Genomic DNA, 72,089 nt, shown 5'->3' on the forward strand with positions numbered 1-72,089 from the left:
GATCTATTTGGTTATATTGATCTATCTTGCACTATAAGGTTACTAAAATATGAATATTAATTGTGGAGCTTGTTAACTCCGGCATTGAGGGTTCGCGTAATCCTACGCAATGTGTTCATCATCCAACAAAAGTGTAGAGTATGCATTTATCTATTCTGTTATGTGATCAATATTGAGAGTGTCCACTAGTGAAAGTGTAATCCCTAGGCCTTGTTCCTAAATACTGCTATCACTGCTTGTTTACTGTTTTACTGTGTTACTACTGCTGCGTTACTACTGCTTGTTTACTACATGCCAGCAAGCTATTTTCTGGCACCGTTGCTACTGCTCATATATATTCATACCACCTGTATTTCACTATCTCTTCGCCGAACTAGTGCACCTATTAGGTGTGTTGGGGACACAAGAGACTTCTTGCTTTGTGGTTGCAGGGTTGCATGAGAGGGATATCTTTGACCTCTTCCTCCCTGAGTTCGATAAACCTTGGGTGATCCACTTAAGGGAAAACTTGCTGCTGTTCTACAAACCTCTGCTCTTGGAGGCCCAACACTGTCTACAGGAAAGGAGGGGGAACGTAGACATCACACTCCAATCGGCTTCCAGAAACAGAGTGTCTATCAAATCAACTACCCCCGAGCCTCAGTTAAGGCGAGAACAGTGGCGAGGACACACAGTTCAATCCAAGGGCCTTGAACCCAGGCAATTGAGACAGCCACCATGTAGAGGTCCTAGCCATTCCTACGAGCGTAGCTGAGAAAGTGGCCAACTTAGCCAAGCCGCCGATCACCTTTCCTTCCACTGAAAGCCGATATTGCAGACGAAACACCAACGGCCTAATGAGGAAAGGGTTGGAGACTGGCCTTGAGGCTGAATCCGTGTCTTGAACACGCAGCTGGTAGATCTTGTGTAATTTGTACTAGAGTCGATGTCTGTGCATCGGCTGTAAACATTTTTTTTTACTGGCCGATTTTTCTATCGGCCCACCCCCAATATTTTACTGCACATGTATCGCACATGTTCATCTGATTAGGTGCCCCCCGAGCCGAATCTGTCAGGTAACTGCAGATATCGGCTCTGTAGTTAGCCAAGGCACTGTATTTGAACGTCGGCTCCGTTAGGACTAATGTTGACTTTCATCAGCCGACGTAAAACCGCTGCCCATTAGATCGACGTTGAACACAGGCAGAACGTATGGTGAGGATAATTTTGGCCGATTGCTGGAATCGGCCTCCATGTTGATTGAATCGCTCAATGAAGGTTTTGCAATGTTCCTCCATAGATCTTTGGGGCTGATCCCAAGGATCGGCCTCGCCACGTTTGTCCGTAGGTTTGTTCTTGCTATATGGTCAGGCCAGTGGATAAGACCAGCCTAACCCCATCCTTTGTCACGTCGATGCGCTCACAGTCGTCCAAATTGATGCCTGAGAGTGGCTCTTGGCCTGTTGTCTCCCAAGCGTTCATGCCAGCCGTTGAAATCTCGGCTGAGTCATCTGCATGGACGACCTCTACCTCATCTCCATCCCACTGTATTACACATTGGTGCATCGTGGATGGAATGCAACAGTTGGCGTGGATCCAATCTCTTCCTAGCAGGACAGCATAGGTGCTCTTGCTATCGACAATAAAGAACGTCGTGGGGATGGTTTTCCTTCCCACGGTCAGATCCACGTTCAGAACACCTTGTGCGTCAGACGCCTGGCCATTGAAATCGCTCAGCGTCACGTTGGTCTTGATCAGATCCGAGCTAGAGCGTCCCAACCGACGTAGCATGGAGTATGGCATAATGTTGACTGCCGCTCCGGTGTCCACCAGCATCTTGTTGACAGGCCTCCCATCGATATAACCTCGCAAGTACAGGGCCTTCAGATGTCTGTAGCTTCTTTCTCGTGGCTTCTCAAAGATAACTGGCCGTGGGCCGCAGTCAAGTTGTGTCACAGGTGCTTCGTCTAATCCTGGAGTGCTAAACTCCGTCGGAAGGATGAACACCATGTTTGTGCCAGCCGATGTCTCATCATTGGCTTTCTTTTGTCTGGGGCGCCACTCTTTCCTTTGTGGCCGACCTTCTTCGTCCAGGGTTCGCTGAATTTTAGCGGCCAGATCAGGCCGCGCCTTCCTCAACGTGTGCAGGTATAACCTTTCGGCTTCCTCCAAACCACGTAGTCGCTGAACCCTACGCTTTTGGGAACGGCTGAGTCCATCAGGGCACCACCTCGGCCGGTGGTACTTATCTTCTTCTTCTTCATCATCGTCTTCCAAATCCTCGAGATCTTCCACCCGAGGGGACTCAGCGTGCTTGTTCCGAGGCGGGAGAGGCCCTAGACGTTTGAACACAGACACGTTAGCTGCATCCTTCCTCTTCTGTCTACATTCTGGGTAGTTGCCGATTGTAGGCAATCGGCTCATTCCTGAATCCCAGCAGTGTCTGAAGAAGGGATAGTCCCAGTGCCTATCCTCATCGTCTTGCTCTCTTGACTTCTCCTTGGCATGGCGCTCATATCTCTCCTCGTCGCGATCATGCCGACGATGTCTCCTGGCGTCCCCAGCCAGACGATCTCTTTCACCATCGTCGTTGGATCGTCGGCGTTGGTCATATTGACTCACGTACTTGTTGAGGAGGTGATCAGAGAGAGGTCGCTGATATCTCACATTCCTCACTTCTCCCTCTGTAATGTAGCGCTTGCCATCGTGACGGAGCCGATCGCGAGGAACGGCTTCCTCTGTGTCCTTGCTATGAGAGCAGCTGCCCTCGTCTCCGTCCTTACCAGAGCGGTGTCCAGGTCCTACCATGTTGATGTTGAACGAGAATCCTGGCTGGCACCCTCCAGGGTAAGTGCACTCCACCATGTTAACGGCGGGGAAGGGGTGTGTGTCGACTTTCATGGCGTACTGGCTGAAAATTAGACGCCCTTGTTCTATCGCCATTTGGACCTGCTGCCGCCACACCCTGCAGTCGTTGGTGGCATGGGTGAACGTGTTATGCCACTTGCAGTATGGCTTTCCGTTCAGCTCCTACGCCGTGGGGATCTTATGGCCTTCGGGTACCTTTAGCTGCTTCTCTTTAAGTAAGAGGTCAAAAATCTGCTCAGCCTTGGTAACGTCGAAGTCAAACCCTCTTGGAGGACCTTGTGGCTTAACCCACTTGCAGGACACGGGGCTTGCCCCCCGAGTCCATTCAGCCACTGCTACCTCTTGATCTCCCGCAGAGCCCTCATCTTCATCTGCCTCAACCAGGACCACCGCACGCTTGAATTTATCCTGGTATACATCTGGGTGGCGCTGTTCATATACTGACAGCTTCTGCACCATGTGCGCCAGTGAAAGGTAGTCTGCTTGGGAGGCCACGTCCTTGATCGGTGATGCGAGACCCACCACCGCCAACTCGACTGCTTCCTTTTCAGTCACATGAGCCGAATAGCATCGGTTTCTAACGGTCCTGAAGCGCTGGACGTATTCTGACACTGTTTCTCCGTGCTTCTGTCGTACTTGTGCTAAATCGGCAATGCCAGCCTCGGAAGCCTCTGAGTGATACTGCATGTGGAACTGCTCTTCCAACTGCTTCCAAGTCCGGATTGAGTCTGGTGGCAGCGATGTGTACCACCCGAAAGCCGATCCTATGAGGGACTGTGCGAAGAACCTCACACGCAGCTCATCTGATGCTGAGATCGTGCCCAGCTGTGCCAAATATCGGCTCACATGCTCGATGGAGCTGGAACCATCTGATCCATTAAACTTGGAGAAATCAGGGAGTCGATATTTGGGTGGTAGCAGGATCAACTCGTACTCGTTGGGGTACGGCTTGGAATAGCCGATTGTCCTCCTTTTCGGCACCATGCCGAACTGGTCTCTCAGGATTGTACTGATTTGATCCGCGGTGCTGGCTGCAGGAGTCGAACTCTGAAGATTCGCCGGAGTGGCATACTTAGCCAGCCATGCTTGCTTTTCCAGCTCTGAGCCAACTGCAGGAGCTGAGCTCTGGAGGTTTGTCGGAGTGGCATACTTAGCTAGCCACGTCTGCTTCTCAAGATCTGTTGCCGAAGTTCCTCCTGCTGTTCCAGAAGTCCCTCGCCGTTGCGATGCGGTTTGTGAGTGCCCGATTCTGCGATCGCAGCACGTATGTGCACGTGTATCCGTGAGGGATCTCCTTAGGCGCCTCATGCAAGAACTGGTAGTCACTAGGGTCACCACCGATCTTGTTGACGACGTATGCTGGTGAATTCGGCACTTCTGGTGCTGCCAACGCGAATGGCAGCGGTGGACGGGACTGGAGTGGCATCTCTCCTTGGTAAGTCCCGAGAGCTGGTCCTGACGGAGAGTACTGATGCCTCATGATTTCCTGGATCACCCGAAGAGCGACACGCTCCAAAGTGTCCACCAGGCTCTCAGAATGGCGGTGCAGCGAGTGAGCTACCATGAAGTTAATCTCCTGACGCAGGGACCTGGTGCGTTCTTCTGACGGGGCGGACAGGTCCACTCCATCGAGCGCGCCTTCAGGTGAGAACCCTTTCCACCTGATGCCATGTGAGCGGGTTCTGTGAAAAGAGCCGATGAGGTCGGCTTCGAGGATTGCTTTGACCTCGTCATACTTCTTCTTAAGCTCCTCGGTCAGATCCTCGTACGTGACTGGAGTGCCTTCCGCCATCTCAGATGTAGATGGCGATGCTGTTGATGTCGACGATTGTCCCACCGGGCGTGCCAGAATGTGTTGCGGTCAGAAACCCACCGGCGAGCAGCGACGGGCAACACGGTAGAGCCGGGAGGCTCCCAGGACTGCGGCTAGCCCTGGTCCCTCCGAACGACGGCCCGCAAAGACTCGGCACGCACGTCCGATGTTGGTGCAAGGGCGTGCCACCTGACCTATACCTGGTCAGGAAGGTGATGGATGTGCCTCGCTTAGTTTCCTGCATGGCATACACGTAAACATTAAATACGAGCCTCGATCGGCTCTCAGGTTGTCCTGTAAATCGGCTCAAGGAGCCGATCCACCCATGATTCGTACGAGGTGTACGAATATATGGTGGTCCTGCTTGATCAAAATAAAGCTAAAACGACCTACTACGATTTAGGGTTTTCACCACATAATCGGAACATCCTACTCGTGATTGAGCCTGGCGGCCACGCACGGTGATCGTAAACCGACCCTAGGCAAGGCCTAAAAACCAACACGAAGTTGATCCTCGGAACATCCTGTCTAGGGCTAGCAAACTACACCCTACGCGCCACTGGATCCTTCAACCCGTTTGTAAGGCCTAACTATGCAGATATTAAACTAATCCTTGAAGAACAAGGAGCAACCATAACGGATCGGATCTACTAAATAAAGGGTCACACAACCTTGCTCTCAAAGCTAGGGCCGATCATGGGAGCAAAGAAGACTATGAAATTGAAGAAGAAGAAGAAGAAGAGATGACTTCAACTAGTGACATGGCTACCGACTTTGCTTTCTTTGCCAAGAAATACAAGGCAAAGTTCCCAATGCTCCTCAATGACAAGAAGAAGAAGAGAACTTGCTACAATTGTGATGAAGATAGCCACTTTGCAAATGAGTGCCCTTATGAGAAAATGGTAGACAAGCCAAGATTCATCAAAGGGGTCAAGCCAAGATTGAAGCCAAACCCAATCAACGATCGATACAAGAAGAACAAGGGAAGAGCCTTTGTTGGGGCCGAGTACTTGTCCGATGATGAAGAGGAAGATGAGGAGAAAGAGGCCGGGGTGGCCGGGGTGGCCGGCTTGGCTTTCTCTAAGCCCGGGTCACTCTTCACATATGACTACTCCAAGGACTACTCCACGGAGAATGATGTTGGTTCTTCCTTCATGGCAAGAACAACTCAAGATGATGACTCCGATGACTCTCCCTCCTCTACAATCGTTGGCTCTTGTCTTATGGCAAGGGAAACCAAGGTAATGGAACCTCCACCTTCCCTATCTAGTGTTCTTGATGATGAAAGCGAAAAACAAGAAGAATTAATTGTGCTTAAGGAACTCTATGATGTTAGATGCACCCTTCGTGGTGAAGCTCTTGTCAAGTTTGATTTCTTGATGGACTCACTCAAGGAAAAGGATGAGTCCATTGAGGAATTAGAATATCATTTAAATGAGAAGGAACGGAGATTCAATCTCCTAAGACAAGAGCTAAAAACCGAAAGGTGCATATCTCAAGGTCTTAAGCAACAAATTGAAACTTATGAACTTGATAAAGTTAAGGACCTAGAAACTATTGATAGGGCTCAATCTTTGACTCAAGTGCTCCATACCTCAAAGGAGGAACTTGAAGTTGCTCACGCTTCTCTCACTAGGGATCTTGACCACCTTGAAAGAGCTAACAAGCTTGTTAAGGATGAGCTCAAGAAACTTGGAGAGAACCATGACCTACTCCAAGAAACCTACACAAAAGCACTTGAATCAATGAAGGATCCCATTGTTGTTGAAAAGCATGCTAGTTCCCCTACCTCTTTTAGTAGTGAGCATGCTAAGCTTGTTGAGGAACATGTTCGTTTACAAGAGGAACTCTCTTTGCATGTTGAGACCAATGCATATCTTGAATCCTTGGTGACTAAATATGGTCTCAACTATCATCCTAATGAATCCTCTTGTGAGCAAGCATCTATTCTTGAGGAAAATTTTAGGTTAACAAAGGAACTTGCAAAGTTCACCACCGCCAAGAACAAGATGGGATTGGATGACCTCTTGAGTAAGAAAAGGTCAAACAATCAAAAGTTTGGACTTGGATATGTTCCCAAGTCTCACAAGAAGAAGAACTACAACAAGGAGAAACCCGCTCAAGATAATAACAAGAAGGTCACTAATAATGGCAAAGCCTCAAAGGGCAAAGCCACTAGTGGTGACCGCACGGGGCCAAACGATCACTATGCATTATTTGATGATTATTATGGTGATGTCTATGCTAACTATGTTGGCCCTCTTAATGGCTATGCTTATAGAGAGTACTCAATTTGGGTACCAAAAGATATTGTTGCCATTGCAAAGGAACCCATTAATCGATGGGTTCCTAAATCATCTACTTGATTTTGTAGGGGTATTCCTCCGGTGGTCCCAAATGGGTGTTTGATAGTGGATGCACCAATCATATGACCGGAGGAACAGGTGTGCTTGATCAATTCATTGAAGACATCAACAAGAAGTCAAGCATTACCTTTGGTGATAACTCAAAGGGAAAGGTACTTGGGTATGGCAAGGTAGCAATCTCTAAGGACTTGTGCCTTGAGACGGTTATGCTCGTTGAATCCCTTGGCTATAACTTACTTTCTATATATCATCTTGCCGATGCCGGTTACAATTCATATTTTACTAATTATTGTGTGAAAGTCTTTAGGAGTGACAATCTCAAATTGGTCCTCGTTGGATATGTGGAGAACAACCTTTACGTGGTTGACCTCTCGAAAGAGAGCTCCTCTCACTCCACATGTCTAATGGCGACCAAGCATGACGAAGGTTGGTTGTGGCATCGCCGCCTTGGTCATGTCAATATGAGGAATCTCAAACAACTCCTAAAGGGTGAACACATTGTGGGACTAACCGGCATTTCTTTTGAGAAAGATCGTGTTTGCAGTGCATGTGTAGCCGGAAAGCAACTCAAGAAGAGACATCCTATCAAGAGTATCGTCACCACATCTAGGCCTTTGGAGCTCCTTCATTTGGATCTCTTTGGGCCATCACATTATGATACTCTTGGTGGGAGCAAGTATGGACTCGTCATTGCTGATGATTACTCAAGATACTCTTGGGTCTTTCTCCTTAAGTCTAAGGATGAGACCCATAGGGAATTCATTGTCTTCGCCAAGAAAGCTCAACGTATGTATGAATCCGAGATCAAGGCGATAAGAACCGACAATGGCACCGAGTTCAAGAACTACACCATGCGAGAGTTTGTCGATGATGAGGGCATCAAGCATCAGTTTTCGGCGCCATACACCCCTCAACAAAATGGTGTTGTTGAAAGGAAGAACCGGACTATCATTGAGATGGCAAGAACCATGTTGAGTGAATTCAACTCACCTCACAACTTTTGGGGAGAAGCCATATCTACGGCCGTCCACTACTCCAACCGGCTCTTCCTCCGTCCCCTCCACAACAAAACTCCATACGAGCTTCTTACCGGTAACAAGCCTAATGTCATGTACATTCGTGTCTTTGGATGCAAATGCCTTGTTAAGAACAACAAAGGAAAGCTCGGTAAATTTGAAACTAGAACCATAGAGGGCATATTTGTTGGTTATGCGGAGAACTCTCACGCCTATAGGTACTACAACCGGTCCACCGGGACTATTGAAGTATCTTGTGACGTGGAGTTCTTGGAGGATAATGGCTCCCAAGTGGAGCAATTTGATCCATGTGTTGCAGGAAATGATGATGATCCATCTAGTGCCATCAAGCATATGGGCATTGGACACATTCGGCCCATGGAAATTCATAGTGATGATCAAAATGATGGAATAGAAATATCAAGCACGGCTCAAGTGGAGCCTAGCTCAACTCAAGCCGAACCATCAAGTGCAACTCAAGAACCATCCTCCACTCAAGATGAGTCACATTCTGAAGAACAAGAAGAAAGTCCTCATTCCACGGAGCAAGACCATGATGATGATCAAGAAACATCCTCAACTCATGTTCAAGCTCAAGTGGTCCCTCATTATCAAGCACTAGCAAGAGATGAATTCATTGATCATGAAGGAACCATTCGGAAGATCAAGGCCGCTACAAGGGCAAGTGACATGAAAGTAGATCATGTCCTTGGTAGCATCTCTAGAGGAGTGGTAACTCGTAGACACCATGCATTACTTATCACTTATTGTCAACACCATGCTTTTGTGTCTAGTTTTGAACCACTCAAGGTACATGAAGCCTTGGTTGATCCGGATTGGGTAATTGCCATGCAAGAAGAATTGGAGTGTTTCACTCGTAATGAAGTGTGGTCTCTAGTTGAGAGACCCAAAGATCATCGCATCAATGTTATTGGGACCAAATGGGTATTCAAGAACAAGCAAGATGAGAATGGCATTGTCATACGAAACAAAGCAAGGTTAGTGGCGCAAGGGTTTGCCCAAATAGAAGGTATGGATTTTGAGGATACCTTTGCGCCGGTAGCCCGTCTTGAAGCTATTCGTCTTTTGCTTGCATTTGCATCTTTCCACAATTTCAAACTATATCAAATGGATGTGAAAAGTGCATTTTTGAACGGTCCTCTAAAAGAAACCGCATATGTGGCTCAACCCCCGGGTTTCGAAGACCCATGCCGACCCAACCACGTGTATTTACTCCATAAGGCACTCTACGGTCTCAAGCAAGCTCCACGTGCTTGGTATGAGTTCCTTAGGGATTTCTTACTACATGATGGGTTTTGCATGGGTACGGTCGATTCCACCCTTTTCACCAAACGGGTTAAAGGGGGTGGCCTATTTATATGTCAAATATATGTTGATGATATTATCTTTGGTGAAACTAACCCCAATCATAACAAATCTTTTGAGCTATTGATGACTGATGTGTGTGGTTGACACGTCCGTTGGGAACCCCAAGAGGAAGGTGTGATGCGCACAGCGGCAAGTTTCCCTCAGTAAGAAACCAAGGTTTAATCGGACCAGTAGGAGTCAAGAAGCACGTTGAAGGTTGATGGCGGCGGGATGTAGTGCGGCGCAACACCAGAGATTCCGGCGCCAACGTGGAACCTGCACAACACAACCAAAGTACTTTGCCCCAACGAAACAGTGAGGTTGTCAATCTCACCGGCTTGCTGTAACAAAGGATTAACCGTATTGTGTGGAAGATGATTGTTTGCAGAAAACAGTAGAATAGTATTGCAGTAGATTGTATTTCAGTATAGAGAATTGGACCGGGGTCCACAGTTCACTAGAGGTGTCTCTCCCATAAGATAAACAGCATGTTGGGTGAACAAATTACAGTTGGGCAATTGACAAATAAAGAGGGCATAGCCATGCACATACATATTATGATGAGTATAGTGAGATTTAATTGGGCATTACGACAAAGTACATAGACCGCCATCCAGCATGCATCTATGCCTAAAAATTCCACCTTCAGGTTATCATCCGAACCCCCTCCAGTATTAAGTTGCTAACAACAGACAATTGCATTAAGTATTGCGCGTAATGTAACTAGTAACTACATCCTTGAACATAGCACTAATGTTTTATCCCTAGTGGCAACAGCACATCCACAACCTTAGAACTTTCTGTCACTATCCCAGATATCAATGGAGGCATGAACCCACTATCGAGCATAAATACTCCCTCTTGGAGTTACAAGCATCTACTTGGCCAGAGCATCTACTAGTAACGGAGAGCATGCAAGATCATAAACAACACATAGACATAACTTTGATAATCAACATAACAAGTATTCTCTATTCATCGGATCCCAACAAACGCAACATATAGAATTACAGATAGATGATCTTGATCATGTTAGGCAGCTCACAAGATCCGACAATGAAGCACAATGGGGAGAAGACAACCATCTAGCTACTGCTATGGACCCATAGTCCAGGGGTAGACTACTCACACATCACTCCGGAGGCGACCATGGCGGCGTAGAGTCCTCCGGGAGATGATTCCCCTCTCCGGCAGGGTGCCGGAGGCGATCTCCTGGATCCCCCGAGATGGGATCGGCGGCGGCGGCGTCTCTGGAAGGTTTTCCGTATCGTGGCTCTCGGTACTGGGGGTTTCGCAACGGAGGCTTTAAATAGGCGGAAGGGCAGGTCAGGAGGGGGCACGAGGGCCCCACACCACAGGGCCGCGCGGCCAGGGGCCAGGCCGCGCCGCCCTAGGGTTTGGCCGCCTCGTGGCCCCACTTCGTCTCCTCTTCGGTCTTCTGGACGCTTCGTGGCAAAATAGGACCCTGGGCGTTGATTTCGTCCAATTCTGAGAATATTTCCTTACTAGGATTTCTGAAACCAAAAACAGCAGAAAACAAAGAATCGGCACTTCGGCATCTTGTTAATAGGTTAGTTCCGGAAAATGCACGAATATGACATAAAGTGTGCATAAAACATGTAGATAACATCAATAATGTGGCATGGAACATAAGAAATTATCGATACGTCGGAGACGTATCAGCATTCCCAAGCTTAGTTCTTCTCGTCCCGTTGATGTAAAACGATAACACAGATAATTTCTGGAGTGACATGCCATCATAACCTTGATCATACTATTTGTAAAGCATATGTAGTGAATGCAGCGATCAAAACAATGTATATGACATGAGTAAACAAGTGAATCATAAAGCAAAGACTTTTCATGAATAGCACTTCAAGACAAGCATCAATAAGTCTTGCATAAGAGTTAACTCATAAAGCAATAATTCAAAGTAAAGGCATTGAAGCAACACAAAGGAAGATTAAGTTTCAGCGGTTGCTTTCAACTTATAACATGTATATCTCATGGATATTGTCAACATAGAGTAATATAATAAGTGCAATAAGCAAGTATGTAGGAATCAATGCACAGTTCACACAAGTGTTTGCTTCTTGAGGTGGAGAGAAATAGGTGAACTGACTCAACATTGAAAGTAAAAGAATTGTCCTCCATAGAGGAAAAGCATCGATTGCTATATTTGTGCTAGAGCTTTGATTTTGAAAACATGAAACAATTTTGTCAACGGTAGTAATAAAGCATATGTATCATGTAAATTATATCTTATAAGTTGCAAGCCTCATGCATAGTATACTAATAGTGCCCGCACCTTGTCCTAATTAGCTTGGACTACCGGATCATCGCAATGCACATGTTTTAACCAAGTGTCACAAAGGGGTACCTCTATGCCGCCGTACAAAGGTCTAAGGAGAAAGCTCGCATTGGATTTCTCGCTATTGATTATTCTCAACTTAGACATCCATACCGGGACAACATAGACAACAGATAATGGACTCCTCTTTTATGCATAAGCATGTAACAACAATTAATAATTTTCTCATATGAGATTGAGGATATTTGTCCAAAACTGAAACTTCCACCATGGATCATGGCTTTAGTTAGCGGCCCAATGTTCTTCTCTAACAATATGCATGCTTAACCATAAGGTGGTAGATCGCTCTTACTTCAGACAAGACGAACATGCATAGCAACTCACATGAAATTCAACAAAGAATAGTTGATGGCGTCCCCAGTGAACATGGTTATCGCACAACAAGCAACTTAATAAGAGATAAAGTGCATAATTACATATTCAATACCACAATAGTTTTTAAGCTATTTGTCCCATGAGCTATATATTGCAAAGGTGATGATGGAATTTTAAAGGTAGCACTCAAGCAATTTACTTTGGAATGGCGGAAAATACCATGTAGTAGGTAGGTATGGTGGACACAAATGGCATAGTGGTTGGCTCAAGTATTTTGGATGCATGAGAAGTAATCCCTCTCGATACAAGGTTTAGGCTAGCAAGGTTATTTGAAACAAACACAAGGATGAACCGGTGCAGCAAAACTCACATAAAAGACATATTGAAAACATTATAAGACTCTACACCGTCTTCCTTGTTGTTCAAACTCAATACTAGAAATTATCTAGACCTTAGAGAAACCAAATATGCAAACCAAATTTTAGCATGCTCTATGTATTTCTTCATTAATGGGTGCAAAGCATATGATGCAAGAGCTTAAACATGAGCACAACAATTGCCAAGTATCACATTACCCAAGACATTTATAGCAATTACTACATGTATCATTTTCCAATTCCAACCATATAACAATTTAACGAAGAAGAAACTTCGCCATGAATACTATGAGTAGAAACTAAGGACATACTTGTCCATATGCTACAGCGGAGCGTGTCTCTCTCCCATAAAGTGAATGCTAGGATCCATTTTATTCAAACAAAACAAAAAACAAAAACAAACCGACGCTCCAAGAAAAGCACATAAGATGTGATGGAATAAAAATATAGTTTCAGGGGAGGAACCTGATAATATTGTCGATGAAGAAGGGGATGCCTTGGGCATCCCCAAGCTTAGACGCTTGAGTCTTCTTGATATATGCAGGGGTGAACCACCGGGGCATCCCCAAGCTTAGAGCTTTCACTCTCCTTGATCATGTTGCATCATACTCCTCTCTTGATCCTTGAAAACTTCCTCCACACCAAACTTAGAACAACTCATTAGAGGGTTAGCGACAATAAAAATTAACATGTTCAGAGGTGACACAATCATTCTTAACACTTCTGGATATTGCATAAAGCTACTGGACATTAATGGATCAAAGAAATTCATCCAACATAGCAAAAGAGGCAATGCGAAATAAAAGGCAGAATCTGTCAAAACAGAACAGTTCGTATTGACGAATTTTATCGAGGCACCAGACTTGCTCAAATGAAAATGCTCAAACTGAATGAAAGTTGCGTAAATATCTGAGGATCACTCACGTAAATTGGCATAATTTTCTGAGTTACCTACAGGGAAAACAGCCCAGATTCGTGACAGCAAAGAAATCTGTTTCTGCGCAGTAATCCAAATCTAGTATGAACTTTTCTATCAACGACTTTACTTGGCACAACAAAACACTAAACTAAGATAAGGAGAGGTTGCTACAGTAGTAAACAACTTCCAAGACACAAAATAAAAACAAAGTACTGTAGGTAAAAACATGGGTTGTCTCCCATAAGCGCTTTTCTTTAACGCCTTTCAGCTAGGCGCAGAAAGTGTGTATCAAGTATTATCAAGAGATGGTGTGTCAACCTTACCTTGGGCTTTACCCTTACCTTTCTTATTGTTTTTCTTTCCCTTTGATTTAGGAAATATATGATTTCCTCCCGGTGTAGAGGTGAATTCCAGGGTGCCTTCTCCCACATCAATGACTGCTCCCAATAGTTTCAGCAGGGATCTTCCGAGTGTGATTTTTCCTGTCCCTACACATTCAATAACAAGATAATCAATGGATATTGTTCTTCCAAGAATGGTTGTATGCACACCTGCAGCTATTCCCTTAGGAATTATAACAGAGTTATCAATGAGAGTTATTTCTTCTCCTCCTTCATCGACTCCCCAAAGTTTCAAAGATTTATAAATGCTCTCAGGTATAAGGCAAAATTCAGACATAATATCACAGTTGGCACGAAGAGTTCGATCACCGATAACAATTTTAACAGTAGGATCCCACAATGAAAGTTTAGAGTTCACTAAAACTTGTTCAAGACGATTACGAACATGGCAATAGTTATCATCCAAGCGAGATGTACTTATCTCGAGATTGTTTAATCTATTATAAATGCAAGTGAGGGCTGAATCAAAGTTATTAGCTGAATCATGTGATGCAACCAACTTCTTAATGGCATTAAAAGCTTGATCCCCATTGCAATGAAGGAAATCTCCTCCCACTAAAGTATCCAAAGCATATCTATAGCGAATCATAAGACCAAAATAAAAATTACTAAGGAGCAAACTTAGAGTCATTTGAGGTTCAGTTTTACGATAAGAAGTAAAAATTCTAGACCAAGCATCCTTAAAACTCTCCTCATCCCCTTGTTTAAAAGTGAAGACTAATTCTTCAGGCGAAGAAGTAACAGGTTCAGAGCTAGACATGGTAACAAAAGTAACTAATTTTTTTGTATTTTTAATATAGAGTGCAAGACAGTAAATAAAGCAAACTAGATAAAGTAAATGCATGTAACTAATTTTTTTGTGTTTTTGATATAGCAAACAAGATAGCAAATAAAGTAAAACTAGCAACTAATTTTTTTGTATTTTGATTTAGTGCAGCAAACAAAATAGTAAATAAAACTAAGCAAGACAAAAACAAAGTAAAGAGATTGAGAAGTGGAGACTCCCCTTGCAGCGTGTCTTGATCTCCCCGGCAACGGCGCCAGAAATTTGCTTGATGCGTGTGGTTGACACGTCCGTTGGGAACCCCAAGAGGAAGGTGTGATGCGCACAGCGGCAAGTTTCCTCGATAAGAAACCAAGGTTTAATCGGACCAGTAGGAGTCAAGAAGCACGTTGAAGGTTGATGGCGGCGGGATGTAGTGCGGCGCAACACCAGAGATTCCGGCGCCAACGTGGAACCTGCACAACACAACCAAAGTACTTTGCCCCAACGAAACAGTGAGGTTGTCAATCTCACCGGCTTGCTGTAACAAAGGATTAACCGTATTGTGTGGAAGATGATTGTTTGCAGAAAACAGTAGAACAGTATTGCAAGAGATTGTAGTTCAGGCTAGAGACTTGGACCGGGGTCCACAGTTCACTAGAGGTGTCTCTCCCATAAGATAAACAGCATGTTGGGTGAACAAATTACAGTTGGGCAATTGACAAATAAAGAGGGCATGACCATGCACATACATATTATGATGAGTATAGTGAGATTTAATTGGGCATTACGACAAAGTACATAGACCGCCATCCAGCATGCATCTATGCCTAAAAAGTCCACCTTCAGGTTATCATCCGAACCCCCTCCGGTATTAAGTTGCTAACAACAGACAATTGCATTAAGTATTGCGCGTAATGTAACTAGTAACTACATCCTTGAACATAGCACTAATGTTTTATCCCTAGTGGCAACAGCACATCCACAACCTTAGAACTTTCATCACACTGTCCCGTATATCAATGGAGGCATGAACCCACTATCGAGCATAAATACTCCCTCTTGGAGTTACAAGCATCTACTTGGCCAGAGCATCTACTAGTAACGGAGAGCATGCAAGATCATAAACAACACATAGACATAACTTTGATAATCAACATAACAAGTATTCTCTATTCATCGGATCCCAACAAACGCAACATATAGAATTACAGATAGATGATCTTGATCATGTTAGGCAGCTCACAAGATCCGACAATGAAGCACAATGGGGAGAAGACAACCATCTAGCTACTGCTATGGACCCATAGTCCAGGGGTAGACTACTCACACATCACTCTGGAGGCGACCATGGCGGCGTAGAGTCCTCCGGGAGATGATTCCCCTCTCCGGCAGGGTGCCGGAGGCGATCTCCTGGATCCCCCGAGATGGGATCGGCGGCGGCGGCGTCTCTGGAAGGTTTTCCGTATCGTGGCTCTCGGTACTGGGGGTTTCGCAACGGAGGCTTTAAGTAGGCGGAAGGGCAGGTCAGGAGGGGGCACGAGGGCCCCACACCACAGGGCCGCGCGGCCAGGGGCCAGGCCGCGCCGCCCTAGGGTTTGGCCGCCTCGTGGCCCCACTTCGTCTCCTCTTCGGTCTTCTGGAAGCTTCGTGGCAAAATAGGACCCTGGGCGTTGATTTCGTCCAATTCTGAGAATATTTCCTTACTAGGATTTCTGAAACCAAAAACAGCAGAAACAAAGCAATCGGCACTTCGGCATCTTGTTAATAGGTTAGTTCCAGAAAATGCACGAATATGACATAAAGTGTGCATAAAACATGTAGATAACATCAATAATGTGGCATGGAACATAAGAAATTATCGATACGTCGGAGACGTATCAATGACTAGGAAATTTGAGATGTCCATGATGGGAGAGTTGAAGTTCTTCCTAGGCTTCCAAGTGAGGCAACTTGCAAAAGGCACCTTCATCTCTCAAGAAAAGTATGTGAAGGACATGCTCAAGAAATTCAACATGACCAATGCAAGCCCAATGAAGACACCCATGCCCGTAAAGGGGCAACTTGGCTCATGTGACGGTGAGAAGGATGTGGACATAAAGGTATACCGCTCCATGATAGGATCCTTGCTCTACCTTTGTGCCTCTAGGCCGGATATCATGCTAAGTGTAGGGATGTGTGCTCGTTTTCAATCCGCTCCCAAGGAGAGCCATTTAATGGCGGTCAAACGGATTCTAAGATACCTTGTTCTCACTCCTACTCTCGGGCTATGGTATCCAAAGGGGTCAACCTTTGAACTCATTGGCTATTCGGATTCCGATTGGGCCGGTGATAAGGTTGACCGGAAGTCTACCTCCGGGGCTTGCCAATTTATTGGCCGGTCATTGGTGAGTTGGTCATCCAAGAAACAAAACTCCACCGCTTTATCCACCGCCGAAGCCGAATACATATCCGCGGCATCTTGTTGCACTCAATTGTTATGGATGAAGCAAACCCTAAAAGACTATGGTGTGTCTCTTGGTACGGTGCCTCTTCTTTGTGACAATGAAAGTGCAATTAAGATCGCCAATAACCCGGTTCAACATTGTCGCACCAAACATATTGACATTCGCCATCACTTCCTACGTGATCATGTTGCCAATAAGGATATTGATCTCACTCATGTGGGAACAACCTACCAATTGGCAGATATTTTCACTAAGCCTTTGGATGAAGCCCGCTTTGTTAACTTGAGAGGAGAACTTGGTATTCTTGATCCTAAAAACTTGGATTGATTAACTTCTTGCACTATATTCTTGCATTTATCTTGCTATCTAGCTTAGAGGCATAGCACATATGGGGATAGTCATCCTACCATGCCTTGGTAAGATGCATACCTATGTGTGCAACATAAATAGACCCAATGTCATTATATGGACCCAAGCATGTCTCTTCGAGGTCTCATGACATTTGCGCTTTCACATAGGGGGAGTAATCCCCCGCCCCTCATTGAGCCTTCATTACAACTTGATTTGACTATATAAGGCCAAATGATCTTATTGCAAAAATCATTTCAAAATAACTTATGATTCTTGATATATATTTCGACTCATACCCATTGTTGCTATTTACATCTTGTTTGGATTTTCTCTCCAATGGGTATGCCTAGAGAACCTTGTGTTTCCAACCCCATGTCTATGCTCATCTCATCATCATCTATCTATCTATATGTACATGTCATCATCTGAGCATTCACACACATTTACACAAAGAATAGGGGCAAAACGAGGCAAAACGAGACAAAACTGGGCACTTTGCCCGTGGCCGGTCTCTGGTCCGGTCGGACCGGCCTCTGGGCCGGACCAGCCGGTGCCAGGTCCGGTCGACCGGGCGCCCGACCGGCCGCGCGACCAGTTATGAGTGGAAGAGGATACCCCTTGGGGTCTTCTTCCTCATTACCCCCAAACCTCCACACCTCCATTGCCGCCGCCCCATCACCTCCCACATGCTCTAGGGCCTTCCCACCACAAGCAATCCCTCAAACTCCACCAAACCATAGATCGGGCCCCTTGGAGCAACTCCACCAAAGGATTTGGTCCCTCTCAAGCTATTTTGGGAAATCTTGGAGTTCTTGGTTTTCAAGCCCTACCTCGTGTTCTTCTTGCTCTCTTGATCAAGGAGAACCATGTCTTCGGGTAATGTGATCTTCCTTTCTCCCTATTCTCTTGTCCTCATCCCACATTGCAAATTCTTGACAAGATTTGGGAAATTTTAGGGTTAGGGTTAGGGTTTGTAAGTCCTCATGCCTTTAGAGTGTCTCACAACACAATGCACTTACTCCACTCTATTGCTATAGTCTATATTCAAGTTTATGAGTTTTTGCATGATTTTGTGGTAGAAAATCTGGGCACAACTTCACAATTCGACAGATCCAGTCACCAGCCCGGTCAACCGGCCGCTCAACCGGCCGGCCAGGCGTGCGGCCCGGTCAACCGGTCGCCAACCGGCTTGTCCGGTCTGCTACCCGGTTGGACCGGCCTGTGCGCCGGATTGCCCAGTTTTCGCACAATCTCATCGATACACTTGGATATATGCTATGCTTTGTGGCTTCCCTCTTATTGATGACATGTACGCTTACCCCACTGCTATCCCTGCTCTATTTTTTCATTCACAGGTAGTTGGAGTGGTGAGGCACGTGGCAAAGCTTCCAAGAGAGGAAGGACTGCTGATCCTCCCTGCCGTTCTAGTAGTCGCGTACCCCCTCAAGCTCATCAGGGTACTGACATTGGCAGCTCAGCTGGGGGTAGAATCAAGTCTGTTGGTGGCAAGAAAAAGGATAAGCATGCCGCCCAAGAGGATGATGAAATAGTGCCAACTTTCAATGTTGGGAATGCAAACCGTGTTGAGTGGCAGGAAATGAGGACGGTGAATCCGTATCGCTTTGAGCAACGGACATACACTCGTGGGGACAAGTTCTTCTGGACCAAGACACAAGCAGCCCTATGGGATGGTTACTATGATTCTCATGAATTTATGAAGAATGGTGATATTGTATTGCCCAAGGCCATCAATCCTGACGAGCTCGCCTTGCATGAGGCCACAAAGTACCGCTTTGTGGTTGAAACCTTGAAGGGTATGGGACTATATGACCTCGTGTGCCTCAAGCCCGATGATCAAGAAGAGGATCCTACCTTCTGTCCCCTCCTTGTCCGTCAGTTCCACTGCACTGTTTTCTTCCATGATGATGAGGACCGCACCATCACCTGGATGACTGGCAAGGAAAAGTACTCATGCACCTACTCTCAGTTCCGTGCAGCCATGGGTTGTGGTGGTGACAGTGCTCCAGGATACAAGATTCATTCACGGTCCAAGCTTACTAAGGGTGACATCTCCTTCTGCTATCCTGCGAACCCTATACCTGGACCTCCCACTATCTCTGGGATGTACTACTCATATCTTGTCCTTGCCAAGATGTTCCGTGAAAGCCTCATCAGCAAGTCTGGTGACACAAGTGAAGTCAGGAACTATCACCTAAATCTGATGTACTATTGTCATCCTGACAGGGTAAGGAAGATTGATGGCTGTGATCTTATCCACTGTGAACTGAAGTGTGTAGTTATGGACCGCATGACTCCCAACTATGCTCAGTATGTTCAGCGGCTCATCAACTACATTGTTCCCGCTCCTCTCAACGTTCTTGGTGAAAGAGTCATCATGGACCCATTCAGGATACCCACTCAGGAGGCCACTCGTCCGGATGTTCCCTCTATGATGCCCTCCACTGAGCGCCGTTCCAAGGAACGCCATGATCATGATGCTAACTCCAGCTACTCTCGGTGCTCCAAGCATGGTGCTGCTCGCTTCTTCTCCAGCATGTGGCAAATGTGCAAGAACACCAATGATGTTGCACATCAGAGCCTTACTGTGAACCAGGAGACACGGAGGCGCCAGAATGAGTTCATGGCCTCACGGAACCACCCTGTTCCTCCTTCTGGACCTGAGATGGAGCCTGTGGTAGCACCTCAGTGGGAGATGCCTCTCCTTACCGATGAGATGATCCAGAACTTCGACTTCTCCGTGTACGCTCATGGTGCCCTCCCTCCTAGGACTGCTCGTGCTCCTACCCCTGCTGATGGTGATGATGATGAGGATGAAGGTGATGCATCTTCACGCGGTGGTGGCGAGAGCTCCTACTCGCCCGGGCATGAGTTATACTGATGGGTGCGATAGCATCTCTCCTCTTTTCTTCGCCTTTTTGGTGTTCCGATGCCAAAGGGGGAGAAGAGAGTAGAGTCTAGGACCACGGGGTTCTTTGATTGCCACAAGCCATGGGAGTTGCTTTATTTGGATTTTATATGGCTTGTGCTTATTTGCTTTGAGTTTTCAAGAACCATTTGCTACTTCCAATAATTCGTGTATGGATGTGTATGGATGACTATTATGTGTGCTACTCTATGTTAGGATGATTATGTGTGCTATGCTTATATATCTTGATATGCACATCTCCATACCATGCTTGTTTCCTAAAGATATTGGGGGAGCTTCTCATGTTCCACAAATGGTGCACTTTGCATTCAAACGCAAATTCTCCAAGTGCACACATTATGGGGGAGCTGTCGTAATATCTTATATGGAATCAAGGTTTAGAGCTTATCATAATATCTATTTGTGACTCTAGCTCGGTTTGTCATCGTATACCAAAAAGGGGGAGATTGTAAGGGTATTTTACCCTTATCCATTATTTTGGTAACAATGACACCGTGCTAGAGTATTTGGCCTAATATGTTTATAAGGATAATCTCAGGTATTAGGCAATGAGACATAAATGGTGTATCAAAGGAACAAGAAGGCTAAAGGAGACCCCCCACTTCAACAACAATCGAAAAGGGGTCTACAGCAGAAATCCGGTCTGCAGCCCGGTCCAACCGGGCCAGCAACCGGCCGATCTTGCGCTGCTCGGTCCACCGGTCGCCAACCGGGGCAAGTCCGGCGCACGACCCGGTCGACCGGTCGCCAACCGGGCTCCACACGAGAACATAGCAAATCCGGTTGCCGACCGGTCAGCCGGCCTACAGACCGGCGAGTCCGGCGCACGGCCCGGTCGATCGGTCGCCAACCAGGCGCCAACCGGCCGCCAACCGGAGGAGCTCCAGGACGATGCAAAGGGTGTCCGGTCGCTGGTCCGGTCCAACCGGCCTCACCACCGGGCTGTCCGGTCTGTGGCCCGGTCAACCGGGTTTGTCGAGAGAAAAGCTGAGGTGGCAAGTGACCAACGGCCATATTTCTAAGAACACTATAAATAGGCCTTCTCCTACCTCTGAACAACTAGGCACTACACTACAAGCTGTTCTTGAGCTCTCTCTCTTACTCCATTGCTAGAAACACCAAAAGCCTCAGATCTCCCTCCTCCTCCACCCAAACTCAAATCCCTCCGGGGAATCGTTAGAGGAGGACCCGATCTACCGTTCTACCAAGCCAAATCTCATTCCCCCTTGTATTCATCGAGAAGCTTGCTTCCTAGGGTTCCTTGGAAACCCTAGGTGGGCAAGAGGAGTCCGGAAGCATCCGGGCTGTGGATTTGCTCCGGGCAAGATTGTGAAGGTTTGGAGGCTACCTCAAAGTCTACCACAAGTGAGTGAGCTATTCCTTCGTGGGATAGGCTCCGGAGAATAGGGTGAGCCTTCGTGGCGCGGGGAATCCTTCGTGGGACCTCCACTCCTCCAAACGTGACGTACCTTGTTGCAAAGCAAGGGAACACGTGAATACATCCTCGTCTCCGCATGCTATCGGTTATCTCTAACCGAACTCCTTACTTGTGATTTAACTGCCTGTGAGAGCCTTCGTGCTCGAGATAGTTGTATCCTCATATAGGTTGCTTCACCTAGTTTGCATTAGGCTCACCTTTATATTCCGCAAAGCCTAATATTGCAAAGAAAGAATTAAAATCTGTAGAAACCTATTCACCCCCCCCCCCCTCTAGGTTTACCATCTCTATACTTTCACTTTTTCAGTCCATTGCACATGTTCTTATCGAATCAATTTCACTAGATCCAAATTTGGTGAATTTCCTTGTATTTATTTATACTTTTTTTGGTTGCTTCATCACACATTATAGAGTGCATGTTTTATTATTTAGTTCATATTTCTTTTTCATTTTAATTCCTCGCACATTTTTTTTTGGTTCACCTCTAGTTTTAAATTTTTCGTTTGCTTCATCCAAAATTATTGTTAATCCATATTTTTTTATTGGTTTAAGCAAAAATAATTTAAATTTTTATTCTTTTCTAGATTTTGTTCTAGATTTAGTTTCCAATTTTGTTTGATGTTGTTTTTGTGTCCATTGCATATCTTCTTACCGAATCTAATTTTCACTACATCCAAACTTTGTTAATTTTCTAGTTTCTATTTTAAATATAGTTCAAAAACTTAGGTTGCTTCATCACACCTAATACAGTTTTATTTTATGGCTGGTCCTCCCTCGGTCCCATGGGAGGTGGCGTATGAACTTAGTTTAAAAAGTCAATGTTTTCAAACTTTGACCAAATATATTGAATAAATATCATTAATTATAATATTAAATAATTATATTTTGAAAATATATCTTATAATGATCTAATGATATTGGTTTCGTATTACAAATCTTCATATTTTGATATATTTTCTTGGTCAAACTTTTACAATATTCTTGGTCAATTTTTGGTTCATTCGTAGTGTTATTGTAAATACTAGTTGTGTCTAAAATCTATATTTCAAGTTTTGGTTCACAAGTAATGATTATTATATAAAAATCCTTCATAATTGGTTTCTTTGTTGTTCCTTGATAACTTCTGAAAGAGCAAAGTATCTACTCCATATGGTTTGTGTGTTTGTTGACAACACTAGAAAATTATACAGTGTTCTAAGTGTGTAGGAATTAACAATGTGAAGCACAAGATGGTCAATGACCCTCCACATGTGAGAAGAACGAAGTCCGAGGTTGTAGTTTCCGCTAGGTTGTGAAGAGTAGGCTTTCCTATTTTTCTGTGGGTCTCGGAGTAATGGTGGAGAAAGAACCTCAGAATTCTGGTCATAGTCTTCTTTGTAGGGGCGGAAACTCCAGCCTAACGGGACCTGAGATTCTGGGTTGAACCTCAGGCCCAAGTTTCAGCCCCCCGCCCCCACACTCACACACACTTCCTGGTTTTGACCAAGTGGTTATCACACAAATGGGGGCGGAGATTCTTGACCAAAAGCTTCAAGTTTCCAGGGGGATATCCGGCCCTTCGGAGTGCCTAGTGGCCCCTGAGATTTCAAGGGTCACTTACCCCGGAGATTTCAGCCTTGCGGACTGTATAATTGTTGCGGTCAGAAACCCACCGGCGAGCAGCGACGGGCAACACGGTAGAGCCGGGAGGCTCCCAGGACTGCGGCTGGCCCTAGTCCCTCCGAGCGACGGCCCGCAAAGACTCGGCACGCACGTCCGATGCTGGTGCAAGGGCGTGCCACCTGACCTATACCTGGTCAGGAAGGTGATGGATGTGCCTCGCTTAGTTTCCTGCATGGCATACACGTAAACATTAAATACGAGCCTCGATCGGCTCTCAGGTTGTCCTGTGAATCGGCTCAAAGAGCCGATCCACCCATGATTCGTACGAGGTGTACGAATATATGGTGGTCCTGCTTGATCAAAATAAAGCTAAAACGACCTACTACGATTTAGGGTTTTCACCACATAATCGGAACATCCTACTCGTGATTGAGCCTGGCGGCCACGCACGGTGATCGTAGACCGACCCTAGACAAGGCCTAAAAACCAACACGAAGTTGATCCTCGGAACATCCTGTCTAGGGCTAGCAAATTACACCCTACGCGCCACTGGATCCTTCAACCCGTTTGTAAGGCCTAACTATGCAGATATTAAACTAATCCTTGAAGAACAAGGAGCAACCATAACGGATCGGATCTACTAAATAATGATCAAGCGGGGTGCCGCCCTTACACCTAAGATAGGTGTAAAGGCGGCTAGACGTCTCAGGGTTGCACGACGACAGCATATGATACGATGAACAATGCTAACCCTAACACATCTAAGATAACTACGTTGCTCGCCATCAAAAAGGCTTCAGTACGAGCAACGCATGAACAGCGAATAAACGTATACTGCCTAGATCGCAAGATGCGATCTAGGCAGCATGATGCTTACCCGGAAGAAAACCCTCGAGACAAGGGAGTTGGCGATGCGCCTAGATTGGTTTGTGGTGAACGTGATTGTTGTTTATTTCATAAACCCTAGATACATATTTATAGTCCGTAGACTTTCTAACGTGGGAATAATCCCAACCGGGCACGGGCCAAACTCTATCTAATCGATACGTATCCTACTATATTACAGATACACGGGCAAACTAGCCCAAACTTTGTATATAAGGCCGATTCACGTACATTCTTCCATGTATATTCTTCAAGCCCATCTTGATCGCGGCCCACCTCTGACTCGGTCAAATTCTGGTGATAACACATGCCCCCCTGGTTTTGGAATTGATGATTCCAAAATCACTCCGCTTTTTCTTCGTCGGGACATGTCGTGGCAGAACCGTCGCAGTATCCTTCATCATGATGCCTTGCCTTTTCAACTTCTCCGCGTGACTTGGCAGTTTTTTTTTCTTTGGGCACCACCTCCTCGGAAACTGCTGTGGCATTGAATCTCCACTATATCCCCTTTATTTAACCGTTCTGAACCGTTCGCCACTCCATCCCCTTGCTCTGTTCTGGCCATCGGCACCCAGAAAACCCCCAATCTCAGAGCAATGTCTTCCTCCTCTTCCTCCTCCGCCTCATCGGACCTCTCCTCCCAGTCCTACTCCTCCTCATCCTCCTCCTCCCGCGAGCCCACACCAGAATGGGATCCGATGGCAGCTCAGATGGCGGCGTACAACGAGCGCGCCCCAGAGGAGTGGGACCAGGAGGACCACGCCTCCTCCGTCTGGTCCGAGGACGACAAGTCCTTGACCAGCGGAGATGAAGATCTCCAGTTCCTCGCTGATGGAGAACTGGAGCCAAGGAGCGAGGATGACTCGTTCTCCTAGGACGATTACACCTCCTCCGAGGCCGAGGAGGAGGAAGACGACGACGATGACTCCTTCGAGGATTACCCGCCGGCGAAGCGGTTCCGCGCTGGGTCAGACGGCGACGATGATGACGACGACGACGATGATGAAGATGAGGAGGCCCCCACTGGGGGCCGCTGGAGCAGCGACGAGGAGCCCGCCGACGAGAGCTCCGACGACGAGGGCAGCAACGGCCCGTAGGCTAGGACCTAGTAGCATAGGCCTAGTAGTAGTAGTAGACCGGCCAGTAGGCCTTTCTTTTGTTCTTCCTTTCTTGAGCAATCGGCTCTTTCTTTGTAAGAAATCCTTTATCAATTTTGCCGATTGTCAAACGAAGTTGATGGACCGAGAGCCGATGGCAGGGCATCGGCTTATGTCATAAACATGCTTTAAGGCCATAACAGTTGCCTATTCATACGGCCAACAAATCCAATTCACACCCTCCTCCGGTCTCAAACGCACAGATACAGCAAATCTAATAAGAGAATTATCTCAGACGTCGTGAACTCTGGAATGAAACCGATCTGTTAACCTGCTCCATTGAGCTTTGTTCCTCTAGAGTCGATGGCTACGCATCGGCTTTTTCATTATTCTAAAGTCGATGTCCGTGCATCGGCTATACTGGTATCCATATTTCTCAAGTCAATGTCTGCGCATCGGCTATGATTTGTATATAATTTTTTTTTACTGGCCGATTTCCAATCGGCCCCCCTCATACTTCATTTACTGGTCATCCCACATGCTTGGGAAATACTTCTTGAGGTGTTGACCATTGACGGCTACTGGGAACTTAACGCCGTCCAGCTGCTCCAGCATGTATGCATTACCCTTCAAGGCCTGGATGACTTTGTACGGACCGTGCCAATTAGGAGACCATTTGCCATATGCTCTGTCCTTGGTTCCTAATGGCAACACAGCTTTCCATACTAGATCACCAACTTGAAACTCCTTTGGTCTAACCTTCTTATTGTATGCACGAGCTACCCTGGCTTTGTTCTCTTTAATCTTCTCCAACGACCAAAGTCTAAGTTCCGTTGCATCCTCAATAGTGTCACTCATCAAAGCTGCATATTCTTCAGGTGTTAGATCATTCTGAAACGTGACACGTCTTGATCCAGCCGTAATTTCCCAAGGTAATACGGCCTCCTGTCCATAGACGAGCTGGTATGGCGAAGTTTTTATAGCTCCATGGCATGACATGCGGTAGGCCCACAAAGCTTCTGATAACGTTTCATGCCAATCCCTAGGGTTCTCGTCAATTTTCCTCTTGATCAGCTTGATCAGGCTTTGATTGGACGCTTCAGCTTGCCCGTTGGCTTGAGCATAGTATGGAGATGATCGGATCAGCTTAATCCCCATGTCATCGCAGAACTTTCTGAATTCTTTAGAAATAAAGACCGAACCTCCATCGGTCGTGATGGTTTGGGGAATCCCGAACCTATGAATGACGTGTTCTTTCACAAACTTGATCACATCTTCTGATTTTACCTTCTTCATAGGGACGGCCTCCACCCACTTGGTGAAGTAATCTGTAATGACCAAAATCCATTCATGTTTTTTACTCGACGCCGGATGGATTTTGCCGATCATATCCATGCCCCACCCTCGAAACGGCCAAGGCTTGATGATAGGGTTCATTGCTGATGCGGGTACCATCTGAATCTTCCCGAACATCTGGCACGCTTGGCACCCCTTGTAGTACTTGAAGCAATCCTCAAGCATGGTGGGCCAGTAAAACCCTGATCGTCTAATCAGCCACTTCATCTTATGAGCCGACTGGTGAGTTCCACAGGCTCCTTCATGCACCTCATGTAAGAGCCGATTAGACTCAGTTGGTCCTAGGCACTTGAGTAGTAACCCTTCCAACGTTCTGTAGAACATGTCATCTCCTATGAGGACATACTTCATGGTCTTGTATCTTATCCGTTTAGGTGCCCCCCGAGCCGAATCTTTTAAGTAATTGAAGATTTCGGCTCTCCAATCATCCTGTTCCAAGAACTGCACCTGAACTTCTGACCCGTCTGATATGTCCTTATAGCCTGACGCCATTTGTGCGAGATCGTTGGCCTCGGTATTTTGGGATCTTGGGACCCAATTAAAGTTGATGTACCGAAACTGCGTCATCAACTCACGGCATTCCATCCAATATGGGAAAAGCGATTCACTCTCGCACTTATATTCATCCGTGAGCTGGTTAATCACCAACTTCGAGTCTCCAAAAAGCTCCACTGCCTCTGCCCCGGCTTCCAAAAGCAACTCCATTCCCTTGCGCACTGCCTCATACTCAGCAACATTGTTGGTGCAAGGGGTAGATAGCCTGATGGCGAAAGAATATGTTGCTCCCCGAGGCGACACGAGCAGAATGCCGATGCCACAACCATCATCACAAGCCGATCCATCAAAGAACATAGACCATGCACGTACAGATAGTGCTGCTATATTAGTATTAATCCGTTCAGCTATAAGATCGGCCAATGCTTGTCCCTTGACTGCTTTCACAGGCTGATATCGAAGATCGAACTCCGACAACGCAAACATCCACTTACCAAGTCGGCCTTTCAAAACAGGGGCCGACAGCATGTGCTTGACAACGTCTGACTTGCATATGACGATGATCTCTGCCGTCAAAAGGATGTGATGAAGCTTGGTGCAGGTGAAGAACAGGCAAAGGCAAAGCTTCTCGACCTCAGGATACCTTGTCTCCGCGTCCAACATCCTTCTGCTGAGGTAGAAAACGACCTTTTCAACACCCTCATGGAGTTGCACCACCACCGAAGCGATGGACGTGTCAGCTACTGATAAGTAGATATAGAACGGCCTGTCTTGTTGGGGCGGAACTAGCACCGGCGGCGTTGTCAGATACCGCTTAATCTCATCAAACGCCTGCTGCTGTTCTGCCCCCCAGTGAAACTCGTCATCAGATTTAATTTTCACCAGCGCTATGAACGGCTCGATTCGTCCTGACAGGTTAGAGATGAATCGTCGGACAAAGTTGATCTTGCCGATAAGACGTTGGAGCTCCTTCTTCGTGGTGGGCGGCTGCATGGTACGCACTGCCTCTTGACTTTTCAGGCCGATCTCAATTCCCCGTTCATGAACCAGAAAACCTAGGAACTGACCGGCCGTCACACCAAAAGCACATTTCTTTGGATTCATTCTCAGTCCGAACTTCCGAGTTCGGTCTAGGATGCATCGCAAATCATCCAAGTGTCCCTCCATGGAGACAGATTTGACTACCACGTCATCGATGTAGATTTCCACCAACTTGCCGATCAGGTCATGAAATATATAATTCATGGCTCTTTGGTACGTTGCACCAGCATTCTTCAACCCAAAGGTCATGACTACATATTCAAACAAGCCTACTGCCCCTGGTACTCTGAATGCGGTCTTGTGTATATCTTCTGGAGCCATGAAGATTTGGTTATAGCCGGCGTTGCCATCCATGAAGCTCAACACCTTGTGACCAGCAGCTGCATTGATTAACGTTTCTGCCACAGGCATCGGATATTCATCTTTTGGAGTGGCTCTGTTGAGATCTCGGAAATCGATGGCCACACGCCATCGGCCGTCTTTCTTCTCTACAGGAACGATACTGGAGATCCATTCAGCATACCTGCATGGCCTGATGAACCCGGCGGCCAACATCTTCTCGATCTCTTTCTTGACCTCTTCCAGAATTTCGGCCTTCATCTGACGTGCTCGTTGTTGGAAAGGCCGAAATCCCTTCTTAAGGGGTAGCCGATGTTCAATGATGCTCCTGTCTAAACCAGGCATCTCTGTGTAATCCCATGCAAAGCAATCTGGGTATTCTTTTAACAGAGCTATCATCTGACCCCTAAGATGTGGATCTAACTTCTTGCTGATAAAAGTTGGTCGCGGCTTATCCCCAGGACCGATGTCGACTTCTTCTAGCTCATCAGCCGGTGTAAACCCATACCCTAGCTTTCCGTCACCTGTAAGGTCGACACTAGATACAGGGAGAACGTGTGGTAAGGATAATACAGGCCGATTGCTGGAATCGGCCTTCATCTTGATTGTAACCAGGATTTTTTGGAAGTGTCGGAGCCGATCGCGTGGAACGGCTTCCTCCTTGTCCTCGCTATGAGAGCAGCTGCCCTCGTCTCTGTCCTTACCAGGGTGGCGCCCAAGTCCTACCATGTTGATGTTGAACGAGAATCTTGGCTGGCACCTCCCAGGGTACGTGCACTCCACTATGTCAACGGCGTATGCCGGTGAATTCGGCACTTCTAGTGCTGCCCACGCGAATGGCAGCGGTGGACGGGACTGGAGTGGCATCTCTCCCTGGTGAGTCCCTAGAGCTGGTCCTGACGGAGAGTACTGATGCCTCATGATCTCCTGGATCACCCGAAGAGCGACACGCTCCAAAGTGTTCACCAGGCTCTCAGAATGGCGGTGCAGCGAGTGAGCTACCATGAAGTTAATCTCCTGACGCAGGGACCTGGTGCGTTCTTCTGACGGGGCGGACAGGTCCACTCCATGGAGCGCGCCTTCAGGTGAGAACCCTTTCCACCTGATGCCATGTGAGCGGGTTCTGTGAAAAGAGCCGATGAGGTCGGCTTCGAGGATTGCTTTGACCTCGTCATACTTCTTCTTGAGCTCCTCGGTCAGATCCTCGTACGTGACTGGAGTACCTTCCGCCATCTCAGATGTAGATGGCGATGCGGTTGATGTCGACGATGGTCCCACCGGGCGTGCCAGAATGTGTTGCGGTCAGAAACCCACCGGCGAGCAGCGACGGGCAACACGGTAGAGCCGGGAGGCTCCCAGGACTGCGGCTGGCCCTGGTCCCTCCGAGCGACGGCCCGCAAAGACTCGGCACGCACGTCCGATGCTTTGGTGCAGGCGTGCCACCTGACCTATACCTGGTCAGGAAGGTGATGGATGTGCCTCGCTTAGTTTCCTGCATGGCATACACGTAAACATTAAATACGAGCCTCGATCGGCTCTCAGGTTGTCCTGTGAATCGGCTCAAAGAGCCGATCCACCCATGATTCGTACGAGGTGTACGAATATATGGTGGTCCTGCTTGATCAAAATAAAGCTAAAACGACCTACTACGATTTAGGGTTTCACCACATAATCGGAACATCCTACTCGTGATTGAGCCTGGCGGCCACGCACGGTGATCGTAGACCGACCCTAGGCAAGGCCTAAAAACCAACACGAAGTTGATCCTCGGAACATCCTGTCTAGGGCTAGCAAACTACACCCTACGCGCCACTGGATCCTTCAACCCGTTTGTAAGGCCTAACTATGCAGATATTAAACTAATCCTTGAAGAACAAGGAGCAACCATAACGGATCGGATCTACTAAATAATGATCAAGCGGGGTGCCGCCCTTACACCTAAGATGGTGTAAAGGCGGCTAGACGTCTCAGGGTTGCACGACGACAGCATATGATACGATGAACAATGCTAACCCTAACACATCTAAGATAACTACGTTGCTCGCCATCAAAAAGGCTTCAGTACGAGCAACGCATGAACAGCGAATAAACGTATACTGCCTAGATCGCAAGATGCGATCTAGGCAGCATGATGCTTACCCGGAAGAAAACCCTCGAGACAAGGGAGTTGGCGATGCGCCTAGATTGGTTTGTGGTGAACGTGATTGTTGTTTATTTCATAAACCCTAGATACATATTTATAGTCCGTAGACTTTCTAACGTGGGAATAATCCCAACCGGGCACGGGCCAAACTCTATCTAATCGACACGTATCCTACTATATTACAGATACACGGGCAAACTAGCCCAAACTTTGTATATAAGGCCGATTCACGTACATTCTTCCATATATATTCTTCAAGCCCATCTTGATCGCGGCCCACCTCTGACTCGGTCAAATTCTGGTGATAACAATAATGGCTAGAAATATGTAGGGCTAATAAATAGGCACCCGTTCTTCCCTCAAGGAGTCTGCTTGTTTTTCTTTTCTCTCATCCATTACTTCGAAGCTGAAACTTGGTGGATCCCCCTCTTTAGCCAACCAATAAAGACCCCCTTTGGGTAATCGAAGGAGCAGTGCTAGATCTACCCTTTGACCAAAGGAATTCGAATTTCCTCTTGATTCTATCAAGGAACTTGTAACCCTAGGTCTTCATAGTGGAGACCCTTGTGAAGAAACCATATCTTGAGGCTTGCTTGGTGTTTGTAAGAGCTTGAAGATGGTGTTGAGAGCCTCCAATTGAGTAGTGGAGTGTGCCCCAACCTTGTGTGAAGGTTTGGTATCCAACTCGACAGACACCGCCTACTGGAGTGTGGATTCACCTTTGTGGTGGGTTCACGGAGAATAAGTTTAAGCTTTGTGGTGTTGGTGGCCTTTGTGGCACCAAGCCTTTCCAATGTAGACGTACATATGTTGAAAAGGAAAGAACTACAGGAAACAAATTTTGCGCCATTTGTCTCCCTCGGTTACTTCAATCCTTTACTTGCTTCTTCTTATTACTTGTCTTTGTGTTTCTATTTTTTCTTGCTCATTTAGGTTTCCCACTTTGCGTTTTATCATCTTTACTTTCTTGCATAGCCTTAAAAATTTAAAAGGACCGAAAATTTGCTAGCTGCTATTCGCCAACCCCCTATAGTCGCCCATGCTGACCTTTCAACTACCAAATTCGTTCATCTTTTTCGTTTAAATTTTTGGCCCATTTTTTCCTTATTTATGAAAAATAGCTTCTAAAATTTTCAGTTAGTGTTCTGCAAATGTGAACATGAACACATTATTTTTAGATTGAGCATATCCATTTTAATAGGTTACCATCAACTACATTTTTTCAAAAACATGGAATAAAGAACTAACAAGAAAGCTTTCTCGAAAGAAGAAATTGATCAAGGCATTTCTTTCAACTTAGTCGTTACGTAGATTTTCTAGCACTATCAAAAGATGGCAAATTTATTTTCATGACATATTCAATGTTTTGCCTCACATAAGCAAGAATACATACTAATGATGCTACTCAAAAGATCTTTTGTGGGACCGCTCATCCACCGGTCTTCTCTCTCATGGTCTTCGGGGTCCTCTCCCCTCCCAGGCTGGTTGCTCTATTTGTCCGGTGAGGCGAGGGGAGATGTAATTCTACCTCTTATGTTGATAGTAGAAATAGTTTTATGTCCCGGGCTTGTTCCCTAGTTGTATTTATCGCGTTTGGCGTCATGCCTTTGGGATTTGGCATCTTGGTGTCCCCGTGCGACACTAGATGGTTGTCGACGTCTCCGTCTAGAGGATCTCCATGGTGGAGATTCGAGTGTGCAGGTAGATCCGATGAGATCATCTCCAATAAGAGTGTTGGCTCCCCATATCGAGTGCTGCCGCCATCTATGGGATAGCGTGGAAAGCCGCGTAGTGGCACACAAAAGTGCTGCCGTGGGAGATCTGACGCGGACGCACGGGACAACTCCCTAGGTCAGCCTCCATGACTGGAAGCTTGATGGCGGCGTGACGTGGAGAACTCCGGACGGTGACCAGGACCTCCTCGATGGGCCGAAGCACGCGTACTCCAAGATGAGGTGGAAACCACCGCAGCGAGGCACGACCACCTCTCCACCGGCGACCACGCCTACGTCATGCCCACCTAGAACTAACGGGAAACAAACCGAAGATGATGGTGCCGAGTCCCTCTATCACGCCGCCAGTCGCCTTGCGAAGGAGAGAGAGCCCTGGGCTCCTCCACGCCGTCAAAAGCCTGGAGAGAGAGAGATTGTGGCCTGAGATGGGGAAGAGGCTGTGGACCCTGGAGGAAGGAGGTGGGCAGCGGAAATAGGGAGGAACCAGAGAGATCGGAGCAAAGCGGCCGCTCGCATCGATCGATGTGGAGTCGTGGGCACCGCTTTGACTACTTGCCGCTTTAACCGCTTTGACCAAATCTTCCAGAATAAAAGAACAACCGGTTGCCGGTTGTCCAGGAAAAAAAGAGATGCGTAACAACTAAGAGGGCAAACGGTGGAGGGGAAAAAAAAGTGCAACGCGTCATGCAATGGATGGATGAATGAGTGGATAAATAGGCTATGAACAGTGGCCAAATCATTAGCAGCGCACAAAATCAGCTGGCTTTTATATTATGTGTCGCTGACATGTGGCGGTCCTAAAGTGGTAAATGTGCGAAAATTCCGCCGCCGTCTTCTTTCTCCGGCCAAGGGCCACCCAGGATCCAGTCGACTGATTCCGTCGCCATTGTTAGCTGATACTGGAGATCTCCCTGCCCTAGATTATCAGATTAATCTTCCTCACTCATCAGTTCCTTTTGTGAAACGGACACTATCTCGGTGCCTCCGCTGCTTGAATTTACTGTTTTTTCCCCCTTATTTCGCCCGAATCTGTTCCCATCTGTGCTGTGCAAAATGGAATGGCTTTTAGTCTTTCTTTTCACCGGAGCTCTTGATCCGTACGGCATCTTAAATTTTGCTGATGAATCGACGAGGAAAGCCGAGGAAGAGGCGTTGGCGGATAACTTGGGATATGGTTGGTCCTTCGCTTGTATAGTTTACTTAGAATGATTTTGTGTGACTAGATCCTTATGCGATTAGATCCAGTCTCCATGATTTGATTATCATAGCCTGGGTACCATAATATGCTCCATATCCACATGATTTTGATTCTCTGACGGTTGTGCGTAATAGCAGTATGATGAAGCAGATGTTAATTCTCTGACGGTTGTGCGGCAGCAGCAATCTTATTGCGTGTTTGGCAAAACAAACATCAGTTTGGGGAGTCAGATGCGAGTTACTTGAACACATATACAGATACTGATCCCATGAACCGATTAGTGGGATTCAGATTACACAGATGCTTCTGTAGAGTCTGATTTTGATGGAGCAGTTGACATCAATCGCAATATGCAGCAATCACGTCATGCTGACCAAAGTGTATTGATTTAGTAGAGAAGATAGATCCATGTAGATGTTCTCGTAATTGAGTCTAATCACCTAGTTTTGCCACCTCTTTGCAAGTTCATCAATGAATGTGCTGATGCTTATTGCTGAACTCTGTATATGGGCTGTTACTTTACCTTCTGAAGTTCTGCTTGCCTGTGCCTTCTAAACATATGTTCCATCTGATGACTCCGCCTGTCTCCAGTTTGCCTCCTTTCAGGAAATTAGCCATCTTGAGGTAACTATTTTTTTACATTATTTCTTTCTCTCTCCTTTTTTAAAAGCTGTTTGACTAAAATGAGAGATGATCACTTAATATAAACCACCATGTAGATGACAAGATCTGAAAGTGACATATTAAACAATCACAGTATGAAGAAAACAAGCAAAATCATTGATATACTCAGAAGTCAGAAGTCTACAGCGAATCAAAAGCTACTAGGGTACACATTATAGTAGTTGGACATAATCTAGTTCTAGTAGTCACTTGTCTTGTATATTTGACTAGTCTCCTCCTCTCGGCCTCTCCCCCATTGTCTCATGGATAAACTTCATTTGGCAGTTCTGGTTCTTCCCGTCCTTCTTGGGTTAGCTCTGTTATACATTTGTGACATCGTATGGCTAAGGCCAGAGAGGATAAGAAGGAGATGGAGGAAGCAGGGTGTAAGGGGTCCCAGACCTACTTTGCTTTTTGGAAACACCCAGGAGATGAAGAAGATCCGACAAGATCTTGCGCCTGCGCAGAAACAAGACACCAATAACTACGTATACACCCTCTTCTCTCACTTGCTTGTCTGGACAAAAACATATGGTATGTATCTATCCAGAGCTTGCATTAGTGTCTTCTCTTGTATTTGTATGTTAGTGTGCCGATCAGATTCATGTATGATCGTAATCATCTAACTATCCAAGCTTAAGAAGGTATTTATCATACCATAGACCTTTACACTGAAAATTAGTTTGGAGAAGTAGCTCCGAAGTTATTGCTTAGACAAAAAGGCTTATTTTATACAGGAAAGGTGTCAATATCAACATTTTTATTAATCTAATTTTCTTCGGAGAAGCAGTTACAATGAAAGTTTACACAATGACCATGAAACCATACCGTGATCTTTTTAACAGTAAAACGTGTTCTCTATTTGGAAGCCTTTCGTAATATGTTACTGTATGGATTAGATAGCTCATGGATGTCGTTATTCTTGCAAATCCAGCATACTGTTCACACCTAGTAAACTCGATAGAGAATGACTGATTGACATATTCCAGCATCATGGTCTCTCATAGGACAGGAAGAGCAGTTGTCAAAGAAAAATTAGGACAGGAAGAGCAACTCAGATAGTCAGTATAGAAGTTATGGATCTTACGAGTTGAAAAGATTGACAGTTAGAAGCTACTCTCTGCGTCCACAAATATGTGTACTTTTAGATTCCCGCAAAAAAAAACTTTTAGATAATGTTCTAGGTGAAACTTTTTTAAGTTTGACCAACTTTATAGAATATTATAGCATTATTTATGCCATGAAATTATTATCACTAGATGCATCTCGGAATGTAGTTTCATAATATACTAATCACATGTCATAATATTGCTACAGTTTTCTATAAAGTTGGTCAAACATAAGAAAGTCTGACTTAGGAAAAACCTAAAATCACACTTATTTGTGGATGGAGGGAGTATCTTTAGATGTTAGAATTTTCTCTTAAACATAGGAACCCTGATGGTATAACCTTTTTTTACACTAAACATGTTTGTACAGTTCTAGTGTTTTGGTTAATTATAGGTTGTTTTGTACACCCTAAATTTCTGCACCTGAGTGGTGCCCAGCCAGACCAGATAGAGCACCACAGTGGTGATTTAACAAGTCCAGCGAAGAGCACCAGGTACGCTGACTTCGTGGTATAGTGGACAAACGACGAGAATCGCCAAACTCCTTGTTTGGCATCAATGTGGTGGCATCAACAATCTCAGATAGATAAAGGAACTCAATGATTCGTTGAACGTTGAGTAGAATACTAGTGTTAATCTAGAGTGCTGTTAGAGCCAAGTGATTCTCTACACATTCTTTTCTGAAGATGCTGTTCAACTAATACTTAACTAAATGTAAAGTGATCGCTAGTTGCTGATAAATCCGTCCAATGATTCTTCATTTGGTTTTGCATTTTGTGTGCGACCCCCTACATTTCCCAGCTAATTTATATAAAAAAACTATGGAAATTTGGTTTAGTATAAAGTATTGTAGAAAATTCCCAGATCTATTTTGCTAACAAGTAGTATTTAATATGCAACTAAATAAGTTTAGTCTAAACAGTATTCAGAATACGTTGTTGTGATTTATGTGTGTCCACTCTTCTTATGGCGATGCTATTGGATTGTGAATTTGCATAGGGTCGGTGTTCCTCTATTCAATAGGAACTGTGGATATTCTGTATATTTCTGACCCTGCCATGGTCAAGGACATGAGCCACTGCACATCATCACAGCTCGGGAAGCCTATTTATCTACAGAAATCTCGCAAACCGCTCTTTGGCGAAGGTATCTTGATATCGAATGGCGATATATGGGCCTATGAGAGGAAGATCATTGCACCGGAGCTCTTCATGGAGAAGATTAAGGTGCTTTCAATTGCTTAAGACAGTGCTTAAACATGGGTTGGAAAACTGAAAACATGGTTAACCGTCATAGTTGTATTTCTGAAGAACATAACGGTTGCAAAATATGATGTTTGCAGGTCATGATAGGACTAATCGTGGAGGCTTCTGTCCCATTGTTGGAAGCATGGGAAAGCATGCTTGACAACTCAGGAGGGATTAGAGAGATAGATGTTGATGGATATATGCGGAACTTCTCCGCAGATGTAATCGCCAGGGCGTGTTTCGGGAGTGATTTCGCAACAGGCGAAGAAATATTCTCCAAGCTAAGGCAGCTTCAGAAGGCGATTTCTCAGCAAGATTCACTTGTTGGACTATCTGCACTGTGGTAAGTGACTAAAAGTACAATATCCAACGTAATGAAAACAAATTGTGAAATGTGATTATTCCTTTGTGAATTGATTTGGGTAAATAAGGAACACAGGATGGCAGTGCCAATACATAAATCACAAAAAATCAAGATATGCACATATTCAGAAGTGCTTCCAAAATGGTTACTTAAATTAAGATGATATGCTGCCATGGGGCAAAGTCTAGTCTTGTCTTCTCATATAGTTAAATTAATGTTAAGTATAAATTGTGTTACGATAGGAAGTACTTACCAACCAAAAGCAATAAAGAAATGCGAGAGCTGGAGCAAGAAGTCCGGTTACTCATCCTGGATGTTGCCAGACGCGAGGGCAGCAGCAGCAGTAACAGCACCATCTACATGCACACTACCCACAATGACCTTCTGCGCTCGATTGTTGATGGCGCTCAGCAGTGCCCCAGCTACCCTGGCACTGCCGAGGACTTCATCGTCGACAACTGCAAGAATATGTACTTCGGTGGTCATGAGACCACTGCGATCACTGCTACCTGGTGCCTAATGTTACTCGCCACACACCCAGAGTGGCAGGACCGTGCCCGTGCCGAGGTTCTAGATGTGTGCTGTGGAGACACAGCAATCGATTTTGACGTCCTTCGGCGCCTGAAGACAGTGAGAAATTTCATCATCTCTCCGTGCACTCATCAGTCTTCTTCAACTATCACGCCATTGGCATAACTGTTACGTTCTCTTTTTTCAGATCACCATGGTGATCCAGGAGACGGTCCGACTGTTCCCTCCAGCGTCACTTATGGCGCGCGAAGCCCTGACAGACGTCAAGCTCGGAGGCCTCGACATCCCACAGGGAACAATCATCCAGACTGGCATTGCTGTGGTGCACCTTGACAGGGACATTTGGGGCCAGGATGCCGGCGAGTTCCGGCCAGACCGGTTCATGAACGGTGCCGCCGCAGCGTGCAAGCCGGCGCACATGTATATGCCGTTTGGGCATGGGCCAAGGTCCTGTCCAGGGCAGCACCTGGCGGTGGTGGAGCTCAAGGTGTTGCTCGTGCGCCTGCTGAGCAAGTACAGCTTCTCGCCGTCACCAGGGTACCGGCACGCGCCGCTGTTCAGGCTGACTATTGAACCCGGGTTCGGCATGCCGCTCGTGGTCACAAGGCTTCCATGATCTCTGGCTGTCAGCAGGAACGAACCACGCCTAGATGTTTGTGATCAGCAAGGCGGTGGTTGTGTGCATCTTAGAAAACAGAGGACGTGAGTGAACTCCTGTTCCTGTGCTTGTATCAACTCAACTCGACGTTGAGATCAGTGAAGCTTCCGTTTTCAGGAAAAATGCCTGTGTCGATACATTCCGCTGCTAAAGATTCGGCAAGTTCAGACAGATTTGGCAAAATAAAGTACAGCTACTGGTGTTCGCGGAACTTTGTATGTTCTATGCATGTACTAGTACTAACCCAAAAACAATATACTACCTCAATCCCAAGGAATAAGGCGCACGCGTACTCCAAGATGAACTTTGACCATAAAAATTGAGGAACAAAATCTTGGTTATATTATATGTAATTAGTATCGTTAGATTCGTAGAAAAATACTTTCTAATAATGTTAATTTCATACAAATAATTTTTATATATTTGAAGTAATTCTTAGTCAAACGAAAAGTGCGTAAAACGATGACGCCTTATTCCTTGAACCCACGACTCGCACGCTGAGGAACTAGAACTCCTCATCAATTTGGAGTAAAGGTAATCAAGTGAAGATCACCTATTCCGAAATCCGCGTATCTCTTTGTAAACCGACCTATTCCGTAGATCAGGTCTGGCGGTATCTTAGAGCATCTCCAGTCGCATCCCCCAAACAACGTTCAGCAAAAGCGTCGGATTAGTCGTTTGGGGACGTCCGGACCAAATTTGCGTTTGGAAGATGTCCCTTTTCTAGTCACGTCCCCAAACGCGACCTCCAAACAAAAAGCAAGTGTAAAAGTCGTGTCCGGCGTCCCTGATAGCGCCTCTATACACAGGAGATGGGGAACGCCGGACAATATTTGAGGCACGTCCGGACGAAGCGGCCTTTGGGGCACACAACTAGGACGCGATTGGAGATGCTCTTAGATTCTTAGTATATACAACCGGCATGTTGCCTTGTAACCCTAGATTAGTGGTTTAAACCTATGATCTATGCCATTGACCAATTGCCAAATATATTAGCAATGTTACGTGGTAGGTATAAGTGAAGAGAGGGGCCGAGCAAGGAAGGTTAACCTCCAAGATCGAGGAGCTGATGAACACCAAGCAAAAAATTAGCACAAGAGCAATTGCAAACTCAAAAGGAGTTAGCTGAGAAGAAACAACTTGATAAAATAAGAAAGTGGGAAACAATTAGAAAAGATGAGAGAAACAACTCGATAAAATAAGAAAGTGGGAAACAATTAGAAAAAATGAGAAGCGGAAGGCAGAGTTTTAAGATCGCAAGACTGGAGGAGGAAAAGGAGGAGAACTAGGTGATGATGGTGGATCCAGTGGGTATGGATCCACACACTAAAGAATGTTGGGAGATCCAGAAGGTCAAGATTGGAAGCGTAAAAAGGCTCATGCAACTTTTGTTGTTGTTGTGGTGGTGGTGGCGGTGGCAGGTGACGACAACGATGCTGCTCCGAAAAACTGTGTTGAGATGATGTTGTCGATCATTCTTCTTGTTGTTGTTGATCCATCATAGTTTTCTTTCCAAACTTCCGTGCATTACTGCATTGTATGCTGCCTCGTCTGAACTATGCATTTGTTCAAAACTTTGTTCCTATTTTAAACTATCTATGTTTTAATTTTGAAAATTGATGCCTCGAGCTTAAACCATGTTTGTGTTGAAAGCCCTAGTTTGCGATATAACGAACGTGCAATGCAGAAGTATCGGCATACATGTAACGCAAAACATATTCGGTACATGTATGCAAGATCTGTTCCGTTGCGACACTTTCTGCTCCATAAAAAACGATGCGGTAGATATCTACATCGCATTATGTGGTTTGGTAGGATGCAATGTGGTTCGGCAAGATGCAATATCCGGTAAAGATGCGAAAAGTATCTTTGGCTCCTGGCACCAGTGTTCTTGTTGTTTAAAAAATATCGAAAATCATACTTATGTGTTTTAAAAAATCTAAAAATAAATCTGGACATAGTAAATGATGTAGCCTACAAGCGTGTAAAATTTCAATATGAAATTCTTTATATTGTAGGCTACAAAAAACTAAAAATCAGTTGAAATTTGGAGATTTGAAATATGCATATCCAGATCCACACATTTGTCATTTTTGTGTAGCCTAGAATATTTTGTATTTGAAATTGAAAGTTTGCACCTTTATGGGATAATTCATTGGATACACCATGATTTGTTTTCTAATTTTTTTGAAACATATAAATGTGATTTTTTTTAAAAAAATAACGAGAGCATTGAAGCTCGGAGCCAAAAACACTTTTAGCTAAAGATGATCCTATTCTCTTTCATCCACGTCGTAACAAATCCTAGGCTCCCTGCACCTCCTTGTAGAGAGCTGATCTGGGCTGTCGTATATGCCCTTAGGCCTAGCGGCACACAACAGCCCAAACAGATGCAGCCCATTTCAGCCCGTTCAGCCTCCATTACCTCCAAAATAAAAGCCCAGTCGCACGAATAACTGCACAACACCTCAAAAAAAAACATAACTCCCCTAAACTAATAATACTCAGCTAGCAAAACCAAAAATAAATATCCCTCTAAAAAAACCAAAAAACAAATAAACTGCTCGCTCCGGTCCGCCGCCTTCTTCCTCCGGCCAAGGACCACCCACCACGATCCAGTCGACTGATCCCGTCGCCATTGCTAGCTTATACTGGAGCTCCGCCCTCCCTAAATCTTCAGAGTAATTCCCCAGTTCTTTTTGTGAAGCGGACACTGTCTTGGTGACTCCGCTGCTTTCATTTACTTTTGTTTCTTTACCTCGCGCGAATCTGTTCCCATCTGTGTAGTGCAAAATGGATTGACCTTTTAGTCTCTCTTTTCTTCGGAGGTATTGATCTGTATAGTATCGAAAAATTTAGCTGTTGAATTGACGAGGAAAGCCGAGGAAGCGAGGGGCTGGGGGATAATTTTTTATAGGGCTGGCCCTTATCTTGTAGGATCATCAGTCAAACTAATTATTTAGTTTAATTCCTGTGACTGGATGGTTATCCGATTAGACCCAATCTCCACGATTTGATTATCATATTATGTTAGGGTACTAACTAACATAATATTACTCTGCGTAGCCTCATTGATTTTGTTGTGCGGCAGCAGCCATCTTATTCCATGTTTGGCCAAACAAACATCAGTTTTGATTAGCAGTCTGGGGACTCAGATGCAGATGCTTCTCTATATTATATTTTAGATTGACATGCGTTCAACATGACACTGAGAGTTACCTGAACACAGATAAAGATTTTGATCCCAGTAATAGATTAGTGGGATTCAGATGACTCGGATGCTTCTCTAGAGTCGGATTTCAATGGAGCAGTTGACATCAATCGCACCATGCAGCAATTTTGGTCATGCTGAACAAAGTGTATTGATTTAGCAGAGAAGATGGATCCATCTTGATATTCTTGTAATCAAGTCTAGTCACCCCTTGGCCACCACCTTGCAAGTTCATCAAAGGATGTGCTGATCCTTATTGTTGAACTCTGTATATGGATGTATCTCCTCAACATATGTTCCATCTGATGACCCCACCTGCCTCAACTTTGCCTCCTTTTAGGAAATTAGCAATCTAATAAACTGGGAGCATACTCGTGGTAGATTGCAAGATCTGGAAGTAATCTAATAAACAATCAAAGTTAGAAGAAGGCAAACATATATTTCATATGCTCAAAACTCCAAAAGAATAGAAATCTACTACTAGATTGCATAGTGTAGTAGTTGGACATAATCTAATGGTCATTTTTCTTATATTTTTTTACTAGTCTCCCCCTCTCGGCCTCTTCCCCACTGCCTCATGGAGAAACTTCATCTGCTAGTTCTGGTTCTCTCCTTCCTTCTTGGGCTAGCTCTGTTATACATCTGTGAGATCCTATGGCTAAGGCCAGAGAGGGCAAGAAAGAGATGGAGGAAGCAGGGTGTAAGGGGTCCCAGGCCTACTTTGCTCTCTGGCAACACCCAGGAGATGAAGAGGATCCGACAAGATCTCCTGCCTGCGCAGAAGCAAGACATCAATAGCTACACACACACCATCTTCCCTCACTTGCTTCTCTGGAGAGAAACATATGGTATGTATTCATTCAGAAGTTCTATGCATGTATTTTTATCTTGTATTTGTATGTTTGTGACTTTGTGTTCCAATCAGATTCATGCATGGTCGTAATCATCTAATCATCCAAGTTTAGGCAGTTTTTTTTCTGATACCATAGACCTTTAAACTGAAAACTAGCTAGGAGAAGCTGCTCCAAAGATCTTATTGCTTCCATATAAGGCTTATTTTATATGGGAAAGGTGTCAATATCAACATGTTTATTAATCTAGTTTTCCTGGAACTAGCCCCACATTTTTTTTACACAATGACTGTCAAACCACACACTTTCTTTTGCCTTTTATTTAACTGTAAAATATGTTCTTTATTTGGAAGGCATTTGTGATATGTCATGGATTCGATGGCTCACAAATGTTGTTCTTATGATGCACTGTTTCAGTATGCTTTTCACAACTATCAAAAGATGATAGAGAAAAATGAATGATTGGCATATTCCAGCATTAAAAAGTTATGGATCCACCCTTGCAACTTTATTACAAAGAGAGAAAACTACAGTATACTTGATTACATGTTCTGCACCGTAGTGTTGCTTGTAGTTTATTTTCGAAACATGAAACTAGTCATACCAAAAAATTGATCCTGACAGGATTCGAACCCTGGTCAACAGGGTAATGTCACTTGTAGTTACTGCCAAGGAATAATCCTCATCAGTTATTACTTTAGCTGGGTATATAGATGATCTCTCACAACACAGGATAAGCAACTCAGTACTCAGTATAGAAGTAACAGATCTTTCGAGTTTAACAGATTGAAAGCTACTTCTGACTTTTTTAGTGGAGCTAATTCTGATGTTGGAATTTGCTCTTAAACACTGGAATCCTGATCATATAACCTCTTTTGTACACCCTACACATGTTCATTATAATACTAGTTTTGGTTAATTCTAGGTTGTTTTGTACACCCTAAATTTTTACACTTGAGTGGTGCCCAGCCTGACCAGATGGAGTGCCACAGCGTTGATTCCACAAGTCCACCAAAGAGCGCAGAGTATGCCGACTTTGTGGTATAGTGCCCAGTTCCAAGATCACCAGACAGATTGATCCTGAATGTTTGGCACCAATGCTCGACAATCTCAGATAGATGAATAGCTCAATGATTTCGTGAACTTGAGTATAATACTAGTGTTAATCTGGAGTACTGTTAGAGCCAAGTGATTCTCTGTACATTTTTTTGCCCTGTTTTATGAAGATGCATTTCAACTAATACTTAAAAAAATACGTGAAGTGATCGTTATTTGTTCATGTGTGCGATGGTTCTTCATTTTTTTGTTGCATTTTGTGTGCAACGGCCCTGCCATTTCCCAGATTATTTATATACTATGGAATTTGGTTTAATATAAAGTACTGTAGAAGATTCTCAGATATATTTTGCTAGCAAATATATACCATGCAACGGTAAGTTTAGTCTAAACAGTATTTGAAAAACGTTATTGTGATTTATTCCTTGTGTCCATTCTTCTTATGTGATGCTATCGGATTGTGAATTTTGCATAGGGTCGGTATTCCTCTATTCAACAGGAGCTGTGGACATTCTGTATGTTTCTGACCCTGGCATGGTGAAGGACGTAATCCATTGCACATCATCAGAGCTCGGGAGGCCTATTTATCTCCAGAAATCTCGCAAACCACTGTTCGGCGATGGCATCTTGATGTCAAGTGGCGATATATGGGCCTATGAGAGGAAGGTCATTGCACCGGAGCTCTTCATGGAGAAGATTAAGGTGCTGTCAATTGCTTTAGACAATGCTTAAACATGGGTTGGATAACTGAAGACATGGTCAACTGCCATAGTTGCATTTTCTTTATTGCTCTTGGTTGAAAACATTACAGTTCCAAAAATAATGATTGCAGGTCATGGTAGGACTAATCGTGGAAGCTTCTGTCCCATTGTTGGAAGCATGGGAAAGCATGCTCGACAACTCGGGAGGGGTTACAGAGATAGATGTTGATGGATATATGCGGAACTTCTCAGCTGATGTAATCGCGAGAGCATGTTTTGGGAGTGATTTCGCAACAGGTGAAGAAATATTCTCCAAGCTGAGGCAACTTCAGAAGGCGATTTCTCAGCAAGATACACTTGTTGGACTATCTGCGCTGTGGTGAGTAACTAAGTAGAAAAAAATCCAACGTAATGAAAACAAGTGCGATACATAAATCCCCAAAAAATCAAGATGCACATATTCAGAAATGTCTCTAAAATAGTCTTGTTACTTAAATTAAGATAATATGCTGCCACATAGCGAAGTCTAGCCTGGTCTGGTCATAAAGTAAACGAATGTTAAATAATTATTTTGTTTTTTATTATTACAGGAAATATTTACCAACCAAGAGCAATAAAGAAATGCGAGAGCTGCAGCGTGAAGTCCGGTTACTCATCCTTGATATTGCAAGCCGCGGAAACAGCAGCAACAGCAATAACAGCAGCGGCTGCACGCACACTACCCACAATGACCTTATGCGCTCGATTGTCGATGGCGCTCACCAGTGCCCCAGCTACAATGGCACCGCTGAGGACTTCATCGTCGACAACTGCAAAAACATCTACTTCGCTGGGCACGAGACCACGGCAATCACCGCCACCTGGTGCCTGATGTTACTCGCCACGCACCCGGAGTGGCAGGACAGTGCCCGTGCTGAGGCTCTAGAGGCGTGCTCTGGAGGCACAGCAATCGATTTCAACACCCTCCGACAACTGAAGACCGTGAGAAATCATCCCTCTGTGCACTCATCAGTCTTTAGCAATTGGCACGCCACTGGCATAACCATTGCATTCTTTTTTTTTCCAGATCACCATGGTGATCCAGGAGACTATGAGACTGTACCCTCCAGCATCATCGACGATGCGCGAAGCCCTGATGGACATCAAGCTCGGTGGCCTTGACGTCCCGCAGGGAACAATCATCCAGACCCCCATTGCGGTACTGCACCTTGATAGGGACGTCTGGGGCCAGGATGCTGGCGAGTTCCGGCCAGACCGGTTTGCGAACGGTGCTGCTGCGGCGTGCAAGCCGGGGCACATGTATCTGCCGTTTGGGCATGGGCCAAGGATCTGTCCAGGGCAGCACCTGGCGATGGTGGAGCTGAAGGTGGTTCTCGTGCACCTGCTGAGCAAGTTTGCCTTCTCACCATCACCAGGGTACAGGCACGCGCCGCTGTTCCGGCTCACCATCGAGCCCGGGTTTGGCATGCCGCTTGTGGTCACAAAGCTGCCATGATCAACTAACTAGTGTACATCTGCAGACGCGAACCGTTTCGCCTCTCTCCTCTCCCAGGCGACGGGGCAGGCGACCTAGATCCCATCTACACCAACGCCGGCGCTGGCCCCCTCCCCCTCCGCTTGCCGCTCCGGCGGCAGGAGGGGGAGGGGAGCTCGTTCCTCCGTTCTGTAGTTAGGGTTAGTTTTTGTCTCCTATGGTGCGTCGTTGGGGTGGTGGGAGCGGCGTCCGGGGAAATAAATCTGCCACAACTCCACTCCTACACCGGCGGCGACCTTCACGTCGGCGTCTCGGAGTTGTTGGGCGAGGTGGTTCTTCTGGAGCGAAGATGTTGGTCCGGAGGTGGTGGTTATGTCGTTCTTCTCCGACTTCGTCGACGGGAGGCGGCGTATCTTGGTCCAAGACAGCACGGGGACGTCCCCCGGTCGACGTGCCACAGCGACATGTGCCTCGTTGCTTGCAGCAGGCCTGTTCATCGACTCACAAAGCCTCGATGGCGATGGTGCTTTTTTGGATCTTGCAAAGGTGAAGGCTCGGCGTCTCTTCTTGCGTTCGTCTCGGCGGCGTTGGAATTGGACGGCGGCCGCTGGCTACGGTGGTTGCAGCAAACCCTAGAGATCGTTTTGTATTTCTCGATCTTTTAGGTTTTTATCTGCAAATTCAGGATAATCATTTTATCCCGGTTTGTCTTTTAGTTTCCACATGTGTTGCTTCATGTAAATTGGTGTTCAATTAATGAAATATGTGGTTGCTCTCAAAAAAAAAAAGCTGCCATGATCTCTGGCTGTCATCATAGGGAGAAACACCGGAATTTAACTCTCATCGGTGTTGTATCACTCGATGTGACATTGAGACCAGGGAGTCCCTTGCAGCTGTGATGGATTCTCTGTACATTTGGAAACTGGCATTGATTTGCCAATATATATGAAGTTACTGGTTCAGGTTTAAGCTAAAATTTTATGGTTGTCATATATGTTGAATTTTCCGCAAAAACTGTTTGCCCTGCCGTCCCATACGTCATTTTTTTCACAACTAAAACAAGCAGCTCGATGTCACACACACAAAAAAAAGCAGCTCAGGAAACGGAACCGTGGCTCTTGAATCATGCGAGTAATTCTTTTTTTGTTAAACTGAATGGTGTTAACTCGTGTATCAATCAGGCTGAGTGAGAAGGAAGGATGATTGGAAGTCGATTGTGATTACTTGTTGCAGTACTATACAGGTGAGTCTGCCTCTAGTGAAGACACGAGGAAAGTGCAATCTGATATAAGGTCCCTTTCATGAGATAAAAAAAAGTCGATTTCCGCCATCCCGTTTCCTTCTTTCAGGCCTGTAGATTTATTATGCGTTATTTAACGTGATGTAGAAATTATGACAACAAAGTCAGCATGGCCGAGTGGTCTAAGGCGCCAGACTCAAGTTCTGGTCCTCTTACGAGGGCGTGGGTTCGAACCCCACTGCTGACAATATTTTTGTTTTCTCTTTTTCCTAGTATTAAAAAAATGATCGGGCTCATGTTTGCGAATTTATCTTTTTTTTTATCGTATCTTAATTCTGTGATTTTTTTTATGTTGTTCCTTGTAATAAAAAATCTTCTAACCATGCTCGGGTCTGTTAATACACATTGGTACATGTAATAGCAAAAGCATCACTTTGTATCAATTGTGATGTTGGAATTTATGAAAATTGCTTGAGATTTGTTAAAGTTTAGATGTATCAACTTTAGTGAGATGGACTACTCCGTTTTATTTTTTTCTAATAAAACAAACAAATCTACACATTAAAACGTGTTGTTTCTAAATCAACCTGATCAAAACTGCGTCGGTTAATTTGTTACGAAGACATCACATCGTCGAGACCATCGTCCAAGTTGGTTCACACTGTCTCTCAAAATACTCGTATAAAAGTTGGTTCACAATGACACCTGAAATGCCGATCCATTACCATGAGGATAAACGGCGAGCTCAATCTTTTCATGCACGAATCGGACTGTCAATTCCTCCGCGCGAGTGTACGATGAAGGCAGCAACGGACAAGGTGAAGAGCATCGCTCTTGCTACGTCAGGCATACAAATCCCACGTCCGTTTACAGCGAAAGTATGAGCCGGGCGAAAATTCCACGTTCGAGTCTGGGACTTTTCCTGGCCGTGCCACGGTGGCATGGCTGCACGTGGCGCCAATGCCATGCCGCGCGCGCCGCCATTCGAATGATCTTCTCCGGCGACCGGATCAGAGCTTGGTGCCGCCGCTGCACTCTTGGCTCTGGACGCGCATCTCGGCGACGGCGAACGCGAAGCTGCACTCGGAGTAGGCCACGGCGCGCCGATGGAAGAGGCCGAACAGCACCACGGTGCCGGGGACCCTGGTTGTGGCGTCGAGCGGCAGCGCCCCGCCCTCCATGTCCTCGGCCAGCTGCCGCGCGTCCCCGGCGGCGAGGAAGCGGTCCGCCTGCAGCGTGAGCGCGAGCCGCGCCTCCGCGTCGCCGCGGCTCGGGACGGCGCCCGGGCCGATCTGCGCGTCCCCGACGTGGGCGCCGCGGTAGGAGAGGTCGGCGTGGCCGCCGTCGGCGTAGGCGAAGGAGGCCAGGTTCGGGTTGTGGACGGAGACCGTGAGGATGAGGGTGACGTTGAGGCGGAGGGACGGGGCCGGGAGGAGCGCGAAGCGCGGGGCGACGCCCGTGAGCTCGGTGGAGACGAGGCGGATGGTGGGGTCGCGGACGCGGAGGACGGTGAGGAAGAGGACCAGGAGGACGACGGCCAGGGCGAGCAGCGCGGCGAGGGTGCCGAGGAGGCACCGCCGGCGGCGGCGGTGGCGGATCGCGGAGGAGGGCGTGAAGGGCTGCTTGGAGGACGGCATTGGGAATTCGGGGTGGGGAGGGAGCTCGATTTTGGATTTGGATTTGGATTTGGATTTGTTGGGGGAGCGCAAGCTAGCACGGACACGATGCGATGTCGAGGACGTAGGGTGAGGGTGCGGAACTTTTGACGACGGACAGCTAGCCCAGCGTGGCGCCTGAAAAACACAAACATAAAGGATGTCGTATCTGAAATCTCTGGTCCTTTCTCGGAGCAAGGCATCTCCAACTGCCACATCCAGACGGACGACCGGCCGGTCGGAAAATGGCTCTGCATCTCAGCTAGATTCAGTGCCCGATGCATATTGACCGTGCTGTTTGCAAGACGTAATATGGCTCATATTGAATTCCACTTTTTAGAGCATCTTCAGTCGCGCCCCTCAAACCGTCCCCCAAACCGCGCTGGGTCAAGCGTTTGGGGGACGTGTTTTGTTCGTTCCGCGTTTGGGGACGTCGCTCCCCAGCCGCGTCCCCAAAGGCCGCCTCCAAATATTAAACAAGGGTTTTTGAAAACACAACCATTTATTAAATATAGCATACAAATAAATATGTTTGCGGAGATTGTTTTCAAATTAAAATACAACGAACAGTAAAATAATAAATAAATAGGGCTAGATCAATGTGCCGCGGTATTTCCTTTGATCCTCCACAAATGCTCAACGAGATCAGCTTTAAGTTGATCGTGAACATTGCTATCACGTATCTCTGCGTGCATGGCGAGGAAATCAGCAAAATCTGCAGGCAACTCATGATCAACCTCCGCAAGAGGGCCTTCACACTCATAGGAACCAACATGTGACCTGGCATGATTCTTGCGGTCATCCTCGATGATTATGTTGTGCATGATCACACAAGCATGCATCACCTCCCACATTTGGTCGTGAGACCAGCTTAGAGCAGGGTATCGAACAATTGCAAATTGAGCTTGAAGCACACCAAATGCCCGCTCGACATCCTTCCTGCAAGCCTTCTGTCGTGTAGCAAAGTGGGAATTCTTCTGACCTGATGGATTCGAGATTGTTTTGAAAAAAGTGGCACATTCTGGATATATACCATCGGCTAGATAATAGCCTTTGGTATATTGGTGGCCATTGTTCTCATAGTTGCATGGTGGAGCATGCCCTTCCACTAGTCTATTGAACACCGAAGACTGCTGCAACACGTTGATGTCATTGTGTGATCCCGCCATGCCAAAGAAAGAATGTCAAATCCAGAGGTCATAATCTGCCACAACTTCAAGCACCACACTGCAATATCCATGACGCCCTTTGTATATACCTTGCCAAGCAAACGGGGAGTTCTTACATGCCCAGTGCATGCAATCAATGCTTGGCAGCATTTTGTGTCATGATCCTTGCAGTCTCTTCCTCAGTGGGCCCTCTCAAGTAGTATTTGCCAAACTTTCCACCACAGCTCGGCAAAACTTGTACATGCACTCAACGGCAGTAGACTCACTCATGCGAAGGTAGTCGTCCTATGTATCTGCAGGTGCTCCGTATGCAAGCATCCTCATGGCGGCGGTGCACTTCTGAATCGACGAGAACCCGACAACGCCTACAACGTCGTGCTTGAGCTTGAAGTAGGGGGTCGAACTCTCGAACGCCGTGGAGGATATTCATGAACAGACCCTTGCTCATCCTATACCGGCGCCGAAAATTGTCAGCATGTGTTGCGTCATCTGCGAAGTAGTCGTTGTGCAGCATGGTATGCCCCTCCATCCTCTGTCGGGGCTTCAACATCTTTCTCCCCGGCCTTGATCCTTCACGGAACGGCCTCTTCCTCTTCTCCGTCTCGGCGTTAAGCACGTCCTGGAGGGCCGCGATGATCAGCAAACGCTCCCGAAGGTCGTCGTCGAAGGCTTGCTCGTCCTCCAGCAGTAGGGCAATCATCTCGTCGTCGCTATCCATGTCTGAAGCAAAATCAATGGTTAAAATTGCACCGCGGCAGATGACGCAACGAATAGCGCCCAATCGCGCGTACCTGGCAAGTCGTCGAGCACCTTGTGTGCGCGGAGGTGGGGCGGATTTGACGCCGCATTCTAGGACGCGCAGGCGAAGCGGCAGCGGCGGAACGACCGACGAGAGTGCCAACCGCGACGGTGGTGCAGACTCTCAGAAGAGATCAGTCGTCGAAACGGCCGGCAAATCCAGCGGCGGTGGAGGGGTGGGAGGCGCGGGAGGGAAGGAGCGACGAGGAAAAAGGCGCGAACCAACGGTTTATGGAAATAGTCGCCGACATGTGGGAGCCCGCCTCGCTTTTCGTTGTGTCCGACGTGCCCGGAGCGTCTTCTGTGGGACGGGGACGGCCTCGGGGTACCGTACACCGTATCGGGGCGCGCCGGAAAAAAAAGGCTTTAGGGGACGCGGCTAGGAGCGTTTTTTTGTCCGGCGCGCCCCAAATCCCTTTGGGGGACGCGACTGGAGATGCTCTTACTCTCTAGTTACGCGTTTGTGATACTAATTACTCCGCCGAGTGAAAATTCGTTTAAATTAACCTATTTAAAAGCATTGGACTCCCGGTTTCTAATGCTTGTCCATCAGAAAAGTTGCTAGGTGATCATCAGGATCCAAAAATATTAAGACCACGATCAGGATTGGACCATGTGGATAAAATAAGTCATTGACTTAATCATCAATGACGCCCTTCTATATTTACCCATTTTGTCGCGCCACACTGGCATATCATGCCTATCCTATCTAACAATTACAGGCAAAATGCTATACTGGAGTTAAATTGTGTGCAAAATTTCCTAAATTTGATGTTTTTGTAAAAGTTCCACTAAATGGGGTATTATGTGTCACAAAAGCACAACCACGGGAATGAATTCAACTTTTTACCCTCTAGTTACGCGTTTGTGACACTAATTACCCGTCGAGTGAAAATTCGTGTCAATTATCCTATTTAAAAGCTGGACTCCCGTTTTCTACTCCTTGTCCATTAGGAAAGTTGCTAGGTGATCACCAGGATCCAAAAATATTAAGACAATGATCAGGATTGGACCATGTGGATAAAATAAGTCATTGACTTAATCATCAATGGCGCCCTTCTATATTTACCCATTTTATCGCGCCACACTTGCATATGCCTATCCTATCTAACAATTACAGGCAAAATGCTATACTGGAGTTAAATCGTGTGCAAAGTCTTCTAAAACAAATGAAAGCTATACTGGAGTTAAATCGTGTGCAAAGTCTTCTAAAACAAATGAAACAACCATATGCCGAGAACGATTGCTCCCTTGAGTTACCTTCGCCTAGATCCACCTTGCGTAAGCGGCCTTGCATAAGCTTTCTTTGCATCTTTACTTTTAGCACTTTTACTTTTAGCACTTAGTTGTTTTAGTTTACCGCTTCGTAGTTTGTAGTATCAACAAATTAAAAATTTGCTTATTTTACTTTATTGCACTGCACGAAGGGTCATATAAGTGGGTTGTAGGGCTTTAGAGAATAGGTAACTGCCTTCAACTCCCCGTGATTTCAACAATTAAATACTTATTGAAAATCTCTAAAGGGTGACCTGAGATTTTGGCTTGTTTTCCTCCCACTAGTGTAGTGACGACATGGGGCCGCACACCCTTGTTTTGCTTTTGGGCTGTAACATCCCAGGTAGGTTTAGAGACTAAAAATTAAAGAGAACACGGAAATGTGCATTGGATTTATGCACAGAAAATTCAGAGAATTTTCGCACTTTTGTTTAAAACCATCAAAGTGATCGAGGTTTCTCTTACGTCGGTGGGATTGAGTTACTCATGGATGTCGGTGCGATAAATTTCAACATAACCTTTGTGAATTCATGTGTTTTTGGGAGAGCAAATTTGAGTTCAAATCAAATATGGATAATATGAATTCGAATGAGAAAATGAATTGAAATTTGAATTCTAAACAATCATATAAAATAAAGTAAATAAGATCAAATACAAATTGAAAATTTAAAAGAAATAAATGATTTAAACTTTATTACAAATATCATTATCCAATTATTTACAAGTCACATAAATATAAATAAAGTGAAGAATAAAATATTGCAAGTAAATCTTTACTCACATAAGAAGTTTTACAACATATATGGTGAATTGCTACAAGTTAAAAAAAATAGAAAGATTACAAAATGAAAATAGAGGAGTTCCTAATATAGTCTTGATCTTCCCATTGTCATTCTTTTATCCCTGCAAATTAAACAACACAGACAAAAGAAGTGTGTTGATTGGTTAAAATGTGTGCATCTCCTGAGCAGATGCAAAAGTTTATGTTGGAGCTATTACTTAGCAAAATCTGGGAACTAGTCCAGATTTTGAGAAATTATCAATGTAAGTATTTGGCAGCAATCCAGAAGGCATCACCGAGGAATCATTATAAGCAACCACTAATTAAATCATTGATAGGCAACAAGCAGCCTAGCAGGCAAAAAGGCAACATTTTATCAGTTAAATTAAAACTACTTAGCACTAGCTCCATATTCACAAGCCCACATATTTTGAGAATTAAGTGATTCATTACTGACATTAAATGGTCAGTATGAATCATTAGCCATTACTAATTAACCAGCAAACTAGCCAAGTCTCCACTATTCACTTGGCTGTATTCCAAAATAAAGGCCCACAAGGATAATTATAAGCATCAGCCGTAGCACCATAAGATCACTGGATGGACAAGGAAGAAAGGAAAATAGTGCTACATATGGATAAGGATTGCATCAGTCAAAGCTTGCACTAGGGGGGAAGAACCAGCATTGAAACTTGAACAGTCAAGTGATGTCACTACAAGCAGCTCACACACACATGCAAAGATGTGTTGTCATCACCATAGGACAAGGACAGCAGTATATAAGCAACATCTGTACCAGAAGCCTTCCCAGCAAACACACAACCTCTCCAGCCGCACCCTTTGTCCGTTGCTTTGACAAAGGCACTACCAACAACTTTTGATCACACACACACGCGCGCGCTCGCGCATCAGTTAGTTATCCAGAAAAGCTAGAACAACAAGAACCCACCCATATCTCTGAGAACAGCAACTAGATCAATATAAAGCAAATCAGGCAGCTAGGAGGTGCAGGCATACCACCAGAAGATGGTTAACCAGATACCGGATCAAGCTACAGGTATAAATTAATCAACTAAGGATCAGGAAGCATTTGTTCTTAAATTTGCATAGATATCTCTGGATAGACACATGGAATATACTTCCCGCAAAAAAAAAAAAGACACATGGAATATACACAGTCAGTCAATTTAACTACCATTCAACTAGGTTTTTACCTAGGAGGATAGAGAGATGGATTCCTCTCAGATCTTGCATAGTGATGCTATGCTAAGATCATCACTGAGATTGGCAACATACAAGTATCTGTTCTTAGCAACACTAGTATCTGTTCTTATATGAAATCTGTGCCTCAGCCTTTTGCTTCATTGGCAAGGCGCCAAGGCTACTGAAACCAATCACATATCTTTTCTTATCAGTGCTAAATAGAAGATGTGATAGCTAGGAGGGGAGCTAGATCACCTAGCCTGAGCTGGTGACCCCTGGTAGAACCAAGGAGCTCAAACCCTACACACAGAAAGAGAGGGCAGTAAGGAGCATGAGTAAAATCCAGCAATACATCTGTCCAAGAAGATAACATAGCATCACTTTGTGCACTCCAGCACAAGTCTGTTCAGGATCATATATCCACATGCTTTAGTCGTCACCATAAACCGACAGTTAATAATCAACATACTAGATGAATCTACTTAGGGCCCAGGACATTCATCCCAGGCCAACCAAGTAGTATCATAGTCGCAACATAGCAATATAAGTATACGTATAAGCTCATAAGCAAGCCCACTAAGCAAAGCATCAATCTGCAACGCCAAGAACAGCACACCGCATCACCGCCACAGCGTGAAGTAGAACAGCCAAGCTGGGGCTCGACGAGGTCGAAGTAGTGCTCGTAGAATATGCAGATGAGGAGCACGAGACGGGGAAAGCATCCCAAGGTGCGGCAACGCCGGAACCACGCCGGCGGCCGAGCCCATCCGCGGGCTAGGGTTGCCATCGAGCGCGTGTACAAGGGTGTTGAGGAGGCGCAGATAGGGATTCATTGGAGAACAGGCAGAGGAACTGAAGCGGCATCACGCCGATGTGCGGTGGCATCGGTAACGGCCGGCGGCGGCCGAAACTGTAGGGGGATACAGTATCTTGGTGGAATGCGTGAGGGCTGGGCGAGCTTCGAGATGGAAGGAGAACGAGAGAGGATATGGTGGCGGATCAGAGCTGGCTGGATACGGCGACAGCAGTCCGGCGGCGGCCGGAGCGGCGCCCTCGTCGGTGGCGATTTGGGGAAGCTCGGGAGCGAGCGCGTGTGAAAGAAGGGAACGAAAGAGGATAGGGATTCGCACAAAAGAGAGAGAGGATGATGAGTACACGCCGCACACCCCAGGCAGTGTGTTTTGCGCCGGCCCATGGGTCGTTGTCACTTTTCTTTACTTTGTTTCGTTTTTTCTTTTCTGTTTTCCTTTTTTATTTTTTCAAAAGCTGAATACTTTTAAACCCGCCTTTTCAAATCTGAATGGTTTTCAAATTATTATTTTCCGAAAAAATGATTTTTTAGTTTTAATTTTATTTCATTTTAAAATTTGACTATTTTTTGGGGGGTTGAACATTTTTTCGAAAAAAACATTTTTAGGTTTCTTAAAATATTTTTCAATTTGAACATTTTGGAGATTGAAAATTACGAATTTGAAATATTTTTGAAAATTCATTTTAATTTTTTTTTTCAAAATTTTGATTTCATAAGATATTTGAACATGTTTCTAAATATGAACATATCTTAAATTTGAAACTTTTAGAATACAATCAATTTTTATTTTTTCAAATTTGAACAATTTAAAATTCGAATGTTTTTGAATTTGAACTATTTTTGAATTTGAACAAAAAATAAAAGAAAAAACAAACAAAACAAACAAAAAGAAAGAACAACAGAAACGAAAAAAGAAGAAAGAAAATTCTTAAATAGTATTCACAACTCTTTAGATACTACAATTAAGTCTTTAAAACTGAAGAAAATCAAAATCTTTGATCCATGTTCAAAATTTTGAAATGGAAACTTAAACATCACATCGGGGTTAATAACAACGAAAATACTAAAGCATGCATTATTTGAATCTATAAATATTGTACTTACCGGACAATGATGTTTCTTTTTCAGAACGAGAGGTCCAGGGTCAATCCAAAAAATTCAACTGCACTACCACACAGTATCCAGAAAAGTTGACCACTTGCTCATGCAATGTGATTACTTTCTATCATTTACTTGCAAAGCACTATACTTACCACTCTTGCATTAAAAGTAAAATGTTATTTTACCAATTATGAATATGTCTATGTGGATGAGCAATGAAACCATGGTTCGTGTTGACGGATGAGGTTCACTCTTCCATTTCTCATCCACATAGACATAATTCATAATTTGTAAGGTAACATTTTGCTTTTAATGCAAGAGTGATAAGTATAATGCTTTGCAAGTAAATGATAGAAAGTAATCAAAGGCATGAGCAAGTGGTGAACTTGCCTAGATATTGCGAGGTAGTGCAGTTGAAGTTTTTGGATTGACCCTGGACCTCGCGTTCTGAAAAAGACGCATCATTGTCTGGTAAGGACAATGTTTAAAGATTCAAATAATGCATGCTTTCGTATTTTAGTTGCTTTTAACCCCGTGATGTGATGTTTAAGTTTCCATTTCAAAATTTTGAACATGGATCAAAGATTTTGAATTTCTTAAGTTTTAAAGACTTAATTTTAGTATCTAAAGATTTATGAATACTATTTAGGAATTTTATTTAAATTATTTAAGTAATAAAGAAATCATTTTTAAAAAAGGTCTAATGATTCTTTTTTAGAACAGTTCATTAATTTAAGGGATTTCTTAGAAATTAAGAAATAGTTCTAAAATGTTGATTCTAAATTATCTTGTAAGTTTTGAGTATTTCTTATATAAAAATACTCAAAGAAATGATAATTATAGATTTTAAAATTTTATTCAATTTCTTAATTTCAATTAAAGAAAAAATTATTCATTTATTTATACTTGGTTAATGATTTTAAATTTATTTTTATAAATTTTATTTGAAAATGTATTTAAAATTTATTTTTGGATTGCAAATAATTTTTAATGTATTATTCTTATTTTATTAAATTTTTAGGTTTTATTTGACTTATAAAGTTTTTTTTTGGATTTACTGCTTTAATTCTCATGTGAGACATAAATGCCCTTAGGGCCCACTGGTCACGTCAACCAACTGGTTGAACCAGACGAGCTCCCCTCGGACTGGCCCATCGGCTGTAATATCCCAGAACATAGGATCAACGAAGGGTAGGTTTAGGAATGGAATGTGCATTTCATCGCAAAACGAGGGAAATTTTCGTGCCTTATTGCATAAAAACCTGAGAGGGATCGAGGTTTCTCTCTCGTTGCTATATATTAGGGTTAGAGCAATGTGAGTGTTATGAATTTCGACATGAACTCTTTTGAAACTTGGAGATTTTGAGAGATTAATTGATTTGGCATTTCATATGATTTCAAACAAAAGATATTATAACTAAACAATATATAAATGAATTATGAATTCATAATTCAAATCATATCACACAAACCCAAATAATTCAAAAGTGAATATTAAAATTACACAAGAGCTCATAATCAAAACCTTGAGCTTTATTGATCATACACACAAATTACATTGCCTTTACAATATTCATTATACAAGAATGGACAGAATAATAAATACAACAAAATAAGAATTACAAGAATTGGATAATATATAAAAATCCTAAGCTAATTGAGTTGGAAGATCTTGTCCCGGGATCACATTGAGTTGAAACCTGCAAATGAAAGAGAGACTAGCCATGGGGTTAATACAAGTGTCAATGACACTTGTCATTGTCCAAAAATCTGGCCACAAGCAAGATAAGCACCAGCAGACCAGAACTTGAGCAATCATGAGGTCAAGTTCCAACACAAGCACACACACCGCTCACAAGCTGTTGTGCATGCTCAACAGCAAGCCAACCATGGCTTAGTGACCAAAAAGGACACAGGCATGTGTGTCATTGCAAGGGAGAATCATCAGATGGTATAAAAGGGTAGAACCAAGATAGTATAAAAGGGTAGAACCAGCTGAAATAATTCACCAAGTCGACCAGATAAGCATCCACCATCAACCATCAATGAACAGTAGCTAGTTCATCCCAGTTCTTGCTCAAGAACATCAAGACCAACCATAGAAACCATCCATTCATCCAAATCAACCCACCAAAACCAGCTAGAGATATGGGAACTTAAGCAAGACCATCAAGGATCTAGGAGGAGAAGGGTGATGTCTACGGGTGCTTCTATTCTTGTAGACAATGTTGGACCTCCAAGAGCAGAGGTTTGTAGAACAGCAGCAAGTTTCCCTTAAGTGGATCACCTAAGGTTTATCGAACTCAGGGAGGAAGAGGTCAAAGATATCCCTCTCATGCAACCCTGTAACCACAAAGCAAGAAGTCTCTTGTGTCCCCAACACACCTAATAGGTGCACTAGTTCGGCGAAGAGATAGTGAAATACAAGTGGTATGAATGAATATGAGCAGTAGTACGGCGCCAGAAAAGTGCTTGCTGGCGTGCAGTTGATGGTAGTAATATTGCGAGCGGTATAAATGCAAGAAAACAAGAAACAAGCAGCGATAGCAGTATTTAGGAACAAGGCCTAGGGATCATACTTTCACTAGTGGACACTCTCAACATTGATCACATAACAGAATAAATAGATAGATGCTAGACTCTACACCCTCTTGTTGGATGATGAACACCACTAACTGTGTAGGATTACACGAACCCTCAATGCCAGAGTTAACAAGCTCCACAATATTCAATGTTCATATTTAAATAACCTTAGAGTGCATGACAGATCAACATAACCAAACCAAGTACTAACATAGCATGCACACTGTCACCTTCACACTACGAAAGGAGGAATAGATCACATCAATACTATCATAGCAATAGTTAACTTCATAATCTACAAGAGATCACAATCATAGCCTACGCCAAGTACTACACGATGCACACACTGTCACCATTACACCGTGCAGGAGGAATAAACTACTTTAATAACATCACTAGAGTAGCACACAGATAAATTGTGATACAAAACACATTGCAATCATAAAGGGATATAAATAAGCACTTCACTATGCCATTCATAACAGTGAATAAGTATTCTGTGAAATATAGCCTAAGAGACCCACACGGTGCACACACTGTCACCTTTACACACGTGGGACAAGGAGTCTCCGGAGATCACATAAGTAAAACCCACTTGACTAGCATAATGACATCTAGATTACAAGCATCATCATATGAATCTCAATCATGTAAGGCAGCTCATGAGATTATTGTATTGAAGCACATAGGAGAGAGATTAACCACATAGCTACCGGTACAGCCCCGAGCCTCGATGGAGAACTACTCCCTCCTCATGGGAGACAGCAGCGTTGATGAAGATGGCGGTGGTGTCGATGGAGATGCCTTCCGGGGGCACTTCCCCGTCTCGGCGGCGTGCCGGAACAGAGACTCCTGTCCCCCAGATCTTGGCTTCGCGATGGCGGCGGCTCTGGAAGGTTTCTCGTACCGTGGCTTTTTTCGTATCGTGTTTTAGGTCAGAGACCTTTATATAGGCGAAGAGGCGGCGTCAGAAGGTCAACGAGGCGACGACACAACAGGGGGGCGCGGGCCCCCCCTTGGCCGCGCCGGCCTACTGTTTGGTGGGCCTGTGGCCCCCCTCTGGCGGCTCTCGGGTGTTCTGGAAGCTTCGTGCAATCCTAAGATGCTGGGCGTTGATTTCGTCCGATTCCGAGAATATTTCCTTACTAGGATTTCTGAAACCAAAAACAGCAGAAAACAGCAACTGGCCCTTCGGCATCTCGTCAATAGGTTAGTTCCGGAAAACGCATAAATATGACATAAAGTATGCATAAAACATGTAGATATCATCAATAATGTGGCATGGAACATAAGAAATTATCGATACGTCGGAGACGTATCAAAGGGAAAGTGATCAAAACCATCAAGCAGAAGCTCAACAACAACTAAGCATAGCCATCTAGGAGCTGGAACAAGGTATAACATATACCTGGAATGGATCCAATGGATCCAATCCATCTCATAAGCATGACACAAGGCATATGCATGAGCAGATGCTCATGGGGGTTAACATCACTTGGTTTTGACCAAGGATTACTGGCAGAAATAGAGCAGCTAGATCCCAATATCATCCAGATATTATTCTTGTGCAAATAGACAAGTATAGATGCACAAATAGCAACCAGTAGAGGATACAGAGGTGCTAGAAGCTACAAAGACCACCTAGCAAATCCCTAGCCAAGAAACCATCAGATTATACATTTATTTCTTCACAGGCAAACACAGTGGCATTCATATTAATTATGACACCCTACTGTGCAAGCAAAGATGAGTAGCCAACAAGAATTAATCCAACAGTGAGAGCAACCCAAGTAGTAGCAATGCTACTGTGGTCACATCAACCACAATCCATCCATTAAACCAAATTTATAAGTCATCATTATCCAGAAATTGATTCAAACTTAATTTATCTTCCAATTGATCATGAAGATACATACAAATCAATACATATAATCAACACTGCATAAGCAGGTCATATATAAATAATCCACCAAGGCATGCATATACAAGATAATCCATCAAATGGACAAGCAATAGCATCACTGAGAGGCAACCAGTAGCATGACCAATTGCATCCTAGCCATTGGATCTTGTCCAATGTGCTATGGACAACAACAACAATAGCACACACACACTTGAGCAGCAGTTAGAGCAAGTATAAACCATAGCAATCGCTAGGGAAAGCAATCCAATTAGCCAAAGAATTAATCCAGAAACCTAGCCACTAGCATATGTTGATCAAATGGATCAATTAGATCAAGCATAAGGCATAGTAAAGCACCACAAGCATGTATTGATCCAAATGGATCAAATGGATCATACACAGGGCACATGGGAGCATCACTGGCACCACAAGTGTCAGCAATGCTAGCCTCTGTCAACAGCAAGGCCACCAATAAGCATTTGGAGGAGCACAAAAGCATAAATAGATAGGATAGGATGAAAACAAGCATCAGTAAGCATGTGAGCATCACAAGGACATGAACTGATAGGGTAAGCATAGCACAATGGACCAGTAGAAATTACACAGGCATCAGCATGGCATCAATTGGCATAGATAGGTAAGAACATGGCTGCAGTAGGCATAGGCAGGGCATCAAGCAAGCACATCAAGAACAACAGCAACAACATACGCATAGGAGGATCCAGTAAGTAGAGCTCGAGCAGATGGAGACGATAGAGTAGAGCAGAGTAGCAGAAGGAAGTAGTAGTACCTGGCGTGTCCATGGAGGCACGGTGGCACATGCCAGCCACGGTGGCGCCAAACCGCGGCCAGGCCGGTGCCAAGCCACGCACCGCCAGCGTAGGAGGCGGCGAACGCACGGGCGTGTCCAGGAGGTGCAGATCGACGTGGTTCGTCGATGAACTCGTCGGCGTCTGGCACGGGTGAGCACGCGCACGTCCAGTAGAGGAGGGGAAGACCAGATCGACGCGGATGGAAGTGAGCGTCGTTGCACGCTGCGTCGAACGCGACCAACGGCGAGCCCTAGAACCGCGGGAGACGGCCGGAGAGAGGCGGCGACCGTGGCGGCGACGCCATCGCCACGGGATCGCCAGGCGATTAGGGTTAGGGTTGCGAGAGAGTGAGAGAGGAGAGAGTGGCCGATGGGCCGACCGACCGCCTGGGCCGGTCCGGTTCAACCCATTTGGTTGACCTGACTGGTAGGCCTAGGGGCATTTTGGTCTTTTCACATTTTTAAATAACCCTTGGACTTTACAAAATTTGAAATAATTATGGATAACTCTAAAAATTCTAAAAAAATTGGGTCAGTGTATTAAAAATAATTATTAATGAGAATAAAATAAGAAATGAAATTAACAACACAAGTTCAAATTTTAGAATTTTTAGATTGAATTATAAACTTGGAATTCAAAATTTGCCTTTTTCCTTTGATATAAAAATCAAGAAAAAACCCAAATAAACTCAAATATTTGTTTATCAAATATTTTCAAAAGAAAATTCTATTATCCAAGTCATTTCTTTTAAAGAAGAAATATTTTCCAAAAAGGAAATGTTCTAATATTCCAAATTCTTTTATTTCCAAAAAAGAGAAAAACTCTATTATTTCAAATTATTTATTTGAAGTAAATATTTTCCAAAGGAAAATTCTATTACTCTTAAATCCTTTTCTTTTTAAAGAAAACCATGTTTAAGGATTTAAAGGACGTATAAATTACTGCCAAAGGCATAATTATTTAAATCAAACCTAAATCTTAATAAATATTCCGGGGTAAGGGATTCAACATGAAATAATACACCCATGCATGCATCATTTGGATTATATAACATTGTCCTTACCGTACAATGATGCTTCTTTACAGAACCCGAGGTCCAGGTTCCATCCAACACATCGAATTGCATTATCTCGCAGTCACCAGGCAAGTTCACCCTTGCTTATGTCATCTTGATTATTTTCTATCAATTTACTCGCAAAAGTACTATATTTATCATTCCTGCATTGAAAATAAAATGTTACTTTTCCAATTACGAATATGACTATGTGGTGGGCAATGGAACCATGGTATGTGTTGATATGGTGGAGGTTCCATTGCAAGGGTTCTACTCATATAGGACTAATCACCAATGTCGTCTAGTGATTCTAGCGCCGTACATTTCGCGTTAACCATGAGATCTATAATTGCTCTGGGGAAGTCAACTGTATCTTTTCCCTTCTGCATATCAACGGACTTGATAGGGCCTGGCTGGGTGTTGGAATAACACCGCAGTAGCTAGGTTGGGAAATCCTTTTAAATCCCCATCCATGTGGATGAGAGCGCTCTACCGTCTATGATGGATTATCCATAGTACATCGGGGATAAAGCCGTATGATTGGGAGAATTCTAACGGGGATGTACGGATGGACAAAATGGTGGGTATGCAGGGTCACGGAGAAGGCAATGATTGGCTTGGATCTTACACCTGGCCCCACACCAAGGAAGTGTGGACGAGAAACGCATCTCGGTTGGTATCAAGGATAAGTTCTCTTGTGGGAAAAGTAACGCACCTCTGCAGAGTGTATTAAATTGTGGCTTGTCACTCCCTGTTCCGGGAAGGGGACTACGAACGCGGCAGGAAAGGAACTCCGTGAAGTTGTGGTCAACCTGTGAAGTCTGGCGGGCATAGTTTTCAAAATAAAATAAACCTTTTGAAGAAATGTTTTCGAAACATGCATTGACCTGAGATTTTCTGATCAATGGTCGTAGCTAGTGCATCAAACACCTTTTCTCTTTTGAACTTGCTGAGTACCCATGTACTCACTTTCTTTCGACACCCTTGCTAGACTGTGACAATGAAGTGGAGGACAACGACGGAGCACCATAAGGAGACTACGAGCTGGTCTACAAGAAACCTGATCTGTCTGGAGGAGTGGCAGGCGTGGACTACGGAATAGTGTACGGAGCTGACAACAATGAGGTGGAGGAGTAGTGTCTTGCCCTAGACATCTTAGAGCCGAGCAACATAGTAGCTTACCTAAATAAGTTGCTGAGCTCAGTTGATCTTTATGTTCAGTTGTAAGAGTACTTCAGTAGTATCTTAGGGTGTTCTCATCGGACCTGTGAGAATACCAACTGTTGTTAAGACCATGTTTGTAATATAATCTAGAGTGTTATGACCTACAATGTTTCTGTTGTACCACTCTGAGGGATGTGATATTTGTGAAGAAGTCCCTTCATGAAGATCATATCAATGACTTGTATACTACAACATGAAGTGGTATGTTGGGTCACCGTAGCTGGTATCAGAGCAAATGTTGCGACCTTAGGTTGGAAAAACCTAGTAAAGGGAAAAACCTGTAGGAGTCAAGTATGAATAGTAAAGAATTCTCTAGAAATATGGTGTTTATTCACTTGAGAATAGCAAAATCATATCTTTTAGTGCGATAATTCTTTATTATAACTATTATGATGCATCATCACTACTAATATTTTACTCGTGTGTACTGCCAAAATGGCGTAAACTTTTCCAAAGAGGATGTTAAGGAAGGTTGAAGACTGGCTTGGCGACTATGAGGAAAATCTTACAGATCTCCTGCGAGGGATGCTGAAAGAACTTCGTTGTGAAACTAAGATTCCTGTTCTCAAGTACATCTACTATGATGGAGAGATAGTAGCCAAGTCCAGAGTTTCAGTACAACTACCTAAGAAACTGGAGATGAGTCGCATTATGCCGTATGGAGAAGCCAAAACACTCACAACGGCGTACCACATGGCTATCTTTAAGGAAATTCTCGAACTCAGGCAACACAAATCTGTAGAATTCTTGTGTTCAGAGTATTCTCATGTGCCTCATGCTAAGGAGGATGAGGATCCTTCTCGGAATCATCTACTCATGGCACATAAACATCCTGAAGTAGCAGCACAACACATGGACAGCAGCAAGTCCTTACTGACTACGATGTATTTACTTCACATGAAGATGGTGGAGGAAGTCACACACATGCTTTATGAGTTCACGGACCCTGACAAAGTCCAGGCTTTAATGCATGATCTTTGGGAACAACCCCAACATACAACACCTTTCTTCAGCCTAAACAGCTACATAGACTTGAGTGACCAGGTGCCAAAATCAGAACCACCCACACCCAACTTTGTTCCACATTATCCACATGTGTCAGAGTCATATGATGCGGGATATGGGGGATACGATTCGAGAAACCTAGCTTGCTCGGAGTCACCAATCGAGAACTCGACTGGTTGGCGTTTCGGGGAACCCTTTGGATATGAAGAAGAACCTATTCCGTGTGATACGGAAGATGAAGGAGGCGAGGTTAACCAGTATATTAACCGACACTACGGGCATGAAGAGAAGGATACCAACTCCATTTCTCTTGATTTGGAGATGGGGGTATCAAACACATCTCAATATGAGGTAGGTGAGAGTTCCGGAGTGAAGAAGAAGAAAAAGAAGAAGATGAGGGGGCAAGTGGATAGAAACCCTTCATGGATGGCGAATGAGGGAGGTGTGTATCCTGCTGAGGATACATACGAGTCACTGTCCAGCTATTTCGGCATGACAGATCTATGTCTCGGCACTTCGTCCGACTCAGACTACATTCCAACTGGAAGGACTTATGTTCCAGACGGTGTCATGCCGAAATAGCTGGACAGTGACTCGTATGTATCCTCAGCAGGATACACACCTCACTCATTCACCATCCATTAAGGGTTTGTATCCACTTGCCCCCTCATCTTCTTATTTTTCATCTTCTTCAGTCTGAAACTCTCACCTACCTCATATTGAGATGTGTTTGATACCCCCATCTCCAAATCAAGAGAAATTGAGTTGGTATCCTTCTCACCCTGCCCGTAGTGTCGGTTAACATACTGGTTAACCTTGCCTCCTTCATCTTCTGTATCACACGGAATATGTTCTTCTTCATCTCCAAAGGGTTCCTAGAAACGCCAACCAGTTGAGTTCTCGATTGGTGACTCCGAGCAAGCTAGGTTTCTCGAATCGTCTCCCCCATATCCTGCGTCATATGACTCTAACACATGTGGATAATGTGGAACAAAGTTGGGTGTGGGTGGTTCTGATTTTGGCACCTGGTCACTCAAGTCTATGTAGCTGTTTAGGCTAAAGAAAGGTGTTGTATGTTGGGGTTGTTCCCTAAGATCATGCATTCGAGCCTGGACTTTGTCAGGGTTCATGAACTCAGAAAGCATGTGTGTGACTTCCTCCACCATCTTCATGTGAAGTAAATACATCGTAGACAGCAGGGACTTGCAGTTGTCCATGTGTTGTGCTGCTACTTCAGGATGTTTATGTGCCATGAGTAGATGATTCAGAGAAGCATCCTCATCCTCCTCAGCATGAGGCACATGAGAATACTCTGAACACAAGAATTCTACAGATTTGTGTTGCCTGATTTCGATAATTGCCTTAAAGATAGCCATGTGGTACGCCGTTGTGAGTGTTTTGGCTTCTCCATACGGCATAATGCGACTCATCTCCAGTTTCTTAGGTAGTTGCACTGAAACTCTGCACTTGGCTACTATCTCACCATCATAGTAGATGTACTTGAGAACGGGAATCTTAGTTTCGCAATGAAGTTCTTTCAGCATCCCTCGCAGAAGATCTATAAGATTTCCCTCATAGTCGCCAAGCTAGCCTTCAACCTTCCTTAACGTCCTCTTTGGAAAAGTGTACGCCATTTTGGCTGTATACATGAGTAAAATATTACTAGTGATGGTGCATCATAATAGTTATAATAAAGAATTATCGCACTAAACGATATGATTTTGCTATTCTCAAGTGAATAAACACCATATTTCTAGAGAATTCTTTACTATTCATACTTGACTCCTACAGGTTTTCCCTTTACTAGGTTTTTCCAACCTAAGGTCGCAACATTTGCTCTGATACCAGCTGCGGTGACCCAGCGTACCACTGCATGTTGTAGTATACAAGTCGTTGATATGATCTTCATGAAGGGACTTCTTCACAAATATCACATCCCTCAGAGTGGTACAACAGAAACATTGCAGGTCATAACACTCTAGATTATATTACAAACCTGGTCTTAACAAGTTTGTATTCTCACAGGTCCGATGAGAACACCCTAAGATACTACTGAAGTACTCTTACAACTCAACATAAAGATCAACTGAGCTCAAGAACTTATTTAGGTAAGCTACTATGCTGCTCGACTCTAAGATGTCTAGGGTAAGACACTACTCCTCCGCCTCATTGTTGTCAGCTCCGTAGACTATTCTGTAGTCCACGCCTTCCACTCCTCCAGACAAATCAGGTTCCTCGTAGACCAGCTCGTAGTCTCCTTCTAGTGCTCCGCCGTTGGCCTCCACTTCATTGTCACAGTCTAGCGAGGGTGTCGAAAGAAAGTGAGTACATGGGTACTCAGCAAGTTCAAAAGAGAAAAGGTGTTTGATGCACTAGCTACGACCATTGATCAGAAAATCTCAGGTCAATGCATGTTTTGAAAACATTTCTTCAAAAGGTTTATTTTATTCTGAAAACTATGCCCGCTAGTCTTCACAGGTTGACCAGAACTTCACGGAGTTCCTTTCCTGCCGCGTTCGTAGTTCCCTTCCCGGAACAGGGAGTGACAAGCCACAATTTAATACACTCTCCAGAGGTGCGTTACCATTCCCATAAGAGAACTTATCCTTGATACCAACCGAAACGCATTTCTCGTCCACACTTCCTTGGTGTGGGGCTAGGTGTAAGATCCAAGCCAATCACTGCCTTCTCCGCGACCCTGCATACCCACCCTTTTGTCCATCCGTACATCCCCGGTAGAGTTCTCATGATCATACGGCTTTACCCCCGATGTACTATGGATAATCCATCATAGACGGTAGAGCGCTCTCATCCACATGGATGGGGATTTAAAAGGATTTCCCAACCTACTGCGGTGTTATCCCAACACCCAACCAGGCCCTATCAAGTCTGTTGATATGCAGAAGGGAAAAGATATAGCTGACTTTCCCAGAGCCATTATAGATCTCATGGTTAACGGGAAATGTACGGCGCTAGAATCACTAGACGACATTGGTGATTAGTCCTATATGAGTAGAACCCTTGCAATGGAACCTCCACCATATCAACACATACCATGGTTCCATTGCCCACCACATAGTCATATTCATAATTGGATAAGTAACATTTTATTTTCAATGCAGGAATGATAAGTATAGTACTTTTGCGAGTAAATTGATAGAAAATAATCAAGATGACATGAGCAAGGGTGAACTTGCCTGGTGACTGCGAGATAATGCAGTTCGATGTGTTGGATGGAACCTGGACCTCGGGTTCTGTAAAGAAGCATCATTGTCCTGTAAGGACAATGTTGTAAAATCCAAATGATGCATGCATGGGTGTATTATTTCATGTTGAATCCCTTACCCCGGAATATTTATTAAGATTTAGGTTTGATTTAAATATTTATGCCTTTGGCAGTAATTTATAAGTCCTTTAACTCCTTAAACATGTTTTTCTTTAAAAAGAAAAGGATTTAAGAGTAATAGAATTTTCCTTTGGAAAATATTTACTTAAAATAAAGAACTTGAAATAATAGAGTTTTTCTCTTTTTGGAAATAAAAGAATTTGGAATGTTAGAACATTTCCTTTTTGGAAAATATTTCTTCTTTAAAAGAAATGACTTCGAATAATAGAATTTTCTTTTGAAAATATTTGATAAACAAATATTTGAGTTTATTTGGAATTTTCCTTGATTTTTATATCAAAGGAAAATTGCAAATTTTAAATTCCAAGTTTATAATTCAATCCAAAAATTCTAAAATTTGAACTTGTGTTGTTAATTTCATTTCTTATTTTATTCTAATTAAGAATTAATTTAATACACTAACCCAATTTTTCTTGAAATTTTAGAGTTATCCATAATTATTTGAAATTTTGTAAAGTCCAAGGGTTATTTTAAAATGTGAAAAGACCAAAATGCCCCTGGGCCCACCAGTCAGGCCAACCAAATGGGTTGAACCGGACCGGCCCAGGCGGTCGGTCGGCCCATCGGCCACTCTCTCCTCTCTCATTCTCTCGCAACCCTAACCCTAATCGCCTGGCGATCCTGTGGCGATGGCGTCGCCACCACGGACACCGCCTCTCTCCGACCGTCTCCGGCGGTTCTAGGGCTCGCCGTTGGTCGCACTCAACGCAACGCGCGATGGCGCTCACTTCCATCCGCATCGATCTGGTCTTCCCCTCCTCTACTGGACGTGCGCGTGCTCACCTGTGCCATACGCCGATGAGTTCATCGATGAACCACGTCGATCTGCACCTCCTGGACACGCCCGTGTGTTCGCCGCGTCCTACGCTGGCGATGCGTGGCTTGGCACCGGCCTGGCCGCGGTTTGGCGCCACCGTGGCTGGCTTGTGCCACCGTGCCGCCGTGGACACGCCATGTACAACTGCTTCCTTCTGCTACTCTGCTCTACTCTATCTTATCCATCTGCTTGAGCTCTGCTTACTGGATCCTCCTATGTGTATGTTGCTATTGTTGTTCTTGCTGTGCTTGCTTGATGCCCTGCCTACTGCAGCCATGTTCTTACCTATCTATGCCAATTGATGCCATGTTGATGCCTGTGTAATTTCTACTGGTCCATTGTGCTATGCTTACCCTATCTTTTCATGTCCTTGTGATGCTCACATGCTTACGGATGCTTGTTTTCATCCTATCCTATCTATTTATGCTTATGTTCTCCTCCAAATGCTTATTGGTGGCCTTGCTGTTGACAGAGGCTAGCATTGCTGACACTTGTGGTGCCAGTGATGCTCTCATGTGCCCTATGTATGACCATTTGATCCATTTGGATCAATACATGCTTGTGGTGCTTTATTGTGCCTTGTGCTTGATCTAATTGATCCATTTGATCAACAGATGCTAGTGGCTAGGTTTCTGGATTAATTCTTGGCTAATTGGATTGCTTTCCCTAGCTACTGCTATGGTTTATACTTGCTCTAACTGCTGCTCAAGTGTGTGTGTGATGCTGTTGTTGTCCATAGCACATTGGACAAGATCCAATGGCTAGGATGCAATTGGTCATGCTACTGGTTGCCTCTCAGTGATGCTATTGCTTGTCCATTTGATGGATTATCTTGTAGGGATTTCTATTTTCGTGCCCCTGCTTCGTTAGTTGTACTCAGTTTTCCCCAGCCCCTTAGTTTTTCCTCAGCTTTCCCCTCCCTCTAGTTTGAAACCCCTCGAAGACTCGGGTTGCCGTCAGGTCAGAGGCCTTACCATTACCGTCAGGTCAGTTCCTCTCTGACCGTCTCGTGCTGACGGGTAGCCATCCATCTACCGCTGACGCGTGGGCCGTTTTATTTCCTGATTGTATACGCGGTGGTGCCAATGACAAATGGGGCCGCTCTATGGGGCTGCCGCAGCCAATGACCAGTGGGTCGTCTATTTATTTATAGAAAATTATATATTGCCGCTCTGTGGGGCCTCCGCAGCCAATGACCGTTGTGGCAGGTGACTATTTTCGCAGCTTAATCTAAAGTGACTCTTATGCTAAACATTGTGCATCCCGACTTTGACCTAGCAGTGGTGGCGAGCATAGCCGTTCTGACCATGCCGATATCGGCATCGGCATCGGCATCGTTTGGAGGATGTGGTGCTCGAATAATAGTGGAAATGTGATATTATTTTTTACATGCATAATATATAGAAAATAGCTAGATCTCTAAATCGATGCATATGAAGCTACATATATATTCTTGGTCATAATCTCCTTATCTAAAGGGGATGGATGCATGGCTTCACGTCGTCGTCGCTTTCATCGTCAGTATCTTCGTCGTCTGAGTAGTAGTACCTCCTGCACATTGTTCCGTCGAACACCTTCACTGTGAGCACATCATCGCCTTCATATTTGAAGTGTACGTAGCAGCCGAAATCCACACCGTGCGCGATGGCGAATTTCTCCCAGCCCTTGTCGAGGTACATCCGGCCTTGTCCGTCAAATAGGACCTCCACGGTCCAGAGACGAGGACCGCAGTCAGCTGCTCGCAGATACACCTTAGCTGGCTCCTGGCCGTCAAGATAGTCCGCAAACTTTTTTGGGAGTTCCTGCAAAGAGATCGAGCGCCGATCGTTTGAAATTAAAGGTTTTTTAGAACATGCCCATAATTAATCACATGCATCATATATGTGGGAACGCGTACGTACCTTCTTGACCAAAGGGTCTTCATAGACGATGATGAAGAACTCCTCTATGATCAATGGCAGTGTTGACGGTGGTGGTGGCAATGATGATGATCCACTTCCCCTTCCCCTTCCCCTTCCCCTTCCCCTTCCCCTTCCGGTCCGCGTCCGAGACGTGGAAGCCATGGCAATGGATCAAGTGTATGTGAAAGAAGAAGAGAGAGGCAGAACCTATTGACACAAGGGATGGCCGTGTGGGTGTTTATAAGGGAGAGATGACCATTGTAGGGGTTTACACAATAAAATAAGGAGGACGTGAACGTTGGTGGGGGTTTACACAATAAATTAAGGAGGAGATGACCATTGTGGGGGTTTACACAATAAATTAAGGAGGAGACGACCGTTGTGGGGGTATATATCTCAACAAAAAAGTAATGCGGACTATCTTGACGGAAATGGAACTTCGTGATATAGTTTATCATTTTACCGTGAAAAGTAATGCCTAAAAGAAATGGTAATTCGTGATAGTTTATCATTTACCGTAATGGCTACAACAAATCGTTGATGGTTTATCATTTTTTGCGTGAAAAGTAATGGCTACAAGATGGGTGACGGTGTATCATTTTTTGCGTGAAAAGTAATGGCTACAACAAAATCGGTGATGGTTTATCGTTTTTTGCGTGAAAAGTAATGGCTACAAGAAATGGGTGATGGTGTATCATTTTTTGCGTGAAAAGTAATGGCTACAACAAAATCGGTGATGATTTATCGTTTTTTGCGTGAAAAGTAATGGGTACAAGAAATGGGTGATGGTGTATCATTTTTGTGCGTGAAAAGTAATGGCTACAACAAATCGGTGATGGTTTATCATTTTTTTGCGTGAAAAGTAATGGGTACAAGAAATGGGTGATGGTGTATCATTTTTGTGCGTGAAAAGTAATGGCTACAACAAATCGGTGATGGTTTATCGTTTTTTGCGTGAAAAGTAATGGGTACAAGAAATGGGTGATGGTGTATCATTTTTTGCGTGAAAAGTAATGGCTACAACAAAATCGGTGATGATTTATCGTTTTTTGCGTGAAAAGTAATGGGTACAAGAAATGGGTGATGGTGTATCATTTTTTGCGTGAAAAGTAATGGCTACAACAAATCGGTGATGGTTTATCATTTTTTGCGTGAAAAGTAATGCCTAAAAAGAGTTTATAATTTAGCTCGTGAAAAATAATGCAGAAAACCAAACTTTGCGTGAAGCTAACCGACGATAGAGAGAGAGAGGGTGGTGGCCCCGACTAGAGAGAGAGATAGGGGTTATCCTGCCCGTTAGATCATACGATCAACGGTCGGCAGGCACTATCCGCGTGACATGGGCTAGACCAATCAGGACAATGTTGGGCGTCTGTGAGAGTTTTTGAAGGGAGAGGGCAAAACTGAGTAGTATCAAGAAACCAAGGGCAAGTGAGTAGTAAACAGACTAAGGGATTCAAATATGAGATTTAAAAAATGGAAAATGCGTGTTTTGTACAATGAAACCCATCTTGGCCTACCTCAAACTATTTGCAATACAAATCTACATGAGTGTGAAAATTATGGCCTCATTCAGACAAAGTATGTTTTGGGGAAAGCTGTTTTGGGTAGGGCTTATTATGGAAAACCATGCACCTTCATAGCTACTAGGTGATTTGAGAAGTGGCAATTTGTGGTAAAGACTCCATGAGTAAGTGCCACTCTTTTTCAGAATTTTTTGCACATTAAATAACTCATTTAACTACTTAATCCCATTTGTTGACTCTCTGTTGACCAGCCACTTGAGGGTAAACCTGAGTATATTACACTAGCCAGTATTAGCACTCAAGGAGAAAACTGAGCACACAAAAAATGCTAG

General features: G+C 44.6%; 3 protein-coding genes and 1 non-coding gene across 11 annotated transcripts; 3 read left to right on the plus strand and 1 right to left on the minus strand.

Moving 5' to 3' along the window:
- The first annotated feature begins 33,077 nt into the window (after positions 1-33,077).
- Positions 33,078-38,467, plus strand: LOC127294408 (cytochrome P450 714C3). Of its 7 annotated transcripts, none has more exons than XM_071818876.1 (7): positions 33,086-34,252; positions 34,348-34,457; positions 34,577-34,825; positions 36,400-36,626; positions 36,743-36,990; positions 37,254-37,641; positions 37,730-38,467. In XM_071818876.1, exons 3-7 carry the CDS (start codon positions 34,723-34,725, stop codon positions 38,156-38,158), a joined length of 1,395 nt encoding a protein of 464 aa, XP_071674977.1. In that variant the 5' UTR covers positions 33,086-34,252; positions 34,348-34,457; positions 34,577-34,722; the 3' UTR covers positions 38,159-38,467. The 7 variants fall into 7 exon arrangements, with proteins under 7 accessions (XP_051180167.1, XP_051180168.1, XP_071674977.1 ...); XM_071818878.1 differs by lacking the exon at positions 34,348-34,457 and having other exon boundaries at positions 33,086-33,604; positions 34,220-34,252; XM_051324207.2 differs by lacking the exon at positions 34,348-34,457 and having other exon boundaries at positions 33,078-33,604.
- Positions 38,468-40,724: 2,257 nt separating this feature from the next.
- On the plus strand, positions 40,725-46,469 carry LOC127294409 (cytochrome P450 714C3). Of its 2 annotated transcripts, XM_071818879.1 has the most exons (7): positions 40,725-40,881; positions 41,957-42,259; positions 43,794-44,020; positions 44,151-44,398; positions 44,610-45,000; positions 45,086-45,501; positions 46,279-46,469. In XM_071818879.1, the coding sequence occupies exons 2-7, from the start codon at positions 41,989-41,991 to the stop codon at positions 46,289-46,291; spliced, it is 1,566 nt and encodes a 521-aa protein (XP_071674980.1). In that variant the 5' UTR covers positions 40,725-40,881; positions 41,957-41,988; the 3' UTR covers positions 46,292-46,469. The 2 variants fall into 2 exon arrangements, with proteins under 2 accessions (XP_071674980.1, XP_051180169.1); XM_051324209.2 differs by lacking the exon at positions 46,279-46,469 and having other exon boundaries at positions 45,086-46,249.
- A 427-nt stretch (positions 46,470-46,896) lies between these two features.
- Positions 46,897-46,980, plus strand: TRNAL-CAA (transfer RNA leucine (anticodon CAA)). Its single transcript has one exon. It is a non-coding gene; the product is annotated as a tRNA-Leu (tRNA).
- Positions 46,981-47,603: 623 nt separating this feature from the next.
- LOC127294410 (uncharacterized) lies at positions 47,604-48,499 on the minus strand. Its single transcript, XM_051324210.2, has one exon. It carries the CDS (start codon positions 48,368-48,370, stop codon positions 47,744-47,746), a length of 627 nt encoding a protein of 208 aa, XP_051180170.1. The 5' UTR covers positions 48,371-48,499; the 3' UTR covers positions 47,604-47,743.
- Positions 48,500-72,089: the final 23,590 nt, after the last annotated feature.

Source organism: Lolium perenne, chromosome 4 (assembly GCF_019359855.2).
Source record: "Lolium perenne isolate Kyuss_39 chromosome 4, Kyuss_2.0, whole genome shotgun sequence".
NCBI classification, from domain to species: domain Eukaryota; kingdom Viridiplantae; phylum Streptophyta; class Magnoliopsida; order Poales; family Poaceae; genus Lolium; species Lolium perenne.

Excerpts from the sequence above, each read along its gene's own strand:
- LOC127294408 (XM_051324207.2), top strand. The coding sequence starts at position 33,484 with ATGGAATGGCTTTTAGTCTTTCTTTTCACCGGAGCTCTTGATCCGTAC. Across the intron at positions 36,627-36,742 it reads TCTTCATGGAGAAGATTAAG|GTCATGATAGGACTAATCGT; the intron begins GTGCTTTCAATT and ends TGATGTTTGCAG. Across the intron at positions 37,642-37,729 it reads TCCTTCGGCGCCTGAAGACA|ATCACCATGGTGATCCAGGA; the intron begins GTGAGAAATTTC and ends CTCTTTTTTCAG.
- LOC127294410 (XM_051324210.2), bottom strand. The coding sequence starts at position 48,370 with ATGCCGTCCTCCAAGCAGCCCTTCACGCCCTCCTCCGCGATCCGCCAC.
- LOC127294409 (XM_071818879.1), top strand. The coding sequence starts at position 41,989 with ATGGAGAAACTTCATCTGCTAGTTCTGGTTCTCTCCTTCCTTCTTGGG. Across the intron at positions 42,260-43,793 it reads TCTCTGGAGAGAAACATATG|GGTCGGTATTCCTCTATTCA; the intron begins GTATGTATTCAT and ends AATTTTGCATAG. Across the intron at positions 44,021-44,150 it reads TCTTCATGGAGAAGATTAAG|GTCATGGTAGGACTAATCGT; the intron begins GTGCTGTCAATT and ends TAATGATTGCAG.